Here is a 72,089-nt window from a genome sequence, read left to right as displayed (position 1 = left end):
TTTTCTGAGGAACCTCCAGACTGATTTCCAGAATGGTTGTATCAGAGTAAGACACTTTTTTAAAACCCCTAAACTAGTAGCATACCCTACTCCTAGGGACCAACTCCTGTCGTCTGGGAGCTCTGCCTTCTTCCTGTCTTCCAGGCCCAGCTAAGAGTCAGGAATAACTTTCTAAAACAACTCACCCTCTGTGCTCGCCACATTGAATTCTTTACATTTGAGAGGTTAGAACCCAGTGGACACTAAATGGAGATTCTTGTGTGAGCAGAAGCTGCATGAACCTCAGTCCTAACTTAAAGCCTCCTAGGAGACAAGAGAGGCTACAACTTTCAGAGACACCCCAGTATTTCCCGGAGTAAACAGGAGAGTCTCATTGTCGAGGGGAATCCAGAACAGCGCTGCTTGGTCAGGTGTGTACAGAGACTTCTCTTGCTAGCACAAGAGTGTGAGACCATGTTACGATGTTATCTCACGTAAGAGCAGATACACTGGAATCTCATGTTAAGGTCCTGTTGCCAAGTCTTCCTTTGATTTTTCCCCCCAACCTTTTGAAAGGTAGCTTCAAGTCCTTATCCTCAGACAGTGGGCTACGGGATCTGAGACCAGACTCTCTGGCTTCAGGGTTGCCTAGGGAATGTCTCCTCTCCCTGATGATGGCTTCTCTGACATTCAGTGTGGGTTACTGAGGATAATACTTGGAATTTTAATCATTGTTTCTAATGTGCTATTCACTGAACTGTCTTTGTCTCTTGAATCGTAGGCTCTGCACCACTAAGACTGTTTCCATAAAGATTGTTCCGCTTTTCCTGCCTATTCAAACTCAAGGTACTTGGGCAATGGGGCTGTTTTGTTTGTTCTGTTCAATTAAATGGCAAGGTATTTTCTACAGATTTCTTTTCATTGACAGCTTTCTTTAGGGTGACGGTGGTAGTCAAGTTCTCCTGGAATCCTAACAGTAATCCATTGGAGTGCTATGAATAGATGAGACTATCTACCTACTATACATTATTAATGAATAATTAATTATCCGTTAATTCAGGGGAAGCACACAGTCTTCCCCTGCCTATCTTCTCCGTGCAAAATTAAGATCCGTTTATTAATGTAAGCTCTTTCTCCGAGTCACTTTTCCCCATTCCTGAGCACTAAGATACTCTCACTTTGCTAAGGCTCAGGGGACCCCCTCTATGTACCTCACTTTCCTTCCGTTCTTCTGCAGCTCTCTATGGCACTTTCCTGTGCTCACCTTCCTGGACTCGGCCCTGAAGGCTGCTCCTGAGTATGTAGGAAGGCAGCAGACTGTCAAGATACCACTTGTTGGTCTGGTGTTGTCTGGACTCTGCAGAGGTTTCCCAGCTCCTGCTCTTACATCACGGTATGCTCGTTATATTTGTCCCACTCCCTAAGGGGCGGACTACAAGACAAAAATCAGTTGGCAATGCTACCACCCCATTATACTGTGCCACGTGCTCCCCGAACGAAGATGGCAGTGCATAGCAGCCATAGCCTGAAGCGTTTCCAAATCACCTGAGCACCCCTGGCTTTCACCCTTGTAACTCACTCCGTGCTGAATTAAATGACGCACCACTGATCTTTTGTTGGTTTGTTTATTGTTAATTAATTAATTTATTTACTTTGCATCCTGATCCCAACTTCTCCCTCCCCTCCTTCCAGTCCCCTCCCTTTTACCTCCCCCCACCTCCCTTTCTCCTCAGAAAATGGGAGGTCTCCCATGGATGTCAACCCTCCTTGGCATATCCCAATCCGGTAGGACGAGCGAGACTCATCCTCTTCTCTGGAGGCCAGACAAGGCAGCCCAGTGAGGGAAAAGGATTCAATGGCAGGCAATGGAATGTGCATGTATTTCTGTGTGTCTGTGTGTCTGTGTGTTCTGAAAAGGGGTGGATACACACATGGAGAACATATTTAGCACACTAAAGGCTACTAAATACCAAGCACTAAGAAAAATCTCTTTTGTATCTTGTGAGTATGGGTGAATGTCTGAGAGCCGAAGGAGGTCAGAAGAGGCATCAGATTTCTCTGGAACTGAAATTACAGACCATTGCAAGCCACAGGCATGGTGGGGACAGATCCTAGACCCTCTGCAAGAGCATTAATGCTCTTGGCCAGAGTTATCTCTCCAGCCTGTTTGGATAACGGATGATTGTTATATCAGATAATTAGTGAATTTAGTATTATAGCAAATGATCTATTTGATATGCAAATTTAATATTTAAAGGGTTAAATGTATTTATTCATGAAATATGTAAATGTAAATAGATTTGTCTATTAAAATACAGCGCACATAAATATGTGCCTACGTTGCTATCAGGGCTTGAGGTGCTGGCGGTTAAGTATTCATAAGGAGGCTCTGAGCTTGAGTCTCCGGACGCCTGAACATTTCTGCTCCTGGTTGCAGCAGGTGTTTGGGCATGAGCTGGCTTTTGTGCCATCTTGTCCCAGAGGATGGCTTCTGCAAGGGGGCCCACAAATGCATCCAAACCCTTGACACTATGCCGACACACTGCAAGAGGGCTCCCTCTGGGAGATTCTCAGACTTCAGGCCTTGGGGAGAGGTATGTGCCCTCCGCATGGACACCCCACTTCAAGCAATGGAGTAAGCCCCTCCTCCTCTAGCAACCTCCAGTGACCTTCTGTGGCCAGTTTCCATTCAGATGTACTTTGGGACATATATGAAATAAGAGATGGGAGGGCAGTCTGGCTGGATGGTTATAGATGCCTGTACTGTAAGGCAAACTGTACCCTGTCAGGGAACTTTGAAGGAAGTCTTTATACCTGTGAATAGTTTTGTGTGCATGGGAAAGAGCATATGCGGTGAACAAAGGCTTACACCACCCAAACCTGTCAATCAAAACAGAACACCTTCACAACAACCCTTAGCAACCAGCTCCTCCTCCTTGTGGCCCCAAGAAAGGCATCCAGGATCAGGCCCCAACCCTTGAGTACAGTAACTGGAGTGGCCTGCTGCCCTCCTGCAGCAGGGCTGACCCTTGGCTTGCTTCTGCATAAAGTTTCCTTGTTACTTTGTAATCAATGGGAATGTCTCCATCTCTCTGAATAAGAGGCCAAGGCCCTAGAAACACTTGACTCCCAAAGTGACCGCAGGAACAGGAGGACCAGCCAGGAGGAAAGAGGTTCTTAGAGAAGCTGCTTTCACCTTCCAGGAACTTCGCTGCCCTTGGATGTTGACACCTTTTTCAGAGAAATGGGTACCGAGACAAGGTCTTACACTATAATTCAGACTGATCTGAAACTCACCAAGTAGCCCATGCTGGCCTCAAACATCCTGCCTCAGTCTCCCAAATGCTATCAAGTCTTGAAAACCTCAATATATTTTTATCAAATGCTCTATGCATGAATGTTCTCCTGTACCGTCAGATTTCTCAGAAGATAGTGACAGATGGGTGTCATAGTAAACACATTTTGATAAAACTCTACTACAAGGACACAGAGAATGAACAGGGCAGGAGGGAGAAGGGATGAGGCAGGTGGATGGCCATGAGTCTCCACTTTGTCTCTCCTTTTTACCTTTTGTAGAAACCAGAACTGCTCATGACTAGCCAAGGGCCCTGCCATGTCTCTCAGGATGAGGAGGGACCAACAGTGCCAAGCCCCTGAAGTAGAGGAAAGTCCGTAATGACGGAAGCAGCCAAGAATGCAGAGAAATTAAAACACTCCAAGACTCTTCTGGGACAAATTGATACCTTCCCACAAACCCTTCCGTAATTGAGTTTCATCTGGGTTATTGTCTTATTGTCTGCAAAACTGAGTGGATGGGCTTCAGCAAGTAATGCTCAGGGGAATTTCAGACGCAGAAAAGTAATGTTCATACCAAGCAACCAGAAACAGGGAATTCTAAAGAGCAATGCTGGAGACCCTCCCAATTATGCAAATTAGCCTAGCCAGGGGAGTTTGGCTACAGCCCGTTTGCATTTTCATTCCGTTTCTCTTCATACAGTAATCAAGTAGGAATATGCCTTATGGGCACGAGGAAACGTTTCAGTGAATAAAGATATAATAAAAAAAATATAGATGCTCAACAGAGGCTGCTATCAAATTAAAGATAAAACTAATAATCTGAGATGCTACTGCGGGGAAGGCAATTCAGAAGCCTGGTGAGAGCTCTTCACCTCAGCAGAACCTCCACTTTCCTGGTATCTTGAACCACCAATGACAATAACATGTTATTAAAGCAAAATTAGATGTTAAACGCAGTTATCAAAAAGGGGGAGCATAATAACCTTACTCACATGGTGCTCCTATTCTGAGAATTATATTTTTAGCCTGACATATAAACCATAATGCTCTTTGGTGATAACGCTGGAAAAGCACCTTAGAAGTAACTTCCTTCTTTGTCTGTCAACTGAGCCCTGAGAGGCCCTGCGGCCACCTGATATCAGGAAGAGAAACTGGCAGGGACGATGGAAAACACCCAGGAAGGACCAACAGAGAACGTGAAGAAACGCCTCCCTAGACCCAATACACGCTCCTGGACACATGAATCTCTCAGTACAGGGCAGGTGTGTGCTCTGTGTGTGTGTGCGTGTGCATGTGCGTGTGCGTGTACGTGTGTGTATGTGTAAATCAGAAAACAACCCAGCGTCATTACTCCAGAGATTCCCACCCTCAATTCTTGGATCAGGGTCCATCACAAGCCTGAATGAAGCCAGCCAGCTTCAGAGAGATACTTGTCTCCGCCTGCCCAGTACTGGGATACCAAGCACTTGCTGTCATGCCCTGCTTTTTTATCTGGATTCAGAGGACCGTCTCAGCCCTCTGCTCTGCAGCCATTTTATGTGCTGAGACTCTCCCCAGCATGGAATAGCAGGTTTTATTTTGTCTATTGGAAGCCCTTAAATCCAGAAAACACTTAGGACTCATGCCCATCTCAAGAGACATAAGGAGAAAAACCGCATGAGACTTACTTGATGGGTCTTATGTTGGCTACTTCAGTAGCACTAAGTAATGTCAAGCTTTTCAAGTTTTAGGAGTCTGCTTGGTTTGTTTGTACAGTGCCAGGGCCAACTATGCTCCCTGCTACACCAGTGCTCTCCCATAGAACCACACACCCCCGGGCACTTACTGGGAGATTACCACTGAGCCACATTCCAAGCCCTGTCACTCCTTTATGTTCCTCTGTTCACCAAGCAGCATGGACTTTTGAAGCCAACACGGTTTTAGACACATCTGATACCCGCATGTGGTAGGAAGCTGGGTTCAGTCCCCATCTGGGTCCCAGCAACACAATACTATCTCTGAGAATTGCACTAATTAGAGAGAGACTCAGAAAAGCTTAAACACTCCAATACTATACACTGTCATCAGGGCAGCACAGGGCAGCCTGGCTTCCCATCTTTGGTAATATAGTTCCTCTCACCCATTAAACTGAAGTGTGAGATTCTCCATCTGGATTCTTAGAAAGGGTTGAGTCTTCTGACTGCTGAGGGAACCAGCTGTGTGTGAAGACTCAGCAAACTGTCTGTGCCCTGCAGGGGAACTCTGCAGAAATCTTCTCAGTGCTGACCTCAGAAAGGTAAGAAGGGAACAGTAGACTCCAGCCTACTCAGCACTCCCCCCTCTCACAGATCCCAACCAGTGCCCTGCTGAGAGCGCTGAGAGCATCTTCTGTGACTCTCTAGCAAACAGACCTTCAGACACCAAGGTTTCTCACCAGGGAAGCCAGTGCTGGTATCTCAATCTAAGGCCAGTGGGAAAGTTCCACCACAAACCTCCAAGCACAAAGAGCCCTCCCTTCCAGGGAGTAGTTAGATCCTGGAGCAAATGCAAACCAAACTGTCAAACAAAGCTACCTGTGACTCCCAACCGACTTCCCCTTGACTCCCAACCGTCCCCCACCCCAGAGAGTCCAGAATGGTCCACTAACTATGAGTCAGTTTGAAGGTCTCTTCGCCCCACCATTAGTACCCTGCCTAAGTTCCCTGCCTAGTTACCAGTTGTTTAAGTTACCAATTATTTGTATTTCGCCTCAATTGTTTAAAAGGTATATAACTCCCTGTTAGAGCCTGCTCAGAGTTGCCCACCCCCTCCCCAAAGGGAGTGAACCCTAAAGCATTGGAATAAAAGTTCCTCTTGTAATTGCATCGATTGCCACGTCCTCAAGGGGTCCTGGACAAGGGTCAATTCAGGTCTCACAACAGGAAGCCAGCAAACACTCCTACCTGCCACTAAAGAGCCTCAACTCTAACAGAAATACAGGGAGGGCTTATAAACATGCGCATTAGCTAAGCATGACTGGCTCTCTCTGTGGATACTGATCTCTAATCAAGTCTCATGGGGAACCCAAGAGGAAGTGGTAAGCTTCAGCACAGGGAGGAACCATGCTTGCCTCTGTACAGAGTGGGGGTTGGGGAATGTGGGGCTATGCAGAGAATGATGGCGCTCAGCTAATGAGACACGCTGTGAGGAAGGATGATCCCTGGCACATTTTTTTAAAACCCTGAGTGATTTCCTAGTTGAGGTATCAAAGGACATCTAGTTAGAAGGAAGGAGATAGGAAAAATGGAGAGAGGACTTAGGTGGGCATCCCATGGTCAAGCTTAATTCACTGCTGTTCATAGACTTCATGGAAGTAGGCATCTTTCTGCAAAAGAAGCTGGGAGCATTCGGTTACCTGCCAAGTAGCAGTTTCCTCCCCACATTAGAGCATCCCATTGTTCAAGGAAGTTAATTAAGAAAATAAAAAGCCACTCAAATAGTTTCAGGAAGTCACTGAAACTGACAAGTATCACTAGACTCCCACCTTCCCAAAAGTATATAAATAGTAAGGATTACTGAAAGTCACTCTCAGACAAGCCACATAGCCTGAAACAAGCAGAGATGAACAGCTGAACTACCGGGAACTGATTCAGATCAACCAAGCCACTGGGAAAGGGCACTCTCCAACCTCCAGAGTCATCTGCACTCCATGTACTGAGCTCTAGGTTTCCAGCCTCTGTGAGCTGTCACTCATCCTGGAGTGGACTTTTGATGATACAACAGTTTTTGAGTCATTTCTGTTCCTGTGTATAACCTTTTGCCCATAAGTAACCCTGATAAAACTCACTGGTTCATCAAGTTGGACTTTAGCAGTATTTGTTATTTTCCTACCTGGGGTGAGTAGATATTCCTTCACATCTCCCTAGATAAAGGATCAAACAGAACCAACGCATCTTCCTTTTCTACTGACATTTGCTTACCCTAGCTGTAGGCCCACACAAAGAAATGTATGTTAAGACCACAGAAGATGAAATTATGCTGCTGAACTTGCTTTCTGTTTCTCAAAAGAATAGTCATGATCCTTTTCTGATGAGATAATTATTACCTATTAATTTGAAAAAGTCGTGACAGTACCAAGCGGAACTGTAAAATGATCTATAATTACCCCCTGTCTTTTTAAAGTATGTAGGATGGAGTGGGGCTGATGGCTGAGTAGGTTATGTGATTGCTGCACAAGGGTGAGGATGTGAGTTCAGATCCCCAGGACCCATGTCTGTTATCCTGATGCTGGGGCTAGTAGATCTCTGGGGCTTTTTGGCCAGCCACTCTAACTGAAAGTTCAAGGAAAGACCCTGTTCCAAAAAGTAATGTGGAGAGTAAGTGATTAAGACAACCAACACGCACGTGCGTGCGCGCACACACACACACACACACACACACACACACACACACACACACACACAAACCCTACTTGTCCTAACTCAGTTTCTGTTCCCTTGTTAAAATAGTCCAGCCAAAATTAACTTAGGGAAGAAAGGGTTTTTGGTTTTTTTTTTATTTTTTTCATTTTTCATTTCCATCTCTTGGCAAGTTGAGCCAAAAACTTAAGTGGGGAATTATCATGGAGGAACTGCCTCAGAGAGCATGGAGGAATGCTATTGACTTACTCAATCTCAGGATCATATTCAGCTACCTTTTTTATATAACCCAACCTACCTACCTAAGGATGTTGCCACCTGCATGGGGCTTGGTTACATCAATTAGCAACCAAGAAAACGCCCCGGAGACATGCAGGCAATTCTTCATATGGGATTCCTTCATTCCAGATACACCAAGTTGAATGAAGATTAGCCATCACTCTAGGTTTGATGAGGAATGGAAAGTGGTGAAAGAGACTACTACATGTAAGACAAAGCACTTTCTAGAAAAGCAGCCCATATTGACACAGCTAAGTGCACCCAGGAAGTGTTTCCACATTTAAATGCCTTTATAGGGCCTGCAGGCATAAGAAGAAATCGGTTCACAGACAAGAAGAGCAGGGTAGAGCATTGAGCAATGACTGACTGCTGGGATTTCCTTGCAGATGTTTGGATCCTGCAGAGGACAGGCTGAAGCTCCCCTCCATCTTTGTTCCTCTCTGGTGAACTGGTCTCTGTCCTGGAAATATACACATTCTTCTTTTTTTTTTTTTTTTTTTGGTTTTTTTTTTTTTCGGAGCTGGGGACCGAACCCAGGGCCTTGCGCTTCCTAGGCAAGCGCTCTACCACTGAGCTAAATCCCCAACCCCTATACACATTCTTCTTACTTCCTTTTATCTTGTCTCTGAGGTCATCTTGCTAACATCATGGTCTCTTGTGCCCCTCCCCTTAGGCCATACACTGTCTCCTTGACTCCTTCCTCCATGGTTAAGGTTCCTCACATTCTAATTAAGGGTTCCTGTTAGCTTAAATCTTTAAGAAGAGGCTTATTAATCTTGTCTCCTTTGGTCCTGTGTGGTTATTTCTGATCTTTGTCTATAAAGGACACAAATGACTACATGATTTAGGTTGGACACACATGTTTATTACCTGATGGGACATGCTCACCTTTCATTATACAACCCTGCTTCTCTACAGAGCCCATTACAAACTTGGAAGTCTTCCTCCCCTTGGTTTGACCAACTCTGTTCTCTGAGACAGAAGCAGGGCAGGACTGTGCAATAATGTCCCAAAACACTTCCATCAGTTTCCTTAGATACAAAGAGTTCTCTTGACCCTCCAGTCTGGACCACCAGTGTGTGTGTGTGTGTGTGTGTGTGTGTGTGTGTAAAAATATATATTAGTTTTTAGTATCATTCCAGGTTTCCAGTGTGTTCTACAAGCTAGCAATTATTTTATAGTAAAAATAAGAAAATTGTCATCTGAAGTGAACTATCAGAACAGCAATCTTGTTCTGTCCAGTTTGCTTATTTATAGAAACATACAATACTACAGTTAACTACAGATATCTGAGTAGTTTACTTTAAAAAATAAAAACAGGAAGACTCAGTGAAAGGAAAAAGTTTAAAATTGCCCCCCTAGACAAAAGTTGAAGCCAAAAGCGGGCCCTGGAACTACCTGTTCCAGAACTAGCTGATCACAGAAAGAGAGTAATTGCACCAGCTGGTTCAGCCACTTTGTTCCAGAAACTAGCTAACCATAATAGCAGCTGACCATAATAGCATCTGACCATAACAGCAGCTCACCATAACAGCAGCTCACCATAACAGCAGCTCACCATAACAGCAGCTCACCATAGTAGCAGGAACTGGTTGACCATAAAGTTAGATTAAAATCTTAAAGAACAATCATGAGAAACAGGAGGTTCTTCCTTGCGATTCGGTATCTCGTGAGTTCTTGGGGAGTCGCATCATCCCGAGACTTGAGTGAGGGTCTCCCCACTTCGGCGGTCTTTCATCAGAAGAGTTGAATGACATCAGAATTTCATTCATTTTTGGTTGCATTACAAAGATGACATTTCAACAATTATAATTATGCGATTAGTTCAGGGAGAATGTAATGGCATCCCTCAGTTAATTAGGGTCAATACATATAATGAGCTGATTTTTATACCAAAAACAAACAAAAAAAGTGAACAATGCAGAGAACAAATCCATCCTTGTCAGTGAGCTATGAGCCTGTTTTATCCCACACAACCTTCTTGAGCACTGAGAACCCTGTTTTCGTCCCCTAAGAAAAGTGTTAATCACAGGTTGAGAAGATGCTGCTGTTGGCAAAGCTCTTGGAAGACAAATATGGGGGTGTGAGTTCAACACCCAGAACCAGGATGAAAAAGCCAGTCATGGAGGCACAGGTTTGTAATCCCAACTTGGGGAGGCAGAGAAGGTAGATTCCTGGAGATCAATGGCCAGCCAGCTTGTCCAAATCTGAAAGCCCAAGGCTAGTGAGAGACCCTTGTCTCCAAGACCAAGAAGGACAGCACTTGAAGGTTGCTAAAGGTCACCCAAAATTGACTTCTGACATGTACAGTCACACATATGCAAACATGCACAAGCATGAATGTGTGCACACATAGACACGTGGACAAAAAGAAAACGTGTCAATGCTGTGACCCCTAAATTCTCCTTGGGTCTTGTCATGACTTCCCCCTAGTGCGGTCATTTTACCTTATCATGTGAGAGGAATGTTCTTAACAAGCGGCATCCAATGTAACGGGTAGGGGAGACATCATTTCTGTTCTGTGTTGCTGCAGTCTTATATAAAACCCTCTTATCATTCAGTAAAACACCCTCTGGCTAGCAGCTTTGGTTTTGTGAATAGCAACATTATATGGACATGACTGAAGTGTTTATGAAGAAAGTTGGTTCCTAGTAAAGCCTGCCCCTCAATATTCCATGCATCTGCAGAGCTCCTGTGCTGGGCTGCACATGTCTAATGGCTGCTTTCCCACCCCTGGCACAGACTGTCAACCAAACACCAAAGGGAAGAATTTATATTGGCTCACAGTTTGAAGGGATACAGTCCATCATGGCTGGCAGGGCAGGGTGCAAGGTGACTTCACTGCACTGAAAGCGTATGTCTGGGACTATTTCATGTCTTGGCAGAACAAGATGCAGAAGGGAAAAGCTGGTCCCTTCTAGTTTTCCCCTTTAACCTCCACTTCCCTTAGTCTGTAACTAAGGAGTGATACCACTCACCTTTATGGTAGGTCTTCTTTTCTAAGTCAGTCCTCTTCTGGAAATGCTGCACAGACACATCCAGGAGTGTGTATATCCCTGGGTGATTCTAAATCTAGTCAAAGTGGCAGTGGAGATCCACGATCACAAAATACTGTGAGACCCCACATCACCATGACCAGCCTTAGCAATTATTGTCATCATACAGACCTGTTTGTGATATGGAAGTCGGACTGGCCCAATAACAATGTGATGAAGAACAGATTTAAAGTCACAACCCATCACTGAGAGAGGTCAAGGTGGCAGGATCATGAATCGAAAGCCATAGAGGAAGCTTATTCTCTTCGGCTAACTTTCTTGTATAGCCCAGACCCTGTGGTGTACGGTGCCACCCACAATGGACAGAGCCCTCCAAATCAATCCTTAGCCAAAACAACCCCACACAGACATGGCCACAGACCAAGGTGATCTGGGTAGTCAGTCAATTGATATGCCCTCAAACGATTCTAGGCTGTTACAAACTGATGGATGAAGCTAATTAGGATACACAAACACCAAGAAATTGGAATTTCCTCAGAAATCTCCTGCTGAGAGGAGAAGGAGAAGACTGAAGCCTAATGCTAGCTAGAGTCGTAACGTCTCTCAGTAGAGATTTTGCACATTTCTCACAACTTGTCACACCACCCTGTAGGAAAGACTGGAACCCAGACACAAGTCGAGAATATGTAGGGCCACCCCTTGAGCACCAATGAACTATGCAGATCTCTTTCTTTCTTACTTCAACCTACACCTCCTGCCTGGACCCTGAGGACGGGCTTGTGAGGAGGGGTCATGGGACTTCTTTGTACCTCTTCCTGATTTGGCCACAATGAGTAACCTCCTTTTGTGGTGCTTTTTACGATTACTTGTGAGTTTTACGGGCTTATGGAGAGGAGGTGGCTTAATCTGACTTGTTAAAGGGCCAATTGGGCCCACATCTAGCCCTGACTCCAGTCAAAGCCCCACAGATACAAGTCACATGGAGCATTTAAGGGGCAAGTGATGCGACTTCAGTCCATTCTCTGTGGCGAGCAGGTGCTACCCAGAGCTGTGTCCATGTCTTGCCATCAACTTCCAGCGTAGGGCTGCTGGTTTACTGGATTGTTTTCATCCTGGGCTCTCCTGAGGGCATCAATCTTAGCGTGCTGTTCACACCTATCCGCTCCACATTTACCACTACTGGCACATGCCAGGTATCCCAAATCAAGTGTTGAACAGATCGGTGGCTGCAGCGTGTCAGGAAAGGCTTTGCAAAGAATGACTTAGAGCTTCTAGCAAGCCCATTTTTCATGTTTCCAAAGGAACAGGGCCCCAGCTGGGATTTTTTTTTTCTTGAGTACACAGAAGCCTTCTGCCCACGACAGTGACAAATATATTAGCCAATTTGAGAGGTGCATGTTTGACTGTGATGTTCCAATTATGAAGAAGTGATAACAAGCAGAGTCAATCTTGCTACAGTCATGCTTTCCCATGCCTGCCCCTGATGAGTCTCGTCTCTGGAGTGCAGGGAGGCCAACGGGAGGAAATGAAAGGCGTGACTGCATATCTGGGGAGTTGAAGTGCAGAGAAAACCTATGCAAAGTTAACTACCAATTAAAAATGGTTTTTGGGCAACCAACAGATTGGGAAAAGATCTTTACCAATCCTACAACAGATAGAGGCCTTATATCCAAAATATACAAAGAACTCAAAAGTTAGACCAAGAGGGGAGACAAATAACCCTATTAAAAAATGGGGTTCAGAGCTAAACAAAGAATTCACAGCTGAGGAATGCCGAATGGCTGAGAAACACCTAAAGAAATGTTCAACATCTTTAGTCATCAGGGAAATGCAAATCAAAACAACCCTGAGATTTCACCTCACACCAGTGAGAATGGCTAAGATCAAAAACTCAGGTGACAGCGAGGATGCGGAGAAAGAGGAACACTCCTCCATTGTTGGTGGGTTGCAGACTGGTACAACCATTCTGGAAATCAGTCTGGAGGTTTTCAGAAAATTGGACATTGAACTGCCTGAGGATCCAGCTATACCTCTCTTGGGCATATACCCAAAAGATGCCCCAACATATAAAAAAGACACGTGCTCCACTATGTTCATCGCATTTTATTTATAATAGCCAGAAGCTGGAAAGAACCCAGATGCCCTTCAACAGAGGAATGGATACAGAAAATGTGGTACATCTACACAATGGAATATTACTCAGCTATCAAAACAACGACTTTATGAAATTCGTAGGCAAATGGTTGGAACTGGAAAATATCATTCTGAGTGAGCTAACCCAATCACAGAAAGACATACATGGTATGCACTCACTGATAAGTGGCTATTAGCCCAAATGCTTGAATTACCCTAGTGGCCTAGAACAAATGAAACTCAAGACGGATGATCAAAATGTGAATGCTTCACTCCTTCTTTAAAAGGGGAACAAGAATACCCTTGGCAGGGAAGAGAGAGACAAAGATTAAAACAGAGATGAAGGAACACCCATTCAGAGCCATGCCCATACATATAGAGCCACCCAATTAGACAAGATGGATGAAGCAAAGAAGTGCAGACCGACAGGAGCCGGATGTAGATCAACCTGAGAGACACAGCCAGAATACAGCAAATACAGAGAATGCCAGCAGCAAACCACTGAACTGAGAACGGACCCCGCTGAAGGAATCAGAGAATGAACTGGAAGAGCTTGAAGGGGCTTGAGACCCATATGTACAACAATGCCAAGCAACCAGATCCAGGACTAAGTCACCTAAAGACTATACATGGACTGACCCTGGACTCTGACCTCATAGGTAGCAATGAATATCCTAGTAAGAGGACCAGTGGAAGGAGAAGCCCTGGGTCCCTTTAAGACTGAACCCCAGTGAACTAGACTGTTGGGGGAGGGCGGCAATGGGGGAGGGTGGGGAGAGGAACACCCATAAGGAAGGGGGGGGAGGGGAAGGGATGTTTGCCAAATGTACATAAGAAATACTCAAGTTAAAAAAAAAAAAAAAAAAAAAAAAAAAATGGTTTGTAAATGCCAGATGTGCAGCCCGGACCATGAATGGAGTTCTAATTGGGACAGAAGAGGGTGGACTGAACCCGCAATAATCAGTTCCAAATGCAATAACTCACTGGGCTTCTCTTGTCCCCAACTCATGAGGATGAAGGACGTATCCTTTTCACAATTTGAATTTTTCTTCTAGTCCTACATTCTCCAGGCACCTTATTGTGGGGGCAGAGCACAGTTACCCACTTACGTGGGCACCTTTTCACACAGAATCAAGAGATCTTTAGCAAGTGAATGTTTCGTAATCAACCATTAATACCATATTGTTCAAAAAATGATGTTAGCACAATAAATTTCTTAAATGTAAAGTTTCTTGATTATGTCTTTTTATTAAACCAACTGTGCGCACAAGTGCTGAAATCGTACATGCAAATCAAAACACAAAAGCCTCAGAGCAGAATGCAGGTGAATTGTGATAGAGGAAAGACCTTTCAAAGCAAAAGACAAAAGAACTTAAAGGAAAACATTCATGAATTCAGCCGTTTTAAAATGCAATTTTAATCAAAAAACTCCACCCAAATTAAAAACACCACACATCAAATTATACAAAAGCAGCATTAGAAAAGAGAAGAGCACAGGGGAAATTGTTCTGGTATGTCATTATGACCTTGAATACTCCATCACCACTGCCTGCCCCCTCCCCCATGGGCCACAGTAATATCGCCCTGAACTGTCCACCACCACTGCCTGCCCCTCCACCATGGACTACAGCAATCTCAGCACCCTGGACTGTCTACCACCACTGCCTGCCCCTCCCCCATGGACTACAGTAATCTCATCACCCTGAACTGTCCATCACCACTGCCTGCCCCTCCACCATGGACTACAGAAATCTCATCACCCTGGACTGTCCATCACCACTGCCTGCCCCTCCCCCATGGGCCACAGTAATATCGCCCTGGACTGTCCATCACCACTGCCTGTCCCTCCCCCATGGACTACAGAAATCTCATCAGCCTGGACTATCCATCACCACTGCCTGCCCCTCCACCATGGACTACAGAAATCTCATCAGCCTGGACTATCCATCACCACTGCCTGCCCCTCCACCATGGACTACAGAAATCTCAGCACCCTGGACTGTCCATCAACACTGCCTGCCGGTCGCCCATGGACCACAACAATATCATCCATCACCTCAGAGTTCCAGGCAAGTCAACCACAATGGTACCCAGTGTGCCCTTAACTTCCTTAGAGTAGAGCAAGTTTTTCAGTCTGCTCCAGTCAGCCCTGTACCTGCCCTGATGTCCCCCAGTCTTCATCTTCCTTGACTCTCTCACTGAACACCCCTGCATGGGTCCAAAACCCTCTCACTATAACAAGTTCCTTGTGTCCTCTTAGTTCTACCAATCACGCCCCACTCTGCACATGGCCAACCGAGAGGCCAAATCTTTTAAGTTCAGACTCAATTTTAGAAAATGTTAACTTTAAACTCAGGTAAACCAGCAGGATGATATCTAGAATTAGTTTTCAAGTTGCCCCCCAACAACTAGCTAGCTCCAAGCCTAGCTCCAATCTCTATGCTAATCCCCAATAAGACCAGCATCTCCAGGTTACATCCTCAACAAGACAAGTGTCTTCAGGTTATTCCCCCAACAAATCTGCCTCCCCAGGTTACAAGCCCACCCCCTGCCTAACGACCACCAAGGCAAGGAGGAGCAAAAATTAAGTTTATGATGTGACTCCCAGCAGCAGCCAATTACGTTAAAAGCCACAGTAGCTTTCCAATTAGATGCTTGCACACTTATCCCCCCTCCCCTGCTTGCTGCTTACTATAAAACCTAGATATTCAGGGTCCACCACCACCAAAACCGTTCTGTGTGTTGGAGGGGCCCAATCTAGCTCTAATGGAATAAAGACCCTGCTGTGAGCTGCATCTGGTGGGCTCCTGTCTATTTTGTTTACTGGAAAGGGTTGCAGGGAGGTTCAACCCTTCCGTGGCACTACACAACCTCTTACTTCATCTTTGGACTTCAGGCTCGAGGTGACCTTTCACCTCAGAAATGCTTTCCTTCAATAAATCTTTTCTTTCCATCCAAATGTGCCTCACTTAGGGTTATAGCCCTGCTCCCAGTCTGTCTACTCCGTGGGACCACCAACTCTGCGGGACGCATGTGCTCTGCGTTTTGTTTGTTTGACACTCTGCCTACAATGTGAAACATTTTCTAGTGCATAGAGATCTTGCAGGACTTCTGACTGACTGCCGACGAGAGGATCTCAAGAGCGTGTGATGCGCATCAGCCATCATGACTTCTATGGACGCATGTATGTGTGTTGCTTCATCTGACCCTCCTGGCTCCTTATCAGTGGGATACTGAGATGTGATGTTTTACAGGTATTCAGAGACTCACTCTATACCCCCGATAGTCATAAGCCTATTGTAGATCAAGGCGAGCCTTAATCAATAAGCACATAGCCTTAACCCGTAGATGGGTCATATCTTTACATCTGTAGAACACACATAAGGATAAACATCCATACTTTTTTCTTGAAAAGACGTTCAAACTCTGCTTTTGTTCCGAGTGGTCCAAGGCATGGAGCTGTGTGCTAGAATCAGCTGCATCCGACTTGGTCTCCGTCAATCCGTGCACAGAACACGGCGTCCGAAACAGGAAGTGGTGCTGTGTGTCCTTCACAGCATACTCACACCACTTCCTTGAGTGAAGGTTCCTAAGGGCACACTCTGGTCTGGAGATTGCTTTGCCCACAGTATGTTGGGACGCTGGAGATGCAACACTGTCTGTAAGGTGTCCTTCATCCTCTGGGGACACCTGGAGAAACATAGCCTAGTCACACCTCCTCGGGAACAGGCGAGCTGTAATTCCAGGTGGGTGTGGTGGCAGAGAGATCTTTTCTATGGACTTCTTTAAGCAGGATATGCTTGGTGGTGCAGAGTCAATGCCACGTAATTCAGAGTTGTTCCTTAACCTCACGTGTCTGCATTGGAGATAGGGTTTTTAGGAGAGCCATTAAGATTCAGTGAGCCAGAAGAGTGAATGTTATCCAGTAGTACTAGTATCTTTAAACACGAGTGGAATTTCTCTCTTTATGAGTAAAGTCTGAATGCCGACACAACAAAATGGCAGTCATCTGCAAGGAGAATTCTCACTAGCAACCAACCTTGCTACCAACTTGACCTCTTCCATGCGTCAGAATTATAAGGACATTTCTAGTTTTTAAGAACCTGGCCTATGGAACTCTGCTATGACAGGCCAGGATGATTAAGATACCTTAATGGGTAGAGACTGCTGATGACCAACCTCGTGTGGCATCTTCTGGAATCCTGTCCCTATCTGCCATGCAACCATCAAAATTTTCCTGACTCAAATAAGCCTGGCTATATGAATGTCATTCATGTTTTAGTGTATAAACTGTGACACGTTTGGCCCACCATATCCAGTGATGCCCAGGAGGACCTGAGAGTGTTGGCGTCCTCAGACCTGTCCCTAATTTTCCATGGTCACACAATCATCGCTGTCCCCTGTCACTGAGAAGTAATCCTCAGATCTTCCGAGGGTCCGCCATGGGATGCCTCTGACATGGTCCTTTAGAGGACTAAACCTTGCCTCAGGATGCAAACACAGCTCAACTGTCGTTTAAGTAACTGTAGCCAAGATACAGTGAAAGTCTAAAGTGTTCCAGGCACATTCTATACACATTATTTAAGCTCCAATACACCATCGTGATTTAGGAAGAATAGCACACGCCTGGGGAGTGGCGAGTTGCCAGGTGCAAGAAACTCTGGGTATGGGGGGAAGGGGCAGAACAGATTTGTGGACACCCACATGGCCCTCCATAGCTTCCCCAGCTCCTTCATCTCTCTACAGAGCACTTGTGCTCTGGGGCCTGTGGTTCGCCTGCCTTCTCTTTTTGAGCAGAACCATCATGCCCTTCACCGTCTGCCTGGCAAGCACGAGTTAGCAGTGCTGCACTCGCTTTCTACGTTTCCCCACTTCCCGTCCCTTCCTCTCCAACCATGATGGCCGCATCCGTCTTTTCAGTGAATGATACTTGGTTCATCCTGTTAGTTAAGATCCTAGTAAAATAATCCCAGAACTCAGGCTCAGTTCTTGGCACAGCATTTCCATGGCCTTGACTGAGATTTTTGTCCTCCACCTCTAACCGTGAGGAGATGCCCGGTGATACCTCCCAGACCTGGATGCTGTGGTCATTAGATCACAGAGGCACCTGAGGAACAAGTACACTCTGACGTCCTGTTCACCCCCACATGCCAACACTGGCATCGATATTCCACATGCCTCATTCCTGGGAACCAGGAACTCTGGAGAGAGAGCGGCAGGGGTGTGGGTGAGGGAGAGCGCTCGCACGTACATTTTGTTGCTCATGCTGCTAACTGCAGGACTAAGGAACTCTATTTTCAACACTCATTTACAGGTAACCTAGACAGCACAGCTTGCTTCCACTGGTATGTTTTTCATCTATTCTCTACACAACCCTATGATACAGCTGTTAACAACCCTGTCACCAGACAGAGGAGGAGAAGGGCACAAATCCATAAATCCTAAAAGTTCTGATCCAGGGTCCAAGCTCAAGATTCCTCAGCCAGTGACGATAGTCAGGAATTACTGACTGGTGTATAGGACACACACACACACACACACACACACACACACACACCACCACCACCACCACCACCACCACCACCACCACCACCACCACCACCACCACTACCATGGCAAATAAGACAGCTCAACTGGGCTGCAAGAGCCCTGCGAGGAACTTGAAAAGCAATTCCACCTGTCTGCCCCAGAGCCTTCACATCCGCAGTGGGAGGGCTAGAAATAGAAGCTGAGGAAAGGTGGGATCGATGGCCAATAAAACCTTTCAAGTTCAAATCCAGCTAACATTGACCCCGTGGGCGGTATGCCTAATGAGCCGTGTGGGGCAGCCATCTCGGAATAGAGTCACTGATTTCTTTACACTCCTGGAGAGTAGACCGCACCCCAGTTGTGGTTGCTCCACATTAACGAAGACGTATGGATTTTTCTATTTTAAAAAGCCAGGAACACCTGGCATTGAAAACGTCATCCGACCAAGAGCCACACAATCTGGCAAGAGCTGGCAGTAAATGTCTGAATGCTTGTGAGGTGACTAAGTACTTGAGCTAAAGCCTGACACAATGCAGCATGTGAAAGAAGCTGGTACCTCAGGGGCAAGGGATGCCTTAGCATGGGCCCCGAGAGGCACCCCCTTCTCCCACACCATACTGTGCCTCTATCATATTCCTGGATTCCTTTTATTAATACAACACAGCAGGAAGACCCGCCCACTGGGTGTGGCACCATCTCCTGGCTGAAGGAAACAAGCTGGGCAGCACCTTGTCTTCGGCTGTCTCTGCTTCCTGTTTGTGTGGTGTGCTGTGAACAGCTGCTTTAAGCTCTTGCTTTATGGGGTGCTGTATCCTAGATCTGTGAACCCAAAGAAGCCCTCTCTCCCCTAAGTTGCTTTGGTCAGGGCATTTTATGGCAGACATAGGAAAAGAGACTAAGATACAAGGTATGTGAGCGTCTCCCGTCTGCCCTTTGTGACAGTGACAACGGTTAACATTTGGGTAGCACTCCACACTTGGGTACACTTGAATATTCTTTAGTTACTGTAACCTTTCCCAGTTGTCCCAGTAAACCTAAAGGAACAAACTTACCGATGCCCTTTGTAACGTGACATTTTGACTCATGACAAGAGCAATTCACACTGCAAATGCTAAGTTAACGAGCTAAAGGCTACCCCTGTCACTGGTATCCTCAGTAGCTATAAAACTAGGAGCTCAGATTCCACGTTAGCTGTATAAAGCTGAGACAGATGTGCCTACCCAATGTACTTGGGAAAATGAAAAGTTTTGTTATGGCCCCAAACACATGCAAGGTTCTTAAAACCATTCTTGACAAAACAGTGTTCTAAAAACTCAAACTAGGCAGCATCCGGCAAAATAAACAAATGTAGATTAAACAAAACAACAAACGAGCCTGACTCTATCTTTCGGAAGGAAATTGCACTTTAGGATTTAAAGATCTTTTCAGAGAAGTCTGCTTCTCCAAGCACAGGCTTTGTGTGACAGAAAACAATTCACAAGTGTTGTTGATTCAAGCACAAAGGTCTCCCGTGGAGGAGTTGGGGCTGGGGTTGTTTGTTCATGTCTAACGCAAGGCAAAAGTCATCAACCGCCAACACATACCTCTTTCTAAATCAATACCAAGGTGGCTTCTTAGACAGCCCTCCATGACAAAGGGAGATATGTGGATAACAGAGATCTCTCTGGGTGACTGTTCAGTGATTTGACAACCCAAGAGAGGGTACAGAGTCGGTGGGAAGTTCTAACAGCAATCTGCTGATTTCTTGAATGTTTCTCTGTAGCTTTCAAGCCAATGTATATTTTCATCCTTTAATATGCTAGACAGGACTAGGGTGTTAAGGTTTGGTCTATCTCTAGAGTAATGCTATGTGCAGTCCCCAAGACCTGGAGTCTGCACAGAGGCCCAAGCAACCCTGCCCCCTAGTTATTTCTGATTGGTAAATAAAGATGCCACAGCTAATAGCTGGGCAGAAGAGACATAGGTGGGGTTTAGGTCAGTCATGGGGTCAAAAGAGAACCATGAAAGAAGGAAGGAGAAGGTGAAGGAGGAAGAAAAGCTGCTATGGGTTATGTAGCCATAAAAATGTAGCTCTGAGGGGTTGGGGATTTGGCTCAGTGGTAGGGCGCTTGCCTAGTAACCGCAAGGCCCTGAGTTCGGTCCCCAGCTCCGAGAAAAAAAAAAGAAAAAAAATGTGGCTCTGAAGGCTGGCCAATTGGAGTTAAGAGCAGCCCAGATGAAACATAGTGATAACTTGGGGTTATCAATAGGATATAGATTTTAATAGGATAGAGGGTCGATATCTGCCCAACTCTGGTGCTGATTAAGGTTCATTGCAAATATAAAGGTTGTGTGTAACTTTTATCAGGAATTAAATTGTCAAAGGTGGGGTAGAAACATCAGATTGGAATTAAATAATTCCCACAACACTAGGGAGATAGTGGTGAAAGCCCAGGGCTACAAGCATGAAAACTAGAATTTATATCCTAAAAACCCACGTAAATGTAGACGGAAGTATACCAGCCCACCTATGACTGCAGTGATACAGGAAACAGGATCCCCAGTGCAAGCTAGTGATCTGGATCAGCACACTCTGCCTCCTGGTGGAAAAGTGATCGAAGGTAATCCCCAACATCAGCCTCCACTTGTGTGCACACACACAGGGTACATGTACATCCACATACCTATGTGTTTGTAACATACATGCACACACACACACACACACACACACACACACACACCACAATAAAACTGAAAAAAAAAGAAGAAGGGAGAGAAATGCTTCCTGGTTCTTTCAAATCTTCCTCCAGGATTTTTCTACCAATGTCTCTCCATCTTCAGACACATCTGTCCGTCTGCACAAGACCAGTCAATGCCACAGCCCAGCCACATTCCTCGAATCAGAGTACATGTGACTGACAAAGCTCAGAGAGTTCATTTAGTTACTTCATTCATTCTTTCTGTTTCTTAGACCTAATCATCTGAACTGACTTTGTATCAAGTTCACTGCTGTTTCCTCCAAGGCTCTGTTCTGCTTCACCCATCCAGCAAGTTTTCCCTTCTATTTAGAATGCTTCTCTACTGCATGGTTTCTGTTTGCCTCCTTTATCATTTCTATCATTTTCCCCAACGTTCTCTACTTGTTGAGGTATCACCCATGCATTTGGCTCTCCGAGCTCTTCCACATCTTTGAATCTACTTTAGAAGGCAAATTCCAAGTCTTAGTCTAGGGTATGGTGGTGCTGTCCTAGCTGCTCCAGACACTTATTCATGAGGTTCACTTAAAACGAGGAGCTTGAAAACCAACAAAGGTAATATAGTGAAAAAATATCACCTCAAAGAATAAATAAAAATAGCTGTACTCTTACACTCCATAGCAGCTGTTCCTGCCTGCACAGATCAGTCAACATTCCTGCATGGGGCCAAGACTCAAAGACCCCAACCCTAGCAGAAAAGCTATTGACAAGAGATGGGTTGTGTGGCCTCCAGAAGGTTGACCAAATCCAGATGATAGCATCACACCCATGGGTATATAGTGGGTTAGTGAAGTTGCGAGGTAGATATGAAGGCCAGGGATAGATCTGAGAGAGTTAGAGGAAAGAGTGGCAGCTAGCATCATCAAAATACATTGTATCCATAGACAAAATTCTCAGTGAACATCAGCAAAATACATTGTATCCATAGACAAAATTCTCAGTGAACATCAGCAAAATACATTGTGTCCATCTGCAAAATTCTCAGTGAACATCAGCAAAACACATTGTGTCCATCTACGAAATTCTCAGTGGACTAATACAAATATTATTTTTAAGATAACCTCCTTTTGCCGAGTCATATGCCTGGCCATTATCATGAATGGTTTGGGGCTGGTTGCGTTCCCATATATAGCTCTTCGTCTTTATTGCATCTCTTATCTCATTTGTTTTGGAAGTTTTGGGTGTTGTTGTTGTTGCCTATTTTTTGGTTGGTTGATGGATTGTTTTTCTTGGTGTTTGAAAAGTAGACATTTTATGAGGGCGGAAAGACGAAGAAAGTATGGAGCCAGTATTGTGAGGAGAGAGAGCCCAGGTTGGCGATCTCCATCAGATCCTTCCCTATAGAACCCCACCAAAGAAAGGGAGAAGGGATTGTGGGAGCCAGAGGCTTGGAGGACACCGAGAGACTGACTATTCTCCACCCCTCGACTAAGCCTGGCTCAGGGACTCACAGAGACTGAACCAGCAATCTTGGACCCTGAATAGGGAGGTGCAGGTTCTCTGCACATATATTATGGTTGTTGATTGGTGTTTCTGGGGACTCCTGACAGAGGGAGTGGGGGTCCTCTGACTCTCTTACCTGTTCTTCTGACTCCTTCCCTCCTGTTGGGTTTCCTTGTTCAGCCTCCATGTGAGGGTTTGTGCCTTGTCCTGCTGTGTCATTTATTTGATGTCCTCGGGAGGCCTGCTCTTTTTGGGTGGAGGTGGAGAGAAAATTGAGGTGGGAGAAGAGCTAAAGGAGTGGAAAGAGGATCAAGTGTGGTCAGGATGTATTGTATGAGGGAAGAATAGATAAAAATGTTTTTTAAAAAAAGAAGACATTCTGAATAATATGACAGAGCAACTCTGGAGATTAAATCTTGTCTCAAAGTTGGTTATGACGGTTGTTAACTTTTATAGCTATTTTTCACTAGTTTTTCTACATTCATTTTATAAAGTCTTTGGCCTTACAGAGGGAGGCCTCCCTCAGAAATTTCTTTAAATTAATAAATCTCCCGTTTTCCTCTCCAGGGACTGTGTCAGGTCACACCTCTGATATACGGCCAGGTAGTTTACAACTCTGCCTTAACCATCACACCCGTCTTATTCAAAGACTTATGGTCAGCTCGAAGAAAGAGCTTATCCAGGAGTCTTTGTCCTCTGACCTCTGACCTCTGACCTCTGACCTCTGAGCTCATACACAGCAACGTCTCTGTGATCAGCACTGCACACAGGCATGACCTCCTAGACCCAGGCACCTCAGAGCATTGCTAAGCACTCATAAACATTTGCATTAGTTCATTTTTCCACTGTTTATACAACAAAATACCTGAGACTGGATAACTTATAAAGCAAATATATTTATTTACATTGTCCAGTCCAGGTAGTGTCAGCTCTGGCAATGATCTCTTTGACTATATCTTTATACTACAATAGCAGGCGCCACAAGAGCCACCACACAGTGAGATGGGAAGCTAGAGTCAAGCTCACTCCCTCATAACATTCACTCCCAGAGAACTAACCATGCTCCCACAAGAACCACTGTATCTTTCTTGAAGGCAATGCCCCACTGATTCATTCAACTTGCACCAGACCTCACCTCGTAAAACTCTATCACTCTTTCAAAACAAATCAACCAAACCATAACTATGTCTTCTTCCTCAGCCTCTCCTGAATTGCCTTGGGCGGAAACAACATGAGGGCATTTCATAAATAATCTCCTGGGGAGCAGCATTTAGGGCTGGAGTTCACAGGAAATCAAAGTGAAAGCATTTGTAGCCCTGGAGTCTTGACTGAGGATTCAATGTGAACAGCTGCTTGAAGCCCTCGTCCACTGTCTTAGTTACTGCTCCATTGCTGTGAAGAGACACCATGACCATGACAGCTTATAGAAGAAAGCATTTAATTGGAGGGTTGCCTATAGTTACAGAGGATTAGTCTATGAGCATCATGGCAGGGAGCATGGCAGCAAACAGACATGGCACTGTAGTAGTAGTGGAGAGCTCATATTGATCCATGAGTGGCAAGCAGAAAGAGCCAACTTGGAATGGACTTTGGAAACCCCAAACCTCACTCCCAGGGCCACACCTCCTAATCTTTCCTAAACAGTCCAACACTTGTGGAACAAACATTCAAATGTATGAACCTAGGGGGACTAATCTCATTCAAACCATTACACCTACCACGGTGGGGTGTACCTTGAACTGGGAGATTTAACAATTTTTTTATTTTTTATATTTATTAACTTGAGTATTTCTTATTTACATTTCAATTGTTATTCCCCTTCCCGGTTTCCAGGCCAACATCCCCCTAACCCCTCCCACTCCCCTTCTGTATGGGTGTTCCCCTCCCCACCCTCCCCCCATTGCCACCCTCCCCACAACAATCACGTTCACTGGGGGTTCAGTCTTGGCAGGACCAAGGGCTTCCCTTCCACTGGTGCTCTTACTAGGATATTCATTGCTACCTATGAGGTCAGAGTCCAGGGTCAGTCCATGTATAGTCTTTAGGTAGTGGCTTAGTCCCTGGAAGCTCTGGTTGCTTGGCATTGTTGTACATATGGGGTCTCGAGCCCCTTCAAGCTTTCCCAGTCCGTTCTCTGATTCCTTCAACGGGGGTCCTGGTCTCAGTTCAGTGGTTTGCTGCTGGCATTCGCTTATGTATTTGCTGTATTATGGCTGTGTCTCTCAGGAGAGATCTACATCCAGTTCCTGTCGGCCTGCACTTCTTTGCCTCATCCATCTTAACTAGTTTGGTGGCTGTATATGTATGGGACACATGTGGGGCAGGCTCTGAATGGGTGTTCCTTCTGCCTCTGTTCTAAACTTTGCCTCCCTATTCCCTCCCAAGGGTATTCTTGTTCCCCTTTTAAAGGAGTGAAGCATTCGCATTTTGGTCATTCTTCTTGAGTTTCATGTGTTCTGTGCATCTAGGGTAATTCAAGTATTTGGGCTAATAGCCACTTATCAATGAGTGCATACCATGTGTGTTTTTCTGTGATTGGGTTACCTCACTCAGAATGATATTTTCCAGTTCCAACCATTTGCCTATGAATTTCATAAAGTCATTGTTTTTGATAGCTGAGTAATATTCTATTGTGTAGATGTACCACATTTTCTGTATCCATTCTTCTGTTGAAGGGCATCTGGGTTCTTTCCAGCTTCTGGCTATTATAAATAAGGCTGCTATGAACATAGTGGAGCATGTGTCTTTGTTATATGTTGGGGCATCATTTGGGTATATGCCCAGGAGAGGTATAGCTGGGTCCTCAGTTAGTTCAATGTCCAATTTTCTGAGGAACCTCCAGATTGATTTCCAGAATGGTTGTACCAGTCTGCAATCCCACCAACAATGGAGGAGTGTTCCTCTTTCTCCACATCCTCGCCAGCATTTGCTGTCACCTGAGTTTTTTTTATCTTAGCCATTCTCTATAACAAACTATTTATATAAAAATAGTCATAGATTTATTTTTTACCAAAGACAGCCCCTCTGGCCTGAAACCACAGCAGGTGGGTGCAGCCCTGTTTGTATGTATCCCTTATGCAGGACTACAACCCATCAGAAGAACTTGGCGACATCCTGAAGGATGCAGCTGAGACAGACACATTATGTAAGACAGAGAGAACTGGCAGGAGCCATTATGTTGAGAATGTGTGGCTAGCAGTCTGGGACAGAGAAAAATATGCCTTGCTACCTATAGATTTGTTGATGGCTGGCCTACATATGGAATTTCAACCCTTCTGCTGCCATGGTTAAAGGTGTCGAAATGCCATTAGTGTAACCTTCCTAAAAGGAGTGGCACTTGACCTCTTGCCTTGGCCATCACACTACTAAAAAATATGCTCTTCAAGGACCTGGGGTTTCCACAGGAATCTCATACTGGGAGAGGGGAAAGGCTGGAACCCTGTGTCCTTCCAGAGAAGGGACTTGTCTGCTATGAAATGATTTTACACTGTTCTGACATTACAGATGGTTGTGAGCCACCATATGGCTGCTGGGAATTGAACTGAGGATATCTGGAAGAGCAATCAGTGCTCTTAACCACTGAGCCATCAGACCCTAGCCTCTTGATTCTCAGAAAGAGACAGCAAGCACATTTTTAACATTGCAAATGAGTTCAGAGATCTGCCTGCCTTTGTAAGCACAGACAATAAGCTAGCTGGGTGGGATTTCACCCTAAGATCAACATTCCTACCAAGCCTGGACCTAGCCTCCCTCTGTCCCAGGCTGACCTTGAACTCAGGAATCTGCCTGACTTTGTATCTTCCTGACAAGTTGGCTCACAGTGTAGCTGCCTCTTCTAGGTCCGTGAAGCTCCTCATATAATTCATATTGCAGTCTCATATTTTGCATAGTTGAGAAATTGTATATTTTTAAACTCATGTTTACAGAGTTCCTTCCTACAGCCCTAAGGGCTGGCCTAAAGCTCACCATTTTGCTGAGACATTATACACACCCTCACCTCCTGGACTCATGCTGACTGTGATTATCATGGAGTCATTAACCTTGGCAGACAGGATATTAATCTTGGCAGGGAGAATATTTCCCAAAGGAGGAACATAAAGTCATATATATATAACTTGGGAATGGATAACATGGCATTTCTTCTCATTAAACAAAATAATAAATATGACAGGAAGTAGAAGGTAAATGTTTGCTAGCATGCAACCTGTTTAAGCATTACAGAAGTAAGAATGAGGACTTTATGAGGAGCAGTTAGGGAAGCATCACTGATATCAAGATAGAATTCAGCTCAGTGGCCTTCCAACAAATGAAGACAGTAGATGTGATGTCTCAGTTGTGGCATTTCATGACAAAGCAGTCTGCTTTAAGGCTGCAAACAAGTCTTCCAACTTGAGGTAATAGCTCTGACATTTCCATGAACATTTGAAATAACATTTTAGAATAAAGAACATATCTCAATCTTTATTTTGTGGTTATGTCTAAAGGTAATTGATTAACTATAGTGGTTTTTGTTTTGTTTCATGTTCTGTGTATATTCTATTTGTTGAACCTTTGTGCTATGATCTTTCTAAAATCATTTAACATTTAAGTTTTCACTGTGGGTTTTAAAGAATTTCTCCCTAGACGATGCTGTCAGTTGCAAACAAAGATAATTCACTCCTTCTCCATTGATCTGTTTTTTACTTCATTTTTTTGTATTGCAGTGACTTGAAATTCCACAGTATGTTGATGGGAAAACCTTTTTTATTGTATTCTTGACATTTTCCTTGGATAGAGGGGAAAATATCCAATATTTTGTTACTGACTAGGATGAGAGCTATGGGGCCGGGTATTTTGTTGATCTTGTTTGGTTGGTTGAGTTTTGATGCTGTCTGTCAAACCCAGGCATTTCCTTTTGTCATCATGATCAGGATCTGTCCAACCTATCTTCTATATTTATTACCATGTTTTGATTGACTAAATTGAATGGCATTAAATGTTCATCCAGTCTTGTATTCTTGAAATGAAACTTACTTGGTCATGAAATACAACTTCTTTTGTTTTGGCTGTTGTAATATTATCTTAGCTTTTATTCTTGCACAAAACATCATGACCAAGAAGCTAGTTGGGGAGGAAAAGATTCGTTCAGCTTATACTCCCACATTGCTGTTCATCACCAAAGGAAGTCAAGGAACTCAAGCAGGTCAGGAAGCAGGAGCTGATGCAAAGGCCATGGAGTGGTGCTTCCCCTGACCTGCTCAGCTTGCCCTCTTATAGAACCCAGGACTACCAGACCAGGGATGGCACCACCAACAGTGGGCTGGGCCCTCCCACCCTTGATCACTAATTGAGAAAGTGCCTTACAGCTGGGTCTCATGGAGTCATTTCCTCAAGAGAAGCTCCTTCGTCTGTGATAACTACAGAGCTGTGTCAAGTTGACCCACAAAACCAGACAGTACAAGTATATATTTAAGGGATAAAAGATGGTGTCTTGAAATGCAAACATGTGGTGAGATGAATATAGTCATTAAACAAGTTGACCTAACTGTCATCTTAAATGCTGACTTGTTTGCGTGTTTCTAAAAATGCCTAAGATGTTCATGCTCTTTGACATTGTCGTGTAAACATTGCTGGGTATAACCCACTACATTTTGCTTTCATAAGAACTGTTGGTCAACAATTCCATTTCCTATTTTTATCCATTGGTACATATGAAAAGGACAGTTAGCCCCAGATATAATTGTGGGGTGATTTATGTGAAAAAATATACTTTTATTTCCAAAAGTTTGATCTCTAGTATCCCTTTCTCTTTAATGAAGCCTGGATATGATGATGTTCCTCATACAATTTTAAATAGAAGAATTGGCATATTATCCAGCAAGCCCACACACGGGTGGTGTGGTTTCAACATGGAATGCCCCCTATAGGCTCCTGTGTTTGAACACCTAATCTTCAGTTGGTATCATTGTTTAGAAGAGTTATGGACCCTTTGGGAGGTGCGGCCTACATGGAAGAAGTATGCCGTCAGGGTTTGAGAGCTGATACCCAGGCCCCACTCCCATCCTTATTCCTATTTCAGAGTAAACAGCCAGCTTCCTGCATCCGCCATGACCTCTTCCTTGCCTGTCCGCATTTTTTCCCCATCATGAGTTACTCTGGTCCTCTGTAACGATAAACCAAAATAAACCCTTTCTTCCTTAAGTTGTATGATATTTTGAATGAGAATAGCTCCCATAGGCTCATGTGGTTGAATACTTGGTCCCCAATTGGTAGATATTTTAGGAAGAATTAGGAGATAGGTTTCAAAAGCTCACCCCAGTCCCAGGAATTCCCAGGAAACTCTCTGCCTTATGCTTCTGGATCAGATGTAAGCTCGAAGCTACTGTTCTAGCGCCATCCATGCCTGCCTGCCTGCTTGATGCCAGGCTTTCAGCCATGATGGTCTCGCCCTCTGAAATCCCTAATAAATTCTTCCTTCTGTAAGTTGACTCAGAAATGGTGAAACTGAAAAGTAACAAAGTCAAGTTGTTTTTGCCAGGATATTTTATCACAGTAACAAAAAAAAAAAAAAAGGAGAGAGAGAGAAACTAATATATTACAAAAAGATAAACTTTGACCAGTGGATATGCTTTGTGTCCTGACTGGAACATTATACATGTTCGCTCATCAAAACATCACAGTGGACCTCATACATGTATTCAGTTGTTGTCAAATAAAAAACATCCACTTAGGACCTGACCCATAAGTGAATCAAAACACAGAATTCAACATACAACAAAGGCCAAGAGATGGTTTAGCCAAAGTGAAAGAAAAAAAATCTATTGGCAAGCAGTATGTCAGTATTTCTGTACATAGTTAAATATTTCATAAAATAGAGAAATAATTATCAAAATAAAAACTGAAGGAAAAAAGAAGAATTGTAAAAAGCACTGATTTTTTTTGTAGTAACTTTTAAATTAAAATATAAGTACTTCATTTGCCCCATTTCTTTCCACCCCACAACTTCTCCGTCTTCCCTCTTGTAACTACCCTTACACGCTCCTGAAATCATAGCCTCTTTTGCTTTCACATGTAGTGCTACATGTATGGAACCCGCTCGATCCGCTTAGTGCTGCTTGTGATCATGTGATTTCAGGAATGACCACTTGCTATTTCTGCATATCCAATGAGGGGACTCCAAGGACACCTACCTGTGTGCACACACAGGCGCACACATGCACACACAAGGACACACCACGGAATACATATAATTAAAAATAATAAAAAAATAGTTTTTAAAAGAGCAAACTGAAAGTAAAACTTTTTAAAAAAGGAGAAATAATAAAGAGAAAAGAGGAAAGTAAGGAACTCTTTGCAGACACAGGCGTCAACTTTCCACGGCCACGATTTGTTCTGCTTCACACGGAGCATCCCGTACTAATGAAGCCAACCAGCTTCAACAACTTGTCACTGTGTTCTCAAACTTAAAAAAAAAAAAAAAAAGACACAATTTCAATCTCGTTGCAGGGAGAGAGTTCACTCCAATGAGAACACTTCAAAGAACAAATTTTATTTTCACTTTCAAGAAAATTGGTTCGAATCACAAAGTACAGATTGCATGCCGGAACACAAGCATGGGGAGACGCCGGACGGATGGACTTGGTTTGGGTCTTCAGCGCATGAATATAGACTCTGAATTTTTGGTATTTTTGCTTTGTAAGTTTATTGGCACTCATGCTAGAGTTGCCATGAGATATGTTTGATTGGCAACTCCTGTAGGAACAAGGACAAGAGCAACAGGCGTCAGGCAACTCACGCCAGTGTTCAATGGCAGCATTTGAGCAATAGCATCAGGAAGAGGCAAATTACAGTATACATACAGTTTTCTTTACTTTTGCTACTTATTTGACAGAAAGCTTTAACTATAGAGAACCACAGGCGATATAACATTTATCTCTTGGAGATAATAATGGTGGCAAAGGCATGCACACATGTAATTAACAGCGAGTTAAGACATTGACTTCAAAAATCCTTACGTAACAATTGTGGACATCACTTGAAGCTTTTGTGTTGGGTAGGGGAGTACAAGGGCTCTGGCCATGCAAGCCTTCTTTTGAAGAGACTGTCAAATCCCTGCAGTCCCTAAGGCTGTGGAGACCCCTATGCTTCTGGGGCTACCTCAATGCCAGTAGCTGACTGGATACAAAGAGTCTGATCACTGCAAATGGTAGAAATCCGCAGTGATTTGAATCCCATGGCAACTCCTGGTTCTAAATCCTAGATGCACAGAATCCTTATAACACACACAGGTGCCTAGGCAACCCCTTTCCCCTCTCATAAGCCGTGAGGTGGCTCTCTCCCTGTGACTTCAGACCACCAGCATGGACACCACAAAAAGTGCCATAGGTTGCTTGTCCCACAGAATAAACCTGGAGGGACACACACTCAGTTCCTCAGCTCCCACAGGAAAGCTGAGACCCTCTGCCCCCAGGGAAGGGAGAGCGGGCCTATTTGGACTTCCCCAATCATTCCAAGTTTGAGATATCTTTTCCAGAACCTTCCCCTACATATGATAAAAATACCATCCCCAAAGAATAACTCGCCAAAGGAAATTTAGACCCCAAAGGAGTCCCCCTAGCCTTGCTCCTCCCTGCAGTGCCCATGGCTCTCACCACTCCAGCACACAGGACCTGAGAAATGCACATAGCTGTTCAACCACAGATGCAGAATGGGATGCCTGCCCGTTCTGTCAGACTTCCCATCTCCCCATGATAGGAGAACAGAGGACCGAACCCTAGAAAAGTAAAACATGGGAAACAGCATTCTCATACCCATTTATAGCTTCTGGATATGTCTGTGTTATAACTGGCCTTTATTTCTGGAGGTGTTGCCATTAATCTTTTTTTTTCCTCTGTTTAAAAAAAACACCTCACACCTGGACTCTGTTTACTCCCCTCACACAAGTCAGGAAACAGTTCCTGGCTGATAGTGAAGCCGAGAGAGCCAAATCACAAACACCCGAGAAACGCGTGTGTCAACTGCCGGCCCTAAGCCTGCTCATACAAACTGTTTTCTTTGCTGTGTCCATATAAGGAGAGTTCTCTGGAAGCAAAAAGACAAAACAAACAAACGAACAAAAAATCCCAACCTCTTGCCTTCAGTCATACAAACACTCTCATAGGCAATGCTGAGTGGACTTCACAAAGTTATCCAATCAACGTTCGTCCAGTGATTCCATTTCATTCTAATTAGATGGAGCCCCTCTTGCTCCTACCTGCTTGAACCTCGTCTGTTTGTAACAGGAGATGGTGAATTCAATAAAGTTCACCCTGACTCAGTCCTTCCTCAAGGTTGTCACTTAGCCCATGGATCCTAGGAACTTATAGCTCATCTTGTACTATAGCATGCCAGGAAGAATATGGCAGAGGCTCTGGAAACTCAGTCGCTGGATAGAGTGTTTTTATAGTGGTGGATCCAGTGATAGGAAGAGAACTCCGGACTCTCCATAGCACAGTGTGAGAGGGCTTGCCCAGGAGACCATTGCTGACACAGGAGGCGAGCTCTGGAGTTGAAACCACAGTCATCTGCCAACACACACCTTCACCACAGAGTCACAGCACTTCAGAACAACACACATACAACACACCAGAAATGAGTTCTCAGACATATGGCCCTCTCAAGGCCTAGCTCCTCACCAGACGGATGCCATTTCCGCTGTGTCTGACCTGCTCTTGTGCAATCTGACTGTGGGAAAGAATTGATTAACCTCCCATGGTCTGTGATAGAAACAATCTGCTCCTGATGTCTACATTTCTCACACATGTCTGTTTAAAGACAAATTGTTGTTGGGATAGCCAGGAAGAATCCTGAGTCGAAAGTAAATGATGAAAGTCTGGAAGACGAGGCCAAGCTCCGACATCCCTCCACACTGGCAGAACACAACCAAGTGAGGAAAGGTAGCTAAAGTGAGAGAAGGGCAGGAGGGAGCATTGGGGAGGCGGTGACTGAAGAAGGAGGAGACATTCCCGTAGACAAGAACAGCAGCATGCAGCTTCGGTTTGCAGTTCCCTTCTCAAGAGATCATTCATAGATGTCTGTGCTTGGCTGAACTGTAAGTCATCTACTAGACTGAGAAAGTAGAAACTACTTAGCCAACAACTTCAACATCCCCTACTGTGTTCCCATGGTTCTCAGACCCAAGAGAGGTCTGCAGAAGAGCAGAAGCTCAGAAGCAAGCCCTGGGGTCCACCTGAGGTTTCCTGAGCACTTCAGCAAGGCTTCATGGAACTGTACTTCATGGATCCTGAGGAATCCCAGAAGCATGATTCCTGGGATCCCCTCAGAAGCTCTGGGACTGGCACTAATTTCTGTCAGTAACAACCGTCTTCCTTTGTAGGGCACAATGGCAGGTGGCCACATGGTCAACTGTACCCTAAGAAGGTGGCCCTACCCTGACACTAAATGGAAGGGTTACCTACAACCTCAGGCAGGCAGGCAGGCCCTCCGTAGTCATCATGTGGCCAAACAGTGGTGCTTCAATACCCAAAACAAGCTGACAGAGAGTGAGAGAAAAGCTTCGTGGCACCTCAGGCTATCATGAGAATAAGTCAGACTCCATAATCAATATCTAATATTTGAAAATGCGGTGCCGCAGTAGACTTTAACACAAAGAAACCTACAGAGCTTCAAGTTCGGTTAACTAGGGGTTAACCCTGATGCCCATACTCCAAGATGCTAAAGAACATGTGTGGTGGGGCCGAGATTCAATCTCTCTTGTCAACACTTTGACTTCTCTAACGTCTATGAATCTGAAGCTAGACAGCGTAGCCTACAATTCTACAGTGTCCTTCTTCACTGCTCTTCAGCAGAAAGGTCATGCTTTCTACCCAAGGCGATGTCATAAGCCTGAGCAACAAACAGCATGTGTCAGCCCCAGCCACTGCGGTGCACATTCAGGAAATCCAGAAGGGGTCACTTCTACAAGGCATGTAGAAATGGAAAGCTCACTACCCTCCCCCTCCTCACTGCCCTCCCCTCCTCACTCACTCCTGTGGCCACACTACCATCACTGTACCCAGAAGAGCACTCAAGAGCCCAGGATGCTCATGAGGCTAGCCATATGATTGACAGGACACAGCCAGCCACCAAGACCAAGAAGAAGTCAGTGTGCAGGCAGGCCTGCTAATGTTTCAGAATACCATCAGCACACAGACGGGATTCCCTCAGACCCACAGAGAGGCATCTGATGCTGTCACACTGAGAAGCCACCAGGTATAATGAGAGACATGACATGGACACAAGGAAACAATGGGACACCTTGACTACTGTGTGACCTGCAACGCACTTGACTTACACAGAAGCAGCTTGCATCCACAACATGGGGAACCTTTTAAACAGTTGTTCGTGCTCAACCTTTTTACTTCTAACAGAATATTCTAACGTGGTATCGTTTTTAACCATATTTGATTGTGATTACGTTTGCCAGCCAATCAGTAATGATGAGACCACCTGCTGCCTACGGCCACCATGATACATAAAGTGTTAACTAGACGAGTTATTTACATATCATCAAGAAGAGACCTGGCGTGCGACTCTTGAACAGCTAAGTGTCTGACTCACTTCCCTAGAAGGCCGCTTACAAATTGAAACCACGAGAAGCACTCTCAACCATCACGGATGAGAACCAAAGCTCGCTGGATAGCTGCGTCTCCTCAGCAAATGACCCCGACCGTGCATTTCTCCAGTCCCCACACTTCGCAATGGATGCACATACACAATGTGTGTCCCAACTCCCTTAGAGCTAAGAGCATGACACAGACACATACCAGATGTTCTTGCTAAGCAATGTGGTTTTATCACAAGTACAGGGTGCTCAGGGGCTCTGCAGCCCAGTATGGAAGGAAGTGAGTACTTAGGTGGGTGGTCCTCTCCGTTAGCAGCATCGTGTGTGACCTGCGGTATCAGTCAGCAGAGTGGAATTATCACGGCTGGATCTCTGTGCACCTGAGAGGTGGGTAGAGCGGTGGTCCACCCCATCCTGGTTTGAAGCTGAGTCATGAGCTCCAGGCCCTGCATGACTCATGAACCCAGCCAGCTCTCCCGGCTCTACTCTGTCACATCTGAGGGAGGGAGCGTTAGCTATGTAAAAAGAGGGAGGAAGCCGAGACAAGAGGATAAAAGTACAGAAGATGGACAAAGGGAGACAGGAAATTGTTTGACTCCCAGTGTGTAAATAGAACAATTTAGTTAAAAGCAACAATAATTTGGCTAAAATATTCAGAAAGGAGCCTCAGGCTCCTGCACTGCTGAATAGATCTATGGTCGAAAGTGTGAGCACTCGAGTGTGCATGCACATGCATGTGTGTGTGTGTGTATGTGTGTGTATGTGTGTGTGTTTATGTGTGTATGTGTAGTGTGTGTATGTGTGTGTGTATGTGTGTGTGTTTGTGTGTGTGTATGTATGTATGTGTATGTGTGTGTTTGTGTGTGTGTGTGTTTGTGTGTGTGTATGTGTGTGTATGTGTGTCTATGTGTATGTATGTGTGTGTATGTGTATGTGTGTGTATGTGTTTGTGTGTGTGTATGTGTGTGTATGTGTGTGTTTGTGTGTGTGTGTATGTGTGTGTAACAGCAAACATTGCAGCTGCTTAGCTATATCCGAGTCCATCTCTACATGAAAGCAAAGATCCCACGAAATAACACTGCCTCAGAGAACTGCAGCAGAAAAGCTTGTAGCCAAAAACATCGATTTTCTTTGTTACACCCTAAAAAGCAGAGCTCTGCAAACGCCTGCCCCAGCTTCAAAGGCCCACACATTTCTTCTTCTGCTGGACTGCAGGACGTATCCTTGTGTCAGCAAGGTCACCGTCATCCACTGCCTCCAAACGGACGTCGGTCATCACTTACCAGGAAACCAGGAAGAAAAGGCTTGACACATGTGTGGGCTCTTGCTGCTCTCATCAGGGTGACTGATCTGCCCTGGGTCTTCGGAATACCTTCCAGAGCTTTCAGTCTCCTGTCTCCCCAGGAAGTAGCTACAATTGGGATTTGAAGTTGTTTTAAAAACACAATCACGTGCAAGGCTAAGAGGAAACGATTAGAATGACAGTTTACAAGAAGCATCTTCCGGGAGCAGGAGCAGTTCGATAGATGTTTAGCAAATGTGGGGTGGCAGGGACAAGTTGTCACATGCTTGATGTAGCCCTGACCTTTAGATGCTGCCGTCTGGGGCAAGACCCAGCCGGACAGGTGTGTGAACTCACCCTACCAACACTCATCCCAACAGACCTTCCAGGTAAGTCCTGCCTCAGGGCCACAGTGTTGGCTTTTGTCTGTGATACCTGAATCAGAAGAGAACAAGGGAACTCTTACAGCATAGGGAATCTCTCTCGAATGCAGGTTTAATCAAGCGCCTCTGAGGACAGTGTATGAAGAAGGTGTGCCAACATCCACAGTGGCAGCCTGGGGTTCCCCCATTCATCTGAGGTAAAGTATTTCTGCTCCAATAATGAATAAAGTGCGAGCAAACAAACACACACAAAAAAAAAATCCACGCAACAGGCTTACCATTCCCTTTAAAATACCCAACTACACCAGCATACGTGTCCCTCCCTGGCAACCACTGGAAACCCTTCATTCCCCATGATTCCGACAGTTTCCCCTTTTCCACGCAGAGAATGACTTAGGCCTCTGCAAAGGGAAACACTGTTGACGGGGATATATAGTCGTGAAAATAAATGGATGAGCTAGAGAAGTTAACGTGCCAAAGGTTTACATCGCATTTGTTTTCAACCTAAATTAGATGCTTCCTAAGGAGTCCCGGTTTGGCACAGACACAACAGTCCTTTTGGTTTTTTTTCTTTTTCTTAAGGTGTCTTGCTTTGTTTCCTATCTCGTAAAATATGAGCAGAGTCTTAAATCTAATCATTATTCTTCTACAATAGGACGAGTTAGTATTTTCTCAGCATTTTCCCATGGCAAGTATAATATGAAATTTGTCATGAAAGTTACATTTGCAAGTCACGTGGTGATGATTTTAATTCTAAATTAATTGCCCCAGGGAATAATGTTTGGGGAAAACAATCATTAAACAGTTGTCGGTACAAGTCTGCATAAGGCATCATGTCTCTACGTGTTTATCTATTCTCCCACAGGATACCTTTGTCTTGGCTCATTCTGAATCAAGCGTCTTTCCTGCTTTCTCTATGTGGCATGAATATTAGCCACGTGGCTAAGTTTTGTCCAGTTTTCAACCCCATGGAAACTGCTGGCTGACTGGTTTCCTGGGTTCTTTGGAGGCCCAGCTAATAATTTGCCAAGAGCATCCTTAAAGCTACAACGGGCAGGTTTGCAGCCGTCCACAGCAGACTCCCTGGTGTCTTAGTCCACAGGATCATTTCAAAGTGGAGTCACCAATGATCTCCTGAGATGAACTTGGTGAGACTCACGTCCCCAGACAGAACTCTGTACACCTATGGGAGCAGACTTTGAAAAGCCTCCCCTGACTTGGAAGAGGTGCCAGTCCACAAAGGTTCAGTAAAATAAAATTCACTATTCTGGGCCCACAAATGTATTTCAAAACTAGAATACTACATCATTTAAAGAAAGAGAGAGAACTGTTTCCCTACATTAACTGGCCTGAAAATGTGGATTTCAAATATTCTTCATTGCTTCCTAGAACTTGCTTCGTATCATGGAGATCAGAACATATCTGCAGTGCGCTCTTGGACTTTCGTCCCTTAAAAGATAGAAGCTATATGGAAGTTTCTTTTGCTTCATAAATACAATCATAAAATGAAATAAAATTGGGAAATAATCTTCAGTAGACCGAGGAGTTCCCTGGACAATCAAAGTGCTTTCACCGCTGTGGAATGTTGTTAGAATGATAGGAATTGCTGTGAGGAGAACGAGCTGCCATGTTACTTGATAATTCACTGTGTCCTCCCCTCTCTAACACACATGGGAGCGGAGGACCGGAGGCTCTGGCCAACCTTCACACGTGGGTGCAGTTGGTGGAGGGCGGGGTATCTATTCGGTTCTTTTCTTTAGCATCGCCCTGCGGCGACTCGTTGCAAACATGGCACTTGAACACTTGCTTGTACGCCTTCCGGAAGTTTTCTGAGAGAAAGGCGTAGATGATGGGGTTCACCGAGGAGTTGCTGTATGCCAGGCAGTGGGCAGTGATTCTGAAGAAGAAGGAAGCTGGGGTCAGCGGGAATGCTCCGAACTCAGCCCAGAGGTGGACGACATGATGGGGCAGCCATGATATGCCAAATACCACAACGACCACCAGGACAGTCTGTGCAGTCTGGAACAGAGAGCAACAGAAGAGGGTTGGAGAGGGGACGGGAGCTAGGAATTCACCAATTATATCAGAAGAATACAGCGCTGTAAAATACACCCCAATAGCATCCATAGGTACTTTCCTGAGATCACATAAAAGTACTGAATGGCCTCACACAACAGATCCAGCTGGGACCTAACACAGTCCTGATCCCTAGGCATGTATAAAGCACATGTGGACTGTGTTAAGTATGAGGGTACAAACAGATCAAGATTAAGGACTGTCGCCTGAGCTAGAGAATTCTTCCAGCAGTCAAGAGGTGAGGCAGGAGGAACCAGAGGTCTGAACCAGTGTGACCCTTACACAAGACCCCCATCTCATGAAAACAAAGCTGGCACAGCAAGCCTCTTCCAGTGCTCACACAGCAAGTCCAGTGCTCACACAGCAAGTTCCATCACAAGCCTGGAGCTCAGACAAACCCTGATGCACACAAGTGGGAGAGGTCAGTTTCTCATCCTCAAGCATTCCTGAAGACACAGTGGAGACTCTGGGGAGCTAACATTCTCAGTCAGTCCTGAAACACCCTGGAGGCCAAGCAGGCCTATTGCTAGCTTAACTTTGACCACCGTCTTCTTGTTCCTAAGTCAAAAGCACTCAGACATCTAGAGCGGGGTCTCCTTGTTCCTTAGTGATTCTCACTGAATGGACAACAGGAAGAAATTGTCCTTGGATCATGATTTCAACACAAGGGAACCTAGATGGACTGAGCCATGGTCTGTGTGCATGGTCAAAGCCTCCCTACCAGACACGAACCTGGAAGGTGAACAAACCATTCTAAAGGACACCGCTGGCAGGTATGCAGTCCATGGCAGGAGAACTTTCATAATTCTCATGAAAGGGAATCCTATGGTTCTACAAGAGTGCTTCTCAGCCTTCTAACGTTGTGACTCCTTAGATTGTAGTGACCCCCCCCAACTATAAAATTATTTTTGCTGCTACTCTATAGCTGTAATTTTGCTACTGTTAGGAATCATAGTGTAAACGTTTTTAAAGATGGGGGTTTGCCCGAAGAATTGGTGACCTCCAAGTTGAGGGCTACTGTTTAGAATGGAAAGTCTGAAATATAGCATGGGATACCAACATCTCTATGACTGATTCATGGCAGCAAGCTAAGACAATAGGAAAAGTTTATCACTGAGGAAGTGGAAAAACAGCTGGTGGTGAATGGCCAGACTTCTGATAGAGAAGGCAGGGGGTTCGGGGGAGACAGAGACAGAGAGAGGCAGAGAAAAAGAAAGAGAGTGAGACAGAGAGAAACAGAGAGAGACAGAGAGACAGAGATCAAGACAAAGAGAAAGAAAGACAAGCTGGATTTCAGGTCAAGAATAGTAAACACCACAAGACATGAGGGATAGGAGAAGGAAGCTAAACTCACAGCCAAGAGGCATGCTGGATTTTGCAAGATTATTGGCCAGATAGCGGATCTGCTCACCCTCTTTGGAAGATGGCAAAAACCTCCTCAAGACCTGATTTCCTCCTCATTAATGAAGAAGATTAACCAACAAAATGATACCCAGATTGTACGTGGACCATGTGAACACTAACCAGCTCGACTATTAAAAATCCACAGGCAGGTGTTAGAAGTGAAAGCTTACCTATTAAGTCCACTTACGGTCTGAGCCACAGAGCAAACACGATTAGCTAACACATACTACGGAAGTGTTTGGTGTCAATCCATTTGCCCATTAGTGTGTGAGAACTGCCCTTCTCTGGCGACTCAATGGAACCATCTGTAAATGATTACGTTCACAATACCGAAGGGACATACCCTCCTCTGTCTACGGTGGTCAGTCCCTCTCTCTACAAAAGTTCTCCTCTGACCCTATTTCCTTCTTTTAGGAATCACCGGCTAAGCACAAAGCTTAGAGCAGATTGACACCTTAGCAGCTGATAAGGAGTTCTATCTTATCTTGATCAGAATTGCAGATGGCTGTGTGGTTTTTTTTTTTTTTTCAGGGCAGTGGTTTCTCTGAGCGTCTGTGGCTTCCCCAACCAAGCCTTTAACCATCTGCAATCCCTCTGCTTTTCTCAGCCAGAGAAATGAATCTAAGCCAGGTTCATGGTCAACTGATGGTGCTAATGTAATTGGCTAATAACTCAGGGTACAAATATTAGAAGTGAATATTGGGTGCATACTCATAAGAACTATTGCCTAGCTACAACCACTCCTAGGAGAGCTCAATAGAATGCTGCTAAGCACCCCAACGGTCCAGAGGGGACTCTCAGAGCAGAAAGATGGCATCCTTCACACAAGCCCTGGGCCTTGGTCCCAGCCTCAGTAGTATGAGAAGCCAGATATCCCCCAAGAGTGGATTTTTTTTTTTTTCGTTTTTTGCTCTTTCAACCAATGCTGGTGGAGCCGAGAAGAGCAAAAATCTATCAGGAGAAATTCTGCCCTAATCAGAAACCATCCTCCTTTGATGGGTAATGGTCCGTCCAGTACAGACTTCAGACAGCCGTAGGTCTGGAGCTCATCAGCTCCAAGTTAAAGATCTGCTCAGAATAACACATGTGTTCTCATGTCAGCCCCAGGATTGTGAAAATCAGTGTGCTCATCATTACCGGCGAGCATTCTGGGCCCTGTCACTTAGAGGGCCACAGCTCACTCAGTGGGTAATAGTTACTGGGTAGTGGTTATGGGAGAGTTACCTTGGAAGCTGTCTCTTTACAATGTTCAGGAGCTTGAGTGAATCCCTGCGGAACTGCATAAAAGCCACAATAAAACCGGTCTTATCTCATGCACCTTAAGTGAAAGCAATTAAAGAGGTCTCACTTAATACCGACAGCCCTCCTGGAAGCATTTCTACTCACAGACAAAGCAAGAAACGATGCCTCTGCCGTATGCCTCAGAAATGTCTGAATGGACCAGACTCCCCTGCATGCAAAGTGCTGGGATGAAGCGGAAGGACTGCTGTGCGTGGAAAAAGTTCTTAATTCTCATTTCTAACACTGTGTCCCTGATTCTCACAAAGCCGTTTGTCTCTGCCAGAGATGGCGTGACACTGGGCGTACACAGCAAGTGACGTCATTCATTCATTCGGAGCACACAATCCTACTTCCGACATGGACGCTGTCATGACACAGCTTGAGATCTGCGTCTTCATAGTGTGCTTTCTCTTTCTTCCTAACCCTGGACCTGCCAAAAACAGTATTCGTCTCCCTCGATTTGGGAGTTGTTCTCTCCGAGCAATTGGAGACACCTGTGTTTTTCTTCAGAGTCTCATTCAATGCGCTTAACAAAACTGGGGGTAGGGGGACAGGGGAAAGGAAAGAGGGAGCACAGCAGGAGAGTGGGAGAAGCCCCAAGCAAGTTGTAGGAAGGACAGCCTGGACATTCACCAGATGCATCAGGGATTAGGATATAATAACAAAAAAGCTTCTGTTGAAAGCAGCCAGATGTTTGTACAACAGCTGTGGGCCTTCACCAGGTTCCCTCCCAGAAGCACCCACCCACTGCGCTGCCTGGCCCATCCTCCCATCCTCCCAGCATTAGGTAAGGTTCTTGTTTTAAGCCCAACAGGCCTCAAGCCAGAAGCATCATCTCCCTGCCTATCAGTGCTTAAGCAAAGTCCTTAATAGGTCATTGAGTTTCTAATTATCTATGCAAATACATCCTACCTTTTTCTCCCTACCCCCTCACCTCTCTCTGATGCTACCTCTCTCAGGTCCTTCCCCAATTTTCTCCCCACCCCCCCACCCCTGGAGCTGAGGACCGAACCCAGGGCCTTGCACTTGCTAGGCAAGTGCTCTACCACTGAGCTAAATCCCCAACCCCCTTCCCCAATTTTCTTAATTACTTATGTGTACAGGAGTTTTGCTTACATCTATAAATGCAGTATCTTTAAAGGCCAAAAGGCTTCAGAATCCCTGGAACTGGAATTACACAGTTGTGAGCTGCCCTGTGGGTGCTAGACATCCTACCTTCTTCCTACATTTTCCTCCGTATGGACATAGCTGCACAATGTGACCATCATACAGAGCTTCACAACAGTGGTAAGTCTTACACAGAAAGCTCTTCTGCTGATGTGAATGTGGGTATCCCCCAGACTCATAGGTTGAAATCTCATCACCATTTACTGGAGCTAAAGTCATTAGGAGAGAATGAAGCTATGAAGAAAGAGTCCTCAAGAGTTGGACCATTGTGCTTGTAAAAGAAGCCTACCCTGACTCCATCCAGCATGTGTGAATGCAGACAGAAGGCTGGGGTCAAACGTCTACCAGCACTTGACCCTGGACTTCCAGCATTTCTATTTTTTTTAAGCTACACCCTATGGGATATTTTGTTCTTGTCACATTAACAAATGAATGCAGCCCATGGACAGAAAAAAACCGCTTAGCCACTAAGAGGGCCTAGAAACAAATGGCGTTAGAATGAGCCAACTGCCACATCTCCATCAATCTGTTCTCCGTTGGAACCTATTTCCTTCCCATCAACCCGCTGCTGCAGTTTGAGTGTGTAATGTCCTGTAACCAAGGCTCACAAGCTTGCACCTTTCACTCCCTGCTGAGGACCGGGCTTGAGGTAGGGCCTAACTGGAAGAAGTCAGCCACCAGGGCAGACCTTAGGTTTCTCAGCCCACCCGCACTTCCTGATCCCCTCTGCTTTTGGAATGAAGACACAATGTGACTGACCAGTCACCTCATGTTTCTGCCATCTTGCCTTCCCCACAAGGCTGAACTATACCCTCTTGAACTCTAGCCCAAATAACCCTTCCTCCTTTGAGTTGGGGTATCTGGTTACAGTAAGAGAAAAGGTAAGTGACACAGTCGTTGACCATCACTCTACATTAGAGTCCCATGTCACCCCTCAATAGTAAGCATGGAGCATGTGTGTTCCAATGACCACATCCTGTGTTGAGGTTTGGGAGGGTCCCCCATTGATCCTCTGTGATGGGATACTGTGGTCTGTGCTGTGCTCTGCCAGGTGACCCTACTCTGTCTTTTTTTTTTTCTTTTTGCTCTTCTGTCTTCTGTCTCCTGTTTTTCTCTTGCCCTCTCTTTTCCTCCCCCTCCCCCGCATCTGTTACCTATCTCTCTCTTCGACACACATGCACACACACACACACACACACACTCACACGCATGCACACACACACCCTACCATCTTGTTTATTTGCTCTATGCAAACAAAAAAGCAATTAAATCTATCAGAGGAGATCAGGTCAGACATCTGTCCAGCAGTTGTGAAAGGCTAACCCGAGAAGGGAGGAAGAAAAGCTCCCTTTAAAATGCTCGAACTTGCTTTCTTGTAGAGAGGGAATGAATGAAAGGGAAGTTTATATAAATATGTCTTCGTTTTACATATGTCCTCACTTATAAAACGACTGTTATACTCTTCGTCATAAAATTAAGCAGAGGCTTCCCCCAGCCACTCTTACAGGGGTCTTGCATCTTTCCATCACACGTTGTTCTTTCTGAAAGCTTTTCAGTCTCTCACCGATGCCTCGTCAAAGACAAAGGTGAGATTCAGCAAAAGGCTTTTTGTTGTTGTTGTTTAATTTTGTTTTTGTTTTACTGTTTTGTTTTTTGAAGAGGAGTCTGATTCTCTCAATCAAAGTAAACTGTCTTGGTTTTTGGTCCTCGAGGTCCAACCACAGGCCTCTTGCACAACAAGAGTAGGCTCTACCAGGAGACTGCATCCCGGCCCTTTAACATTTACTTCTTATTTTTAGAGGAATTGGGTCTTGCTAAGAGACTCAGGTTTGCCTTGAAGTCTAAATTGAGCATCCTCCTGTCTCAGCCTCCCAAGATTAGAGGATCTCACCACCTGGCTTAAATCTTTTGGATTAATAATAAATAGCATAATCGGTAGGCATCTTCTTCAATGTTGAAACCTAATACACCTCCTTGTACCGTGAGTGTGTGTCTGTGTGTGTGTGTGTGTGTCTGTGTCTGTGTGTGTGTGTATGTATGTGTCGTGTCTGTCTCTCTCTCTATGTGTACGTGTATGTGTGTGAATGTGTGTGTGTCTGTGTTTGTGTCTGTGTGTGTGTATCTGTGTGTGTGTCTGTGTGTGTCTGTGTGTGTCTGTGTGTGTGTGTATCTGTGTGTGTTTCTGTGTGTATGTCTGTGTGTGTGTGTGTGTGTGTGTGTGTCTGTGTGCTTGTGGAATCCAGAAGACAATATATATTAGGTATCTTTCTGCAGGTGTGTGTGTGTGTGTGTGTGTGTGTGTGTGTGTGTGTGTGCTTGTGGAATCCAGAAGACAATATATTAGGGTATCTTTCTGCAGGTGTGTGTGTGTGTGTGTGTGTGTGTGTGTGTGTGTGTGTGTGTGTGTGTGTGCTTGTGGAATCCAGAAGACAATATATTAGGTATCTTTCTGCAGGTGTGTGTGTCTGTGTGTGTGTGTGTGTGTCTGCTTGTGGAATCCAGAAGACAATATATATAAGGTATCTTTCTGCAGGAGCAATCCACCCTGTTTTTTCACTAGGCGGGGTCTTTCATTGGCCTAGCTTACTGGCTAGGCTAGGATGCAGGCCAGCAAGCCCCAGGGATCTGCCCTAGGGATCTGCCCCAGGGATCTGCCTGTCTCTGTCTCCCCAGTTCTGGGATTATAAGTGCAACTTTTCATTTTCTTTTTCTTTTTAACTCGGGTTCTGGGGATCAAACTCAGTTTCTCCTGTTTGTGTGCCTTTTATTGACTGAGCTATCAATCCCCAGCTTCCTGAAGGATGCTAGTGTCCAACATTCCTCCTATTGAATGTCTATGCCCTGTGTTTTCCTCTAGATTCTGCCTCCCAAAGAAAGCCTGTTCCCTTGAGAAACCAGAGGTCAGCTTGTTCCTGCACAGTACCTACACTCTATGAAGAGCAGTCCAAGGAGGAATTACACGTAGTCCTTAATTGCTCTTAAGGACTCGTTTCCTTGGAGGTGAGAAGTATTGCTTCAAGGGAAAACTAATAGATTGAAGGAAGGTTACCACTGCATTAAAATGCAGCATTGGATGCAGAGGAGGAGAACACAGCACTCAGGGTTGACTCCAGTCAGAGGCCTCAGACTTCATCCGTTGTTCTAAAAGTAGAGATCTGCAAACTTAAAACTAAGCCCACCTAGTGACTGCTGGGATGTAGGAGAGGCCAGGGGCAGAAGGCTGAGGCAGTCATGTTTTCTCAGTCAGTTAGTAAAATCTATAAAAGATGACATCCCAAAAGCAAGTTATTTTGAGCTACCAGGAGTAAACCGGTCTCCTTGGGAGGCAGAAGCAGGAGGATCACAAGTTCAAAGCCTGTCTGTTCCCCATCACAGGTTGCAGGTCAGCTAGAGCTGCATGCCAAGGGGTGAGGGGAGGGTGGGTCTCCTCCACACTGATGTGGAGGGCCAGGAAAGGCAGAGCAGGCTGTGCTCAAGCCAAAGCCTTTAGAGTAAATACGACTAACTGAATGATTATTATATATATATATATATATATATATATATATATCATCAGAATAGGTATTTAGAAAGGAAAAAACAGGTATTTAAAGATACTTTCAGTAATGCATGTGGGTTAAAAGGTCTGGTTAACTTCCCTGTAATAAAGTTGCCTGATAATTTCATTCCACTGTCTATACCCAGGAATCACATAGATTTCATTACAGTAAAAGATAAATTAACCGTGGTGTGTAAAACAATTTTCTTCAGTGAGTGGAAATGCGGTGGATCCCAGAAAGTTAGAAGCTTTCGTATTATTATGCAGAAGAAAGTGTTGGGTGGGATTCCCTAGATGAGAAAGAGGGGTAGGATCCCAGTGATTTTTCTTTCTGTCTTTCCCGTGCCAAGGTCCGACAAAGTCTAGGGAAGAGATCAGCCTGATGACCTGCTCCTGGGGCTCAAGAGAATGACAAACCAGTGCTCTCCACGTGAGAGGCAAAGTGACCAGTTTGAGTCACTCCTAAGACGTTGAATGCTACAAGTGCAAATTACATCCCAGCCTCTCTGAGTTCTCCCAGATCTAAGCCTCTCCTCTGGAAGTCTGTCTTTCCAGGCCTCCCCACCCTCTCCCGTTTTACCTGCCACACCCTTCCTGACGTGGCTCCTGCTCAACCCTACCCCTTAGTGGTGGCAGTTCACGAAAATGTCCGTCTCAGTCAACCAGTTTTCCAACCTGTGGTTGGACATGAAAATCATTTAAAGCAAAATTCAGCTAAGCTCTGGAAAAACGGGCAGCAGCAGCATCTGTCTGTGAATGTTACCTTTTTCTTGGACGCCTCTGACTTTTTTGACATGTTCTTCAACTTTTTATGCAGATGATTGAGAACCTGCAAAATATAACCAGATGAAACAGGGTTAACTTAAACACTGCCTCTTTTTCGGTGACAAACACAAAGCTTTGGTGTGGTAATATTAGTGCCTATAAAACAAGGAAAACAGAAATGCATTTTAGATTTTTAAGAAGCCCTGAATCCAAGCAGGTGAATGAGTTCAGACTGTCCCTGGAAGACAGACCACACCCGGATCTAGTTAGAGTTGTGGATAATGAAAACCAGGCTCAGAGTTTCTTGAAGAAAGAGCCTCTCCTGAGGTGGGGTGGGGCTGACTCATGCAGTCAGTCCCCTGCCCGTATTGCCTTGCTTCCGTCTGAGAATCCACACGCCTAAACTCACCAGGTCCTAATATATATATATTGCTGGTCAGTTGCTCAGTGTGGCTTGCCCAGTCCTGCAACAGTTTCTGGAGCTATCTATGAACCCCTCCCATTCCAAGTCTCTAAGACAGCGGGTCTCAACCTTCGGGTTCCGACCTCTTTTGCAAACCTCCATCCCCAAAAGTATTTACGTTATGATTCGTTAACAGTAGCAAAATTGCAGGGTGGAGTAGCAGCAGAAGTAACATTATGGTTGGGGGGAGTGGGGGTGGTCGCCACAGCGTGAGAAACCGTAAGGGTCACAGCGTTAGGAAGGTTGAGAACCCCTGCTCTGGAGCAAAGCAGGAGCCAGCAGGGCTCCTTTTGTGTATACTGTGGGGTCTTCAGACAATCCCCTTCAGGAATTCGGCATTGTTGGTGAGTTTTACTATCCTGCGGGTTTCCCACTTGCCATGCCGGTCTAGGAGACAAGCTAGCTTTCATACATTGAAAAGTCACTTCAGCTGTCCTCTCCCCATCCCCCCGTGCCCCCGTCATACATTGGAGGAACGATTTGAATGTAGCCATTGCTGTTGTACATAGGAATTCGCAAGCTGTGTGCTTTCTCCACAGTGCCTGCCCTGCAGGGCAGGTCCCAGATCGGTTTCCCTACTCTGATGGAGGACCTAGAGTATGGCACAGAGATTGGAAAGGACTGGACTTCTGAAGAATCGCTCAGGGAGTGGGTGTGTGTTCCGGCCACTTGGATGTTTCCCTCCAACACCGCAACATGGAAATAATTTAATCGAATTGGCCTTACTGCCGAAGTCAGCTCCAGCCTGCTCCGAGCAGCGGCATCAGTCACGTCCTAAGAGAAACCTTGGGACTCACGTACCAGCTTTCTCTACCCAAGCAGCAAAGCAGCCAGCCTAGCGGCCGTCTCCAGTGTGGGCTTCTGTCTTCCGTCTTCTTGCCCTATTGAGACACTTCTCACTCCCTGAAAACACATCAGTGTCCCACAACCAAATGAGTCTTTGCTCGCTATGGAGGCAAGTGCATAACCGGCTGATATACCAATGTTGGAGTAGCCTTGTTCTGCCGTCAGAAGCTACAGGGAAGTTTTCAACAGCAACTCTCTAAAAAACTTGTAAGAGGAAGGTGAGGGCTGGAGCCAGGAGCCTGGTGGTGGAGTCAAGACTGACCATCTAGCTGACAGCGGCCAGCATGCTTGTGAATCCCTATATGTGACAGCAGCAACAACATTCCTGTCATTTCTCCCCACTATGACACTGGCAAGAGAGCATAATGGCTTCTAAGAAATTCTTCTTTCTAGCTGGAAACATCTTTTCCGTGGATGTTACTATTTGCAAACTTATTAAAACTAGCTCATGTCTCTGACAGGTCTGCTAAGTACAAAACCTGGAAGAAAATCGGGAATCCCTAGAGATGCCTAGTTCCCAAAGGAAGCTGTCTAAAGACCACAGATCACAATACTATGGGTCACGGAGGGAAAAGGCTGGAGGAGACCCCAAGAGAATCTGCTAAAGGACAGGAGCATCGGTGGCCAACTTCTTGGCGTTGCTTGGGTTTAAACAGTCAGGCCAACTAAGTCGGGTCCCAGTTCAGCAATTGGAAGCACCTAAGAATATGGAACTTGCTCAACCATCCATGGAGATGATTCTAGATGTGTTTTTCTTAGCTCTGTTTCTCTTCTGTGGCTCAGGCTGTGAGTATGCAGGGTCGTGTTGTGACAGACCTTAAGGTCCTGCCATTGAGAGACAGAGTCTAGATATTGGGATGAGTTGAGACTCCGTCTCTTGAGACAAGGAGCATAACAGGAGTGTGTCCTCACTTTTGACCCAGGAGGGGTCTAAGCAGGGATGTGTGCTGAGGGAAGAGGGCGGCAGGCAAGAGCCCTACAGTACAGAGAGGAACACCTTCTGTACTGGATACTGAACACAGCAGGCTGCTCCAACTCAATGGGCCCTCCAGGGCCTTTCAGGTGCAAAGGACCATCTCCGTAAAACATGGATGGAAAGACCATCCCAGGGATGCGATTCATTCATTTATTTTTAAAATGAAAAGTCTAAAATACGTGGCAATTAAATACATGGTCATTAATTTCAAGTGCAATTCTGGCTGTCCATGACTTCTCCCACTGGCCGACAGCCCCATCCTTGGACACACACAGCCAATTCAGAACCCAACATGAAGCTCCAGACTCGTTAACTAGATGGCACAGGTTAGCGCTGGACAGAGCACGGCAAGTCCAAGTTTAACTTTCCTCCAGTTGTCTAGGGCCCGGGATGAATTTGAAAATATTAACGTCGACTCCAAAGATGTTTCCAAATGGAGTTCTTGCCTAGCCACTAACTATTTCTGAATGAAAAATGTTTAAACGATCTAGTCATTGCTTCTTAAGATCTGCTTCTGAGGGACTTCTGTAGACTTTTCAATGACAACCTGTTTAGCCCTAAAAGCCTACCTTTTCATTTCCACAAAGATTGAAATGGTATGCACTCACTGATAAGTGGATATTAGCCCAAAAGTTCAGATTACCCAAGATACAATTCACAGACCACATGAAGCTCAAGAAGAAGGATGACTAAAGTGCAGATGCTTCAGTCCTTCTTAAAGGAGGAAACAAAATATTTCATAGGAGGAAATACAGAGACAAAGTTTGGAGCAGAGACTGAAGGAATGGCCATTCAGAGCCTGCCCCACCTAGGGATCCAGCCTCTCTCTCCTCTCTCTCTCTCTCTCTCTCTCTCTCTCTCTCTCTCTCTCTCTCCACACACACACACACACACACACACACACACACACACACACACACATACAACCATCAAACCCAGACAATATTGTTGATGCCAAGAAGTGCATGCTGACAGGAGCCTGATATAGCTGTCTCATGAGAGAGTCTGCCAGAGCCTGACAAATACAGAGGAAGATTCTAGCAGCCAACCATTGAACTGAGAATGGGGTCCCCATTGGAGGAGTTAGAGAAAGGATTGAAGGAGCTGAAGGAGTTTGCAACCCCATAAGAACAACAATACCAACCAACCAGAGCTCCCAGGGACTAAACCACTACCCAAAGGGTACACATGGACAGACCCATGGCTCCAGATGCATATGTAGCAGAAGATGGCCTTGTTGAGCACCAATGGGAGGAGAAGACATTGGTCCTGCCAAGGCTGGACCCCCCCCTCAATGTAGGGGAATGTCAGGGTGGGAAGGCAGGAGGGGGTAGGTGGTTAGGTGTGGGAACAACCTCATAGAAGAAGGGGGAGGAGATAGGGGGGTTATAAACAGGAAACAGGGAAAGGGGATAGCATTTGAAATGTAAACAAAATAAATATCCAATAAAAAAATGTGAAACTCTTAAAAAAGAAAAAGAAAATGTTTTTGTTGTTGCTGCTGCTGCTGCTGTTGTTGTTGCCTAAAGACTTTGGAGGAAATGAGGAAGCATATGTTTCCATTTTGAGGCAGCAATTAGGAACTGAAGGGACCAGTGTTTTAAGTGTGACTCTAGGTCCCAGTCTCTGGTCCTCCAGGGATGGACTGTCACTTCCTGAAACTCTTCCTCAATCACTTACCAGCCTTACCATCTGGTCAGCCGCTGCATCGCCCTGAAAGTCCTTTTCCTTGTTAATAAAGTAGAGATAGCAGCTCCCACCCAGAGGCTCACTGGGCGCATCCATGGATGTGTGCCCACAACTCCAGCTGCACACCGGCCCTTGCTGGGCATTTGCTACTTCCAACCAGCAAGGTTGTCATTGTAGGCTTCATCCAGTGCACTCACTGAGATGATATGGCCGTTCAAAAGAGACACAACGTGATCCTATAAAGGTGGGAAAGATGGCCTCCTTCAAATGCATTTTTCTGGGGCAGATCTGCCGTATGAGTGGAATGTAAGAAACCATTGCTTTTCTAGACGGGGGGTTATGTCTGGTCCTGCTGGCACTGGAAAAAAAAGTGGATTGGGAATCGGGGAAAGATAAAGTTACATGGAAACTTCAGGATTTGCATTGCAGAGATTTTCCACCCAGTCCTGGCTGGTTCTGATAGTACCCTGCAGGGAAATATTGTGACAGAGGTTACCCCAAGAACCACATCAAGGGACCACCAACAATACATTCTGGATTAATAAACCATCAGCACATAGTACGTAAGACGTTCAAGGCCTTTGACTAACATAAATGTGCAATGCTCTGTAGTTCCTTGGAGGCTGTGAGCCTCCAGTCCTTCCCAATACAGCAGGACAAGCACTCGGCCTCTGCGGCTGTGTGTTCCTGCTCACCACCTGAATCCCTAACACTGTCCACACACCCCTCCCCGGAGACAGCGCTTGTCCTTCTACCCAGAGTTCCCTGGGATTTCAGTCAAGTCTCTACGGAGAAAAAGGGCTTCCCACTTGGTTTTTAGAATGCTAAACGAAAACCCAAAGCCCTGAACCTGATGTGTAGAGGCTTATGGAGTCTGGACTCTGAAAACCCACTGAGGGGCAACAGCCAACGTGCTTTGCTGGGAAAGCATGGCTCCAGGGACCACCACACTAGCAGGTCTCAGCAGAGAGGGTGGCTAGAGCCCACCATTGCCCGAGGCTGGCTCTTAGAAGGAGCACAGACTCTCTGCAGCTCCCTTTGTCCTGTTGCATTAGTTTCTTGGAGCCCAGCGATCTTGTTTAAAAGCTGCTGAGGCCTAGGGGGCTCTAACTTTTAGCAGCAGATCCAAGATACACAATTGCCTCTCTGAACCCTGAGGTGATCAGGAGCAGGAGTAGAGCTGCAGCGCCTTGAAGGAGAGCAGAGAAGAAAGTCTCTCTATATAACAGGAACTGCAAACTTCAGGCACTCTCCCACCCCTGCCAGCCATCTCTCAAACTCCAAGTTAACTTTTCTTGCCCCACAAATGATGTCGGAGCAAGCTGAGACAAAGCGAAATGGAACAGAATGGAGAACAGAGGCGTGGCAGGGAGATATGAAGCTCCCTCGGGGTCAAAGGACACTAAGAGCTGCAGAGGAGCCTGGCCAGCACTCCACTAACTCACCTTGGCATAGCAAAAGCAGATGAGCAGTAAGGGCAGAAGGTAGCCAAAGACGAAAGTGCACACCACGTAAGCCTTCTTATGGAGTTGGTTGGGCCAGTGCTCCCAGCAGAAGGTTTGGTTGCTGTCCCGATGAAAAAGGCGCTGGTAGTAGGCCACCGGCGAGGCCATAGCGATGGACAGCGCCCAGATGAAGCCCACGCCCAGCAGCGCGTTGCGGGACACCCTGAGGGAGGAGGAGCGCCGTGAATGCACAATGGCCACATAGCGATCCACAGACATCGCGGCCAGGGTGAAGATGCTCACGAGCATGGACACGGTGAAGAAGTAGTGTATAAACTTGCAGATGAAGGCGCCCAGCACCCAGGTGGGCAGTGCGTACACGGTGGCCTGGAAAGGGATGCAGAAGAGCAGGTAGGCCAGGTCTGCGATGCTCAGATTGAGGATGAACAGGTTGGTGGTGCTGCGCGGCTTGCCCGGTTTGCTGCGCGCCAGCACGGTGATCACCAGGCTGTTGCCCAGCACGCCCATCGCGAAAATAAGGCCAAACACCACCAGCGTGATGAAGTTCTCCACGCCGATGCCGAAGAGCGGCCTGGGTTCCGCTGGAGGTTCAGGGTCGCTCCCATTCCCTTCACTGAGGTTCACAGTAGCCAGTTCCATCACTTACTGAGACACCCCCTTGGGGCGCTGTGCAACGGACCAGAGCTCCTTGGAGAGTTGTGCCAGCCAAGGAAAGCCGGCTCTGGAGGTAGCCTAGGGTCACAGGATGGCACTGGACAGCGCGGAGAGAGCGCGCGTCTCCAGCTAGAACCTCCCGCGACCCGCAAGACAGCAGAGGACAGTGACCCGGGCTGTGCCTGCTCTCGCTATCCTCTTCCCTGGCCTGGCTAAAGAGGAGGCGGTGCTGCGAGTCCCGAGCTGAGCCTTCCTGTGCGGGGGCGGCAAGCTCCAGAGAACAGAGGTACGGGTCTAGGCGACTCCCATTGCTGGCAGTCAGTCAGCAAGCTGAGCGGGCGGGACTCTTCCGCAGCTACCTGCAGGCGGAGAATCTTCTGCGCGGTTAAGGGTTCCAATCCCTGGCCCCTTGTGAGCTGCGTCCCCTTGCTCTCAGTGCCTTGAGGTCGCACCTGTTGCTTTGAGCCTCTTCTTCCCGCCACGCTCCGCAGAGCCCAGTGATGCACACCTTCAATGATGCAAAGGGTAGCTGAGCTTGCCGCACTAAAATCCACCGTCCTGCCCTGCTGCCGCTGGCGCTGGCGTAGGCGCTGGCTCTGTGGCTCCCTCCCGGTCCCAGGTCCTCTGCAGGGCGCACCTCTCTCACGGATCCCCAGTGGCCGGCAGGGATTCTGCAGTACCTGAGAGATTGTGAGTATTCAACTGCGTCCCCTCTGTGCTTCCTCAACCGGATAGGTGGCAGCCCGCCTCCTTGCTGGAACTGGGGAGCCACTCTATGTGCTGCCCCACTGCCCCTCTGGTCCCTGAAGGCGACTGTTGGCCGGGGGAAGCCAAGCTGGGTGCGCTCCGGCTTGTGCAGGCTGAGGTGACAGGCTGTGCAGTCCTTCTGCCAATTGGTACCTTTGGTCTTTCCCGCTCCTGGCAAAAGCAGAAATAAATCCCACGAAAATCAAAGGTTGGTACTGTTACCGGGGTTCTGTGACATTCTCTGCCTCGCGCTCCCTCCCTTGTCCAGTCACAAGCTAGGGAGGAAAGAGGCAGGAAAGAAACAAGCACAGGCTGCGCGAGTTTTCTTTACCAGCGTGTCCTGTGCACGCTGCTCACCTCGGGGATCCATCATTTCCACCAGACATTACTCATGTGAGTGACACAAACGGAAGCCTTGACGAATGAAGTGTTTGTGTGGAGTCATTTGACTGATGAAAGGGGGAGAGGGGGACGCCAACTATGAAACGCTGCTTCTAGTAGCTCTAAAGAAAAACCTGCCCTTGCATGTAGGTACTGGCAACTACATCGCTTTCAAACCCGCCAGCGTCCTCCAGCGGTGTGTGACCAGCACTGCTAGACACAAGGCCAGAGGCAGAGTATGCACAGGATAGGACAGGGCGTTCCTGGGGAGGCTTTGTGCCCTGGAGATTTGCCAGTCCAGCCCTGCAGGCATGAGTGCACAAGGGTGATGCAGGAGCTGCATTACCTGGGAGAGTTTGGGGACGAGCTATACCTCATTTCTCCCCCTCACCAGCTCTCTTCTTCTACACTGCCAGGGACATTCTGAAGCTATGCATCTCGTACCTGCTAATGCTTTGCACTTGTACTTAATACAGAGAGCTCCCTTACAAAGGAAGTGTGTATTCATCTCAAGGAGAGCACAACTGTCGGTTGTTGCTAGCATTCATCTAAGCATTCAAAGCGTCCTTACTACACTAGGAGGGGGAGCTGGCTTACCCTTTGTCTTGCCTTTCTCCCCAGCAATGCTTTGTGGCCTAGAGCTTCCCAGTATACTGTTCTGTTGACAGCTTTGCTGCATTGAAGGTCATACGGAATAGGTCTTGGAGGAGTGGTTTAGCCATGGGGGTTCTATTTTGCTTTATTCTGGTGTGTGTGTGTGTGTGTGTGTGTGTGTGTGTGTGTGTGTGTTTCTGGGAATTGGTTGAGCTCAGGGCCTAAGGCAGGTTGGTCAAAGACTCTCCCAGTGATCAATATCTCCAGCAAGAACTTGTAGGGACTTGGCTGTTGTTTTCGCTTTCATGTGGTATAAACTTTGTATTAAGGAATCGCTGTTTTGTGTTTATTGTGTGACTGTGCATGCGTGTGTGTTTGTGTCTATGTGTGTGAGAGTTTGTGTGTGTGTGAGAGAGAGAGAGAGAATTCATATGTATGACCAGGTGTGAGTGTGTGTGCTTATGTACATGTGTGAGTATATGTGTGTAACAGTGCATGTGTTGTGCGTGTGCCTGTGAGTGTGTGTGTGCGTGTGTGTGTGTGTGTGTGTGCGTGTGTGCGTGCGTGTGTGTGTGTGTGCATGTGTGTGTGCGTGTGTGTGTGTGTGTGTGTGTGTGAACTCATATGTATGACCAGGTGTGAGTGCTTATGTATGTATGTGTGTGCTTATGTACATGTGTGAGTATATGTGTGACAGTGCATGTGTTGTGCGTGTACCTGTGTGTGTGTGTGTGTGTGTGTGTGTGTGTGTGTGCGTGTGTGCATGCTGGCACTCATGGTGGTCACAGTCACAAGAAAACTTCCAGGAGTTGCTTCCCTCCTTCCACCAGGGGTTCTGGGGATAGAACTCAAGTCACCAGGTTTGCTTGGCAGGTGCGTTCACACCCTGAGACATCTCCTCGGCCCTCTATGAACTGTTTTTGACATGGGAGGCCCAGAAATGAGATTTACATCATACCCAGAGCCCACCATCCAGCTTAAACTACATAAAAACTCACCAAGATCCTTGAAGTCATTCCACATACTTGTCTAATCACAGTCTCCACCACAGCCCCCTAAACATGTGCTCTCTGCTCCTTTCCAAATGTCCATGTGGTATACCCATATGTCCTTAAATGGTATTCCATGACGGGCTTGGAGGTGTACTGGCTGTATTTGTGTGTCGACTTGACACAAGCTAGAGTCATAGAGAGGAAGGAGCCTCCCTTGAGGAAAGGCCTCCATGAGACACAGCTGTGAGGCATTTTCTCAATTAGCGATCAAGGCGGGGAGGGCCCAGACCATTGTGGGTGGTGCCATCCCTGGGCTTGTGATCCTGGGTTCTATTAGAAAGCAGGCGGAGCAAGTCAGGGGAAGCAAGCCAGTAAGCAGCACCCCGCCATGACCTCTGCATCAGCTCCTGCCTCCAGTTTCCGCCCTGTTTAAGTTCCTGTCCTGATTTCTATCAATGATGAATGTAAGCCGAATAAAGCCGTTCTTCCCCCAACTGCTTTCTGGTCATGGTGTTTTGTGGCAGCAATGAAATCCCTAACAAAGTCTGGGGTGGGGGTGGGGGTGGAGCTTTCATTCTTGCTTTAGTAGTGTGAGACGCTTTGCACTGTGATCAACTTTTTGCCTTGGTTTGCCTTCGGCTGGTCATTCATCCGTCCCCGTGTAGAGGCACAAAGGCTCGGTTCACAGCATTCTGCCTTTTGTTTCCTGTACTCTTCCTCTGCCCCGCGACCTCTTCAGAGCAGTACATAAACGCAAGACTCTCGGACTCAACGTGCTCGTCTCCGTCTCCTAACCTCGTGAGTTTGGTGCATGTCTATTCCTCGCTGTCCCTGATCCAACTGTTGGTTCGTTGACGGCTCCTGGACGCTTGGCACGTCTGTTGTTTCCTAGGAGCTGCTCCCTCTGCCGTTCTTTGCCGGAAATGCTCCATGGCCCCTCCAAGGAGCTTCCTCCCTGACTTCTGCAAGACTGTGCTCCAAGAATCTTGCCCACGGGGGTTTCTCCGGACCATCCTAAACGCTGTTTCTCTCCCACGTTACTGTGCCCTTCGCCTTGCTTTCTTCCCCGTTCACAGTCTTTGCCACATTTCATAGTTTACTGTCACATCCTTTTAGAAGCCTTATCCGTAGTACAGAAGGGATTGACAAGTATGGAGTTGGATGTGTTAGTCTCGAAATAATGCAACACCTCACAGCTGGAGGCACGAGTTTAGAGCCGTCTTGAGTCCATTATTACTTAATACAAATTAAAATTAAAACGAATTGTTGTTATGACCCGCTCGCAAACAGCTCAGCCTCGAATCATTGCTAGTGCCATGACTCCTCTGTCTCACTGGTCTCTGCAGCCCAATCGCTTGACCTTTCTTTATAACGTCCTTGCTAGAGATCATCACTAGGCAGCCAGAGCTCATTTTCTTCTCCCAGGGTTTGTAACTGCCTGCTTTCGCCTCCTCAGCCCTCTGTCAGAGAACACGTTTCAGTCCTTCCTTTAGTAGGAGGCAATGACGAAAAGCTTTTGGCCCTTCTGATCCAATAGCACCTGACCAAACAGTTCTTTGCTCGCCCCGTTGTTTTCATTCCCACAAAGTCAGCTCCCTGCCCTTTGTCTTTTTGTATAGATAATTTCACTTTTCTCTACATTGTCTTCTTCTGGTGTCACTGATCAGGACTTGCTTCAGTGTTTGGGATGTTTTTATTTTTCACACACATCCTTCCCCAAGTTTCTAGAGGTAAGGAGTAACATTTTTTCATGGGTTTTAGAAAATTCTTGGGCTTTATCTCTTTAGATGTTGAGTTTCCGAACTCCTGCTCTGTGCTCCTGGATTTCTAAAGGGTGTATGACGTTCTCCTCTGTCTCTTAGTCACATGGTCTTACCTCCCATCTCTCCTCAGTCTCTTAGTCACGTGGTCTTACCTCCCATCTCTCCTCAGTCTCTTAGTCACGTGGTCTTACCTCCTATCTCTCCTCAGTCTCTTAGTCACATGGTCTTACCTCCCACTTTCCTCCTGTCTCTTGGTCACATGGTCTTATCTCCCACTTTCCTCCTGTCTCATAGTCACGTAGTCTTACCTCTCACTTTCCTCCTGTCTCATAGTCACGTGGTCTTACCTCTCACTTTCCTCCTGTCTCTTGGTCACATGGTCTTACCTCCCATCTCTGCCGCACTTCCCGGGTGGTTCTCAGGCCATGTACCATGCATTTTCCCACTGCTCTTGAATTCTAATAGGTTTTGGGTTTTTTTGTCAAATATACCAGGACTAGGTTTTTTTAATACTTCCTTTTTCATTATCTATGTTTCCAACTACCCTGGTAATTTCTTCAAGTACTTTTAGTGTGATAACTTTATATTCTGAATATTTCAATGTCTGAACACTTTGGAGCCCAACATGTTCCTGTCATTTCTCCATAGTTGTATTTGTGTGCCCCTTTCGTAGTTTCTGTTTGCTTTTCAATTTATTGTTGAATTTCTTTCCTGCTAGATTGTATCTGTGAGAACTTTGTGAATCTTGGGCTCTGAGTACATTCCCCTAAAACTATGCTCAACTCGGACATTGTAATTTGATTTAACTCGAGTGTTCTGGACACACAAAGGAGAATTACACTCCAGAAAGGCACAAGGGCACGAGGGCACGAAACCCCAGAGAAGTACCTATTTCTTCCTCCTGATCTCAGAACACTGACACCGCTCTCTAGGTTCCCTTTAATAGTTTGCTTGCTTGCTGTCTTGCTGTATGTATGTATACCTGCCCCTACTCTCTGAATTTCTCTACCTTCATTCTCAGAGGGTCTTTGAGCTGATTGGGTGGGTAGGAGGGTGGGGCAGAAATTAGTCACGCCTATTCCCAGCAGGCCTTGAGCCACTCATAGGGCAACTCCCAAACGAAAAGTTCATTTTGGGTCCCATGAGGGATCTGCCACTACGAACAACTATCCTCCCTACAGTGACTTTTTACCACAGTAAGAAGTCAATTAGGGTCACAAAGGCTTTTTTCTTTCTTTTTTTTGGTTTCTCTCTGTGTAGCCCTGGCTGTCACTTTATGGACAAGGCTGACTTCAAATTCAGAGATCTCCCAGCCTCTGCCTCCCAACCACCACCCACTTACGGCTTACTTCTTGTTCATGAAGCATTTAGCCTTGAGTTGGCTAAAATTCTGTCCTCTATTCAGTAGTACATGTTCTACGTGCATGTACAGCAATACAACCACAGAATCCCATAGTCTCTCACACCACTCATCAGCTCGGGATGACCTCAGAGCAACCTTGACATTTGCCTATATTAAATTAATTAATTAGTCAATCGATCATTACGAGGTTCCCTCCTTTAGGAATGAAATTCAGGAAACTTAGAGGAAACTTGCATAGCTTTCCTGAAGCAGCTGGTCTTGCCTAGAATTTGTGAAGAACGCACGCGGAAACACACAAATCATATTTCTACAGATCTGCAGTTTTTTGAATGTCCCATAAAGGCTGCTGAAGGCTGTACTTACATGTCACCCGAAAAATCGCCAGGTACCTCAAAAAGGTGACACAGAGGCAGAAAGCAAGACACCTCAAAATTTGAGTTGCCTGAAAAAGAGGAAGAAAGAAAACCACACCTTTTTAAGTTGGGGTCTAAGAAAGCCTGCTGGGCTCTGCCATAGAGCTTGGCCAGCAGCTGCAGGGCAGAAGAGGGTAGAGGGTAAAGCTTCAGAGAACACGTGAGAAGGCCTAGAGTACCAGGAACAGCACGCACAGGCTTTGACTAGTATCTGAAAGAAATGGATGGAAAAAAAAAAAGAACACCGTTTTCTGAGTCAGGAAAAGTGGGCAGGCCTGTGCAGTAGTCTTTGCAAGTAATTGCAAGCGCCCGCCCAACTTTATCTTAACAAGCTTGATCTGCAACCCCAGCAAGCAGGGCCCTAAAGCACCCCCACCCTGAGATGAATACCGGAGGACTGATAGGCATTGCTATAGCTCTTTCCAGCGCAGTGTGGATTCACCCACATGTTGAGATGCCCCCTGCAGTACAGGGCTGATTCCCAGCTAATTAAGATGAACAGACACGACCTTCCCCTTATATAAGTGACATTTTTATCTTCAATATTCTTTTGAAACAACTTCTTTTTGGTATTCTCCTCCTTTAAAGCCAATGTGAGTTCCAGGGTTTAAAAGGGATGAAAGTCCTCATCATCTGTCCAATTATCTCCTCGAATTTTCTCCCTCTCTCTTTCCTCCCTACCTTGCATTACAGTAATTGATGGTGACATGTTATGTTTGACCCCAGGAAAAGCAGCAGAGAGGAATAAGTCTCTCCTCTTGTTGACAGCCTTGTACATTTCTATTTGGAGAACCCTTAGCTGTTAGGGTCCTGCCTGGCCCACCCACACTCAGTCATGGCCATCAGGAGGCTCGGGGTTGGAGGGCGTGTGCCCTATGTCCGCTTGGGCTGTGCCACCTGTAGTGACATCTGTCAGCAGCCAGGCCATGGCTGACACTGAGACAAGGGGAGAGGGGGAGGAAGAAGCCACACCTTCGAAATAAGACTCACGTTTATCTCCAGGAACTGGAAAAGACTGTATCCCCATGCTGAGCCTCAATCTCGTCACCTGGGAACCAATTTCTCTGAAATTGTTCTCTCTGCATCTCATTACATCAAGATGCATTTGGAAACACAGAAATAACAAAACACCCATATTCCATGGCAACAGGCTCTATGTTAACAAGTTTGTTAGCAAGTTGTTGACAACCCAAGTTCAGTCTCTAGGGTCTATAAGGTGAAAGGAAAGAAATGACTTTTAAATGCTATTCTTTTATCTTCATAACCACACGATGGCATACACGCACGCGCACAACATGCGTGCACACACACATGCACACACACGCTCGCGCGCACACACACACACACACTGTGGCATGCATGTACATGCACACATTACAGCATGTATGCACTCGCATGCACACACACACACGCAAGTAAAATGTAATTTTTTAAAGATTTATTTATTCTATATATATGAGTACACTGTCGCTGTCCTCAGACACACCAGCAGAGGGCATCAGATCCCATTACAGATGGTTGTGAGCCACCATGTGGTTGCTGGGAATTGAACTCAGGACCTCTGGAAGAGCAGTCAGTGCTCTTAACCACTGAGCCATCTCTCCAGCCCTTTAAAAAAAAAGATTTATTTATTTTATGTATATGAATACACTTTTTTAAAGATTTATTTAAAATGTAATTTTAAATGTAATAAAAAAATTTAAAGAAGTTACCTATACAAAGTAATGCAGAATGTGAGGCCCTAAAATTAACTCCACTGTTATTTTTGAACTTTTAATACATTACAGGAACTTTTCCTGGTCTTGTCTATGGGGTGTTCTGTCCTGTAAGCTTCTTATACATGGATAGGCATCCGGTAGGCAGAAAGGATTCTGGGATAATTCACCAGGAAGTGTGACCGCGAGAGGACTCATGGCGCCTGAGCACAAAATGTAGCAGAATGTAGATTAGAGTAAATGGGTTATTTCAAGTGATGATCAAGGAAGAGCCTAGCTATATGGTCTACGTATTTGTAAATATACTTTGACTCTGAGTCTTGTTTCTGGGAGCATGGGGCTGGGAGGAAGAACCAGACCAAACTTCTATACAACACATCTCTTCCTTTAGGTTTGGGGAATTTTCTTCTACAGTTTCACTGAAGAGATTCTCTAAACTTTCACCATGATATTCTCCTCCTCTACCCACAGTTTGGCAATTCAGTCTTTCTTGGTGTCCCAAAGCCCTCCTGTATTCTGGTCATCTGTGTTTCAATTTCCCATTGACCTTTATTCTGGGATCCAAATCCTCTACTTCGTCTTCAAAGCCTGATCCAGCCTTTTGAATGATCCACTCTAGTGATGACATTTCCCCACTGAGGCTCTTAACTGGCTTACTTCAGTTTGGATTTCCTCCTGCCACGAGCATCTATCTAAACTCCAGCCTCTAATTCTGAACACTTCCTTCTCTACATAACCCAGAAGTGACAATCTGCACTCCTATCTCAAGCCAAGCAACCCAGACTGGCTCCTGCCCAAAACTGGTGGAAAACCAGCCCTTCCCGACCTGCCAAAGAAGGGGAAGAATAGTGAGAAGGGATTGAATAATGGTGACAGTCAAAATGAAACAGACAGCATTAAGAAGCATCCCAACAAGGAAACCTGAAAGGGGAACAGAAATAGAAACTCATCCATCAACCATTTTCTCAGAATGCCAAAACCCCAAACTTTGAATGACGTTTGCTGACCATCCACAAGAGCTTAAGGAGGAGAATGAAGGGGCTCTGCGGGATTTGACCAGAGTTCGAGTGGCGGAATTTGAAGATATAAAATCAGATGACAGAAGAGATTGTTATCTGGATGAAAATCCATCCTTTGAAATCTCCACAGAACTCAAAAAGGTCAACAAGCTGAAGGGCCCAAGTGAGGACGCCTCAGTCCCACTTCAGAGGGAGAAGAAAGCAACAATGGGGGAGGGAGGGAAGGACAAGGGAGGGAAAGGGGGTGGGGTTGGAGGAGAGGTATTGGATGGGGGAAAAGGACTGAAGCCCTGAGGGCCACCAGAAAGAATGAAAACGGGTGACCTTGGGAGGAAGGAGGTTGGGAGGATCCTCTAGAATGTATCAGAGACCTGGGAAGTGAGAGACTCTCAGGACTCAAAGCTGGGGACCCTAGATGAAATGCCCTAGAGTGGGGAGAGGGAACTTGTTGAGTCCATTTCCAGCAGAAAGACAGGGCATCAAGTAAGGGATGGGGTTGCTATTCCACAGTCAAAGCTCTGACCCATAATTCTTCCTATCTGAAAAAAATGCAGGGATGGAAGTGGAGAAGAGCCTGAGGAAAAGAAGGTCCAACTACAGGCTCAAAGTGGGTTCTACCTCAAGGGGAGGCCCCAAGACCTGACACCATTACTTAGGCTATGGGGTGCTCACAAAAAGGGACCTATCATGACTGTCCTCCAAAAGACCCAACAAGCAGCTGAAAGAGTCAGAGGCAGATATGTGCACCGAACCAATGAACAGAAGCTGCTGACCCCTCTGACTGAATTAGGGAAAAACTGGAGGAAGCTGAGGAGGAAGAAGCAGCCCTATAGGAAGACCAGCAGTCTCAATTAACCTGGACCCTTGAGATTTCTCAGACACTGGATCACCAACCAGGCAGCATATACCAGCTGAGATGAGGCCTCCAACACATATACAGCAGAAGACTGCTGGGTCTAAATCCAGTCAGAGAAGATGCACCTAACCATCCAGAGACTGGAGGCCCCAGGAAGTTTAGAGGCCTGGTGGGGTGGGTGGAGTGGGTGGAGTGGTGACATCCTTGTGGAGATGGGGAGGGGGTTTTGTGGAAGGGGGGTTATGGGATGTGTAACAGTCTGAGATTAATAAGAAAATGAAGTCTCCTCCAAAGGATTTCTTCTGATCTAGAGCAGTGATCCATCTTCAATGCCCACTGAAATCAAATGGGAAGCTGGAAAGGACAAAATGCTCAGGTCTCACAGACAAGGCCAGTGGGGCTTTAAGGCAACATGAGGGACTAGAGAAATTTTCACCTGGTGTACTGACCATCCAAGCAGGTGCAGATGATGCAGGAGAGGCCATCAAAGGTGACATTTGACCAAATCCCTTGCAGTGCTATTTGGTTTCTGGTTCATATGAGGAAGGAGGGGGACAAGAGAAGAAGGAAGGGAGGGGAGGAGGGAGGGAGGGAGGGATTAACAAAGAAGAGGAAGAGGGGGAGGAGGAAGGAGGGAGGGAGAGAGAGGATGGAAGATATTGGTGAAAGAGGCCGAGGACTCAGCCACAGAAGCAGGTACTATGGATCATCACCCTTTCCTCTTCTTCAAATCCAACCCCAGCCTCACCCCCATCTCTGTAGCAGACCACCTGCTGTGGACTCCAATCCTCTCTGACCCCATCTACAGCAGATCACACAGATTTGCTCCTCTGACCTTCCCCCCCCCAACTCATCCTGTTTAGCCCCTTCTCCAACAAGGGGCCCTTGTGGCTGGGAACCCTCCAGCCAAGCCAGACAGAGAAGCAAATAGGCAAGCTTCAGATCATCCATCTTCCTCCTCTCCTCAAATCCAATTCCCAGTTTCATCCTCAGCTCTGTAGCAGACACCTGCTGTGGACTCTCCTCACTCTCTGACACCCTTCCCAGGGGTATAGGCAGATCCTAGTGGAATACCTTGCTTTCCTACCTCCTGTAAACCTCCTCACCTGCCCCAAGCCTACCCGTATTGATGAGTGTCCTCTCCCAATACCAAGAAACATTTTACCTGGAACCCCCAGTGGACACACCTATCAGGATATCAAAAGAATTCCCTACTAAGCAACACACAACCCCTACACTCTCTTGAGAACCAGACAGGAAACAGAAACCAAGGAACAAAACACCCATTCAACAAAGAAAAGACCAGATATCAGCACCTAGAATCACAATCTTCCCAAACCCAGATACAAATATGCCAGCTTAAATACACAGTAACAGACAATGTTTCCACTAGAGTCCAACAACCCTATCACAAGCAGGTCCTACATCTTGCAACATAAATGAAACACACACACAAAAGACCTTTAAATACCTTTTATGGATACAATGTAGGTCCTTAACAAGAAAATTAATAAATCTATGAAAACACAGACAGTAGAAACAAATTAATAGAAACAGTTCAAGATCTGAATGTAGAAATAGAATCAATAAAGAAAATGAACTACAGGAATTCTGGAATTGATCTTTTTAGGAATTCAAACAGGAACTACAGAGGCAACTAATCCAACTTCATCAATATAAAAGAGAGACTCTCAGGCATTGAAGAAAAAAGAGAAGTGGACATATCTGTCAAAAAAGTTAAATTAGAAATATCCTGGAACAAACAATCAGGAAAGTATAGGACACCATGAAAAGGCCAAATTTAAGAATAACAGGAATAGAAGAAAAAGCCCAGCTCAAAGTCACAGAAAATATTTTCAACAAAATCATATAAGAAAATTTCCTTAACCTAAAGAAGAAGATGCCTATCCAGGTACAAGAGGCTTACAAAACAACAAATAGATTAGAGCAGAAAAGAAAGTTTTCTCACCACATAATAATCAAAACACTAAATATACAGAACAAAGAAAAATATTAAAAGCTACAAGGGAAAAAGACCAAGTATCATATAAAGGCAGACCTATGAAAATAACTCCTGATTTCTCAGTGGAGAATCTAAAATCCAAAAGCACCTGAATATCATATTCTGCAAATTCTGAGAGACCACAGATGCTATCCCAGACTACTATATCTAGCAAAACTTTCAATCAAAATCAATGGATAAAGTAAGATATTTTATAACTAAAAAAAAAAAATTTAAGCAATATCTATCTACAAAATTGATACCAGAAGATACCCGAAGGAATACTCTGACCTAAAAATGTTGGGCACACCCAAGAAAACATAATCCCACACAATCAAATCAAAAGAGGAGAAACACACACACCACAGTGACAAAATATGAGATACCAACAGACATTGTTCATTGATAGTTCTCAACATCAATGGTCTTACTTCTTCAATAGAAATACAATGACTAACAGAATGGATGAAAAAACAGGATCCATCCTTTTGCTGCATCCAAGCAACACATCTTATCATCAAGGACAGACATCACCTCAGGATAAAAATATAAAAATATGGAAAAATATATTACAAGCAAATGGACACAGAAGGAAGCAAGTGTAGCCATTTTAATATATAACAAAATAGACTTCAAACCAAAACTAATCATAAGAGATAGGGGAGGACACTATATACTCATTAAAGGTAAAATCCATCAAGAGGACACTTCAGATCTTAACATCTATACCCAAAATACAAGGGTACCAAAGTTCACACAAAGAACATTGCTCCAGCTTAGATCACATGCTGACACTCTCATGCTGATAGTGGGAGACCTCAGTAGCCCATACTCACCAATGGGCAGGCCATCCAGACAAAAATTAAACAGAGAAATGCTGGAGTTAAGTGACATTTGAAACCAAAAGGTCATAACAGGTATTTGTAGATCATTTCACCCAAACACAAAAGAATACACCTTCTTCTCTGTGCTTTGTGCATGCTGATCACATATTCAGAAATAAAGCAAGTCTCAACAGATGCAAGAAAATTAATATAACATCCTGCATCCTGCCTGACCACAACAGATCAAAGATGGGTATCAACAACAGCAGAAAGCTTACAAATTCCTGAACACAAAACAACTACTGAATGGAAAGAAAGAAATTAAAGAGTTTCTAGAATTGAAAGGAGAGTAGATGGCAAAAGATAAATCAAACTCAGGGCTAACATCAATAGACTAGATAAAATACAAAGAAAATCAATAAAGCAAGCACAAGAGATGGCTTTCTAAACAGAACACTAGTAGCATGGGTGGTAAGATCAATGATTAGTAAATGGGACCTCATGAAACTGAAAAGCTTCTATAAGGCAAAGGGACACCTTCAATCAGACAAAGCGGCAGCCTACAGAACAGGAAAAGATTTTTACCAACTCCACATCTACTAGGGGACTAATATCCAAAATATATAAAGAACTCAAGAAACAGAATACCATGAAAACAAATAACCCAATCAAAAACAGGGTACAAATCTAAACAGAATTTTTATAAGACAAAATTCAAATGGCCAAGGAACATTTAAATGCTTAACATCCTTAGTCATCAGTAAAACGCAAGTCAAAACTACTTTGAGATCACCCTACAACCATCAGCATGGCCAAGATCAATAAATCAAGTGCTGGGGAGGGTGTGGAGCAAGGGGAACACTGCTCCATTGCTGGTGGGACTGCAAACTTATATAACCACTATAAAAGAAAAAAACACAGTATGGCATTTCCTTGGAAAATTGGAAATCAATCTACCTCAAGATTCAGCCATACCACTCTTGGGCATGTACCCAAAGTCTGCTTCGTCCTACCACTGAGTCACTTGCTCAACTATATTCAATGCTGCTCTATTCATAATAGCCAGAAATTGGAAACAACCTAGATTTCCCTCAACAGATGAATGGGTTTTTAAAAGAAAATGTGGTACATTAACACAATGGAATATTGCTCACTCGTTAAAAATGTAACCACGAAACTCACATGTAAATAGATGGAACTGAAACAAAATCCTTGAATGAAGTAACCCACATCCCTGAAGACAAATATGGTATGAATTCCCTTACATGTGGATATTATCTATTAAGTCAGTGAAAACAAAGCTACCATATGCAAAGCCTTAGAGCAGTGGTTCTCATACTTCCTAATGATTAAAATACATTTTATGGAAGTCTCAAAAAACTAATAAAAAGTGACAAAGTTTTTTTTAAAAAAGTACAGAATCACAGAGTTGGCAAGAACCCAACCATTTATTTTTCCTGTTCTTTCTCCAGTCTACCTTCCTGACCCTGGAGGCATGCATACACATGCAAATATACACATGTATAAACACATGTATACATTTAGATGTATATACATACCTTAAGAAGAGCAGGGTGAAGAAGAACTTCCAACCAAGAATGTGGTTCCCTAGAAAACATGCTTCCTCTCCAGAGGCAGTGCAGGTAACGTGCTTTGAAAGTCACAGTCTTCGGGATCTCTTTGTTGAGTGAATGAAGAAAAGCCTTCAGACTGCCTGGGTGGGGATCAACCAGTCATGACTTTACTGCTAGATAAATCACAAAGTGTATGTTAGAGTCATAAAATATGTGTCAGTAAGTTGGCTTTCCAGCTGTCTGTCTGCCTTTCTGCTGTGTGAACTTCACTTAAAACCCTTTCAGGTTGCTACCTCCACAAAACTTCTCTGAGAAGTGCTTGGAACTCCCGAAGTAAAGGGGCAGGGGTGCAGAGAGTGGGAAGCCCCGTTCTATAGTTACAAGTTCTGAGGCTCAGAATGAACCTCAAAACCGTAGGCTTAAATTTCTTTTGCAGCCTACTTTTACTAAGAATTCAACCTCTGCTCCAGCCCACTGCCCAGCCGAGGTAGTGGAAGAGAAAAGTTATTAGGATGTGTTCTTTAGGGGACAAGCTCAGTCTTCTTTGGCAGCAGGTCAGTCCTGTAGCAAACACCAAATATGACTTATCGGCTCCAGACCAGTCAGTCCTCTAGGCAGGCAATTAGCACACAGGAACTCGGCACGAACCAGCAGCTGCTGTCCAGTGCTGAAGGCAGGCAGATGGCATACACTATCCGGCAGCTGCTGTCCAGGGCTGAAGGCAGGCAGACTGCACACCCACTATGCGGCAGCTGCTGTCCAGTGCTGAAGGAACCGTTAGGTTTGCCAACCAGCCTGAGGAGACCGCTGAAGTGGAAAACTGCTGCAGAAACCTCATTGAGCTTCTTTCAGTTGGCAGTGTTTGGAGAAAACCAAACCAATGCTCCCTGCTCGCCTTCCACTGTCTGTGAGGTCATATCCACTTCACTGGGCGGTTTATTTCAAGATCTTGCAAAGTCAGGACCAACCCAAACCAAACGTCAAGTGCAGCAACTGAGCCCAAATGCGTACAGGACCCTGAACGCTTGCACCTCTCTCCTCATCCTCTAGGGGAGGACGGAGAACCACACAGGTTGCCCCGTGCTTACATTTGCAACTTCTCAACAAAGACCACGTGTGGATTGAACCATATGTTTTGCACCTTGTGTACTTTAAAGCTTTTTGGGAGGCTGAAGTCTGTCAGGCAAGCTTGTTGTCAATAAATTTCTACTCCACAGATGCTAGCAAGGGTCCAGTGTTTTCTGTTCATTTGTAGTTGGTCCTAAATGTATTTAAGGCACTTCTGTCTTGAAAATGGAGCTTTTTTTTCTTACAGAAGCAAGCAGGTGAATGTTGAGAGCCAGGACGACCCAGACTTTCTGAGAGACCCTGATAAAATGGAGGGAAGTGTGATTCTGTGTCCTTGCCTAGGAGTGAACTCAGCAAGGCTGGACTGGAGCTGGAGACAAAGCCATGAAGGAGCCAAGATTGTGAATTCTGGAGACCTGACATTTTCCTGTTGGGCTATGGTTATCAGTTCTAGGGCAGCTGTGTCTAAGGTAGCCTGGGTTCTCATTGCCAACATGTGATTTAGCTCCTTCCTCACCCTGACCATTTTTCCCCCTATAAATAGTATATAAGTCATCGTCATCACTGCTGTTGTTGTTGTTGTTGCTCCTCCTTCTCCTCCTCCTCCTCCTCCTCTTCTTCCCCACTTCCTACTCCCCCCTCTTCCTCCTCCCTTCCTCCCCTTCCTCTTCTTCCTCCTCCCCTTCCTCCTCTTCTTCCTCCTTTTTCTTTTTTCTAAGTCAAGGTTTCTCTCTGTACTCCTGTCTGTCCTGCAACTCATTCTGTAGGTCAAATTGCCCTTAAACTCAGAGATCTGCTTGTCTCTGCCTCCCAAACACTAGGATTAAAGGTTTGTACCATCTCCACCCAGTCGATGCTGTGCCTCTTAATAAACTGGCTTGCCATAAGTCATCAGCGTCTGAAGTACCTCCTAGTTCCAGATATTGCTTTTGTCTCTTTTATCCCTCAATCCCCTCTTTCCAGTCCACAACTCATTGTTCAGAACCTTATTCCTGCAGGTTCAGGTCAGGTGAGAAGCTATTGGTTGGAGGAGTCAGGAGGTGGAAGCTAAGACTGGACAGTCAAAGCTGAGGGTTGCCAGTTCCCCAACACCTCTACCCATGGCATTTGTCCTCAAGCCCCAGACAGGGCAAATGTTAAGGGCAGAGCATTCCTCAGAAGCTCTCCTGATTCTGCTCACTCAGTCACTGAGTATCTCCTTCTCACTTGCAGCAAGTGCTTTCTCCATTAAATGGACATAACACTAGGTAGCCAGGATGGTGTGGGATTATTCTGAAGACTCGACAAGATTACTATACAAAATGTCAAGAATGATGCTAGTAACAAGGATGAAAGAGGTGCTATTTGGAAGTTTTGCATTAGTTTTAATTGTTTGCTGTTAAAAGTACATGCATTAATCGTGTAGCCTTTCCTGCATTGATAACAGTCAACTATGTTGTCTCAGGATCCCTGCATCCCTCCTGATAGCACTGATGTCTTCTTATTCATTATTTATGACCCACCAGGTATCCGTTGGCACAGTGCTCTGTAAATATAAATATCGAAATACAGATTATTTGAAACAGAGTCTCAAGTAGCTGCATATGCCCTTGGGATTGATAGTAGCTATGGGTGACCTTGAACTTCTGGAGCCTTCGATGCCATTGTGCTGTGATTACATGCTCGGTTCACACGGTGCTGGGTATCACACCCAGGACCTTAAACATGCCAAGCAAGTGCGTGACTGACTAAGTTCTAGGCTCTAGAGTTCAAAATATCTTAGAGTTTTAAGTTTTATGCCACTTTACCTTAATGTCACTCCGAATCTATTTCCTTAAATTTATATTAAAGTAGATTTCTTTTCTCTAGATGTGCACCATATCAATGATACCAGAAGTATCCTGGGCACACAAAGATAAAACAATCTACATTAATATTCGTGTTAGCCCTGGTTAGATCAGGATGCTGGAGTGATTCAGTTAAACAGGAGAGGCTTGGTAGGGATTCTGAAACAGCTCTCAAAGCCTTGCTCCAGTGAGCCTGGGTTTGTTGAGCCTGGGGGTGTCTCATTTCTCCTCTCCTCTATCTGTCTTCATCTCTCCCTTTCTCTCTCTTCTTCCTGGGTTTTAACAAGCTGTAGATAGCATGGGCCCTGGGAGCACCATGGCTACAGAACAGAGTCTGCTGTGATAGCTCAGATGAGTAAATGTGATTAATTGGACGCTGCCTTTAGTGAAGAGCTAGTACTCAGTGAGAGAGAAGAAACATTTCTCCCCCCGATGGCTGCAAATGCCAAAGAAGAAAGATGGGCAGGCCAGTAATATCCAAGCCTTGAAGGAAAATGGAAAGATGACTTCAAAGCCTTCATTAAATCGTCACAAAACATTGAAGCGACTTGAGAGGAAACAAGGGAATGAGTTGGCCGTGTCCTCAAACCCGAACTTCCTAGTGGAAAGCGGGCAGACAGACTAGAAATCCGGACGAGGTTCTCTGTCGCCTAAGAGCTGAAGAGAACCCTCACGATGCCTGCTTTGCACACCACTGGCATCTCTCATCTTCACTCACAGGTGATGTCAAGCATCTGGAAAACAAATGGGGCAAAGTGAACCAGAAAGAGGGGGCCTGCTACAGATGGTCAGGAGATCTGGTCAAAGGCAGACCTTGTCTGTGGGGCCAGAGGTCAGGGATCATAGCACACTGAGGAGCTTCTGGTGAGTAAAGAGAAAACTGCTACGTATTCAGTGTAAGAAATGGAGTGGCAGGTAGCTCTCAACCTGTGAGCTGCGACTCCTGCAGCAACCCTCTGTCCTCAAAATATTTGCATTATGATTTATAACAATAGCAAAAAAAAAGCTACCGTTGTGAAGCAACAATGGAAGCAATTTCATGGCTGGGGCTATCACAGCTGAGGAACGGTGGGAGAGGGTCCCAGCCTTAGGAAGGGTGAGAACCACTGGTTTAGAGGAAGCCGACCAGTGTAAAGAAGTCGTGGAAATCATGAGATGTTTTGGTGTTGTACAAGAACAATCAAGCTAAAAGCTGGCACAGGTCCAGTCAGAGCCACGCCATTCCTCGTCTGACTGAAAGCAGCCCTTAGAAGAGAACACGGGAGAAGACACACAGAAACGGGAAGGGCTCACCGGCCACAGCAGAGAGGAGCGTCTGTGCTCAGATTGGAGGAAGCCACTCCACACCTAAAATCCAAGTTTCTAACCCCTTCCATCGTGAAAACACCCAGGCTTCCCCAAAACCAACATCACCAGGATTAGTCAGTGCCTGCTCTGCTCCCATGGTGGGTTATCAGTCAGAGGGAAGGCTGCATTCAAGTCTCCAAACAGGGAGGAATTGGCAATTTGTTTCCTTTCCTCTATAGCTAGCCTGGAGGGGTTGCAGAAGGGCATTCCTCCTGAAAAAGAAAAAAGGCTAGCAGTGTAGTCCACGGTGCACAGAGTTACATCTAGACCTTGGATGTCGGTTCTCTCATGAGAAAAGGGCGAGCAGGAACTCATGAGGATGCATTAATTTCACAGAATCCCAAGCCCCGGGGTGGGAAATATTCTCAAGGGAAGGAACACAGCTGGTGTCTATACACAAGCCAGTGCCCTGACCCCAGCGGTGAGGAGTCTCCTTGCTTCCTTAATTCCCTCTGGCAGTCAGCAGGAGGTCACCATGGCTGTGCCTCTTCTGCATTTGTCTGTCTCCATCCCACAAACCTGGATAAAGTCCCCTGCAGTTTATCCACCGCCTATTCACTCCTGACAGGGCTAATAAACAGCCGTATCTAAATTGTGGTGCTGATCCTGCTGCCACAACCCCACAGAAGCAGCATTGAAAGAACAGTCCCCCGCCCCCCCACTTCCAGACTGAAATAGATGCTGCATAACTAAGCTGGGAAATAACCCAGTGTTGCATAAAATAATGATTTACTCAGCAGTTTTGGCAAACACGTACTGACCAGCCATAATGACTTGGGGCTGATCATAATAATCCAATAAAAGTTTAACAAGAGGAAATGGCTTAATCTAATCTGTTATGTCAATAAGGATGATATAATGTGCAATATTAAAATATGTATTAAGAATAAATCCCACTTATGATTGCAGAATAATAATCTGACCAGAAGTTCTCATTTCTGATTTCTGACATAATCCCCAATTATTTTCCTGAATGTGATTTTTTTTTTTTTAAAAAAAAGCATCTATAGGACCAAGAAGCCACACCGTACTACCTAAGATGTTCTCATAGAAACTGGGAAGGGAACAAAAGCGCTCTCCACAACTGTTACCACAGAACATTGTTCACTCGGAAAAAATAGCATAAACACGTTGTTGCTTAACAGACTAGCCAAGAAGGAAAGAGTCACATTCGTCAAGAAAATAGAAATGCCGGAGCTCATAAACCACTGGGAGAGAAAAACGAATTAATATTTTTGCAAGTCAAATTTCAAAACATCCCCAAAGC

The 72,089-nt window shown here is 45.5% G+C and overlaps 1 protein-coding gene across 1 annotated transcript; it reads right to left on the bottom strand.

Moving 5' to 3' along the window:
- Nucleotides 1-36,731: 36,731 nt before the first annotated feature.
- Galr1 (galanin receptor 1) lies at nucleotides 36,732-52,548 on the bottom strand. Its single transcript, XM_032885982.1, has 3 exons — nucleotides 51,664-52,548; nucleotides 46,243-46,308; nucleotides 36,732-38,032 (listed from the first exon to the last, which is right to left on the bottom strand). Exons 1-3 carry the CDS (start codon nucleotides 52,321-52,323, stop codon nucleotides 37,718-37,720), a joined length of 1,041 nt encoding a protein of 346 aa, XP_032741873.1. The 5' UTR covers nucleotides 52,324-52,548; the 3' UTR covers nucleotides 36,732-37,717.
- Nucleotides 52,549-72,089: the final 19,541 nt, after the last annotated feature.

This window comes from Rattus rattus, chromosome 15, assembly GCF_011064425.1.
Source record: "Rattus rattus isolate New Zealand chromosome 15, Rrattus_CSIRO_v1, whole genome shotgun sequence".
NCBI lineage: Eukaryota > Metazoa > Chordata > Mammalia > Rodentia > Muridae > Rattus > Rattus rattus.
Note: the sequence above shows the minus strand (reverse complement) of the source record. Positions and strands in the feature narration are given on the sequence as shown.

Coding starts and splice junctions, on each gene's coding strand:
- Galr1 (XM_032885982.1), bottom strand. CDS start 52,323: ATGGAACTGGCTACTGTGAACCTCAGTGAAGGGAATGGGAGCGACCCT. Junction 46,309..51,663: donor TCTGCTTTTGCTATGCCAAG/GTGAGTTAGTGG, acceptor TATATTTTGCAG/GTTCTCAATCATCTGCATAA. Junction 38,033..46,242: donor CAGAGGCGTCCAAGAAAAAG/GTAACATTCACA, acceptor TCTCTGTTCCAG/ACTGCACAGACTGTCCTGGT.